The sequence below is a fragment of the Crocodylus siamensis genome, chromosome 4 (genome assembly GCF_052110815.1).
Source record: "Crocodylus siamensis isolate JL-2025a chromosome 4, ASM5211081v1, whole genome shotgun sequence".
Taxonomy (NCBI): domain Eukaryota; kingdom Metazoa; phylum Chordata; order Crocodylia; family Crocodylidae; genus Crocodylus; species Crocodylus siamensis.
Window position 1 is genome coordinate 159,862,044 of NC_143398.1, and position 58,598 is coordinate 159,920,641.

General features: G+C 48.5%; 2 protein-coding genes across 7 annotated transcripts; one reads left to right on the forward strand and one right to left on the reverse strand.

The window, feature by feature from the left end:
- The first annotated feature begins 237 nt into the window (after positions 1-237).
- On the forward strand, positions 238-40,929 carry PCGF2 (polycomb group ring finger 2). 6 transcript variants are annotated; one of them, XM_090044565.1, is made up of 10 exons: positions 238-418; positions 15,011-15,150; positions 16,435-16,531; positions 20,788-20,843; positions 21,315-21,365; positions 21,492-21,600; positions 26,828-26,876; positions 30,395-30,493; positions 32,425-32,505; positions 36,950-40,929. In XM_090044565.1, exons 2-10 carry the CDS (start codon positions 15,039-15,041, stop codon positions 37,292-37,294), a joined length of 999 nt encoding a protein of 332 aa, XP_089900691.1. In that variant the 5' UTR covers positions 238-418; positions 15,011-15,038; the 3' UTR covers positions 37,295-40,929. The 6 variants fall into 6 exon arrangements, with proteins under 6 accessions (XP_089900691.1, XP_089900694.1, XP_089900693.1 ...); XM_090044568.1 differs by lacking the exon at positions 238-418 and adding an exon at positions 7,190-8,817; XM_090044567.1 differs by lacking the exon at positions 238-418 and adding an exon at positions 8,844-11,780.
- An 8,278-nt stretch (positions 40,930-49,207) lies between these two features.
- Positions 49,208-58,025, reverse strand: CISD3 (CDGSH iron sulfur domain 3). The gene is made up of 3 exons (XM_090044570.1): positions 57,523-58,025; positions 54,070-54,198; positions 49,208-49,759 (listed from the first exon to the last, which is right to left on the reverse strand). Exons 1-3 carry the CDS (start codon positions 57,592-57,594, stop codon positions 49,580-49,582), a joined length of 381 nt encoding a protein of 126 aa, XP_089900696.1. The 5' UTR covers positions 57,595-58,025; the 3' UTR covers positions 49,208-49,579.
- Positions 58,026-58,598: the final 573 nt, after the last annotated feature.

Consider the following 58,598-nt stretch of genomic DNA (forward strand, 5'->3'; position numbering starts at 1 on the left):
CGGGAGGGGGGTTGAGTGGGGCTGCGGTGTGTAGGGAGGGGGCCCCCCAAAAAATCTCAGTGTCTGTCTCCCCTCCCCCTCCCTGCCTCTTTTTTTTTTTTTTTGCACCTCAGCCTCTTTGCAAACACCCCTAAAGGAATGAGATCACGTGAGGCCGCGGGGCGGGGCAAGCTCTTGTCTGGAGGAAAAAAAAAAGCCATTTTGCACCCCCCCCCGCCCCCTCCCCCTCCCCCAGCAGATCCCGGCGGCAGCCACGGGGGCTCCTTTCTTCCAGCTCCCGCAGCCCGTGCAAAAAAAAAAAAAAAAGGGGGCATCAAAAAATTTAATTAAAAAACCAAGCCCATTGCAAAGTGGGGGGGAGCTCTGCTTGGCGGCTTCTTCCCAGCCCTGCTCGCGCCCCGAAAGGATCCGGGATCAGGTAGGGATGCGCCTCCCCCCGCGGATCCTTCTCCCCTGTGTGCGCTGGGGGAGGCTCTGCCCCCTCCGCCCCCCGGGGGAAGGCGCGCAGGCCGCTGTCCGGGCTGCGGGCGCCCTCCCGCCCCGTGGCCCTGACATCCCCTCTCCCTCTGCCTCCCCCTTCCCTCCTTTCTTTCTGTTTTCCCCCCTTCCCTCTCTCTCTCTCTCTCTCTCTCCCCCTCTCTCTCCCTCTGTGCTTTCAAGATGGCCGATCGGTTTATTTGCTGGCCAGCCCAGCCTGGCTGCTTCCTATCTTGTGCTCTTTGTGCTGCCGCTGGGTTCCTGGCAGGGTGATGGGGGGAGGCGGGAGGGGGCATTTGCATGAGATCGGATCTCCCTACCCCCTCCCTTTGCAGCCAGTTCTACCCCAACCCCCCCCCCCCGGCCTCTCTCCCCCTTGCCCTCTCACTTGGCATCCTCCCTGGCTCTTGGCAGCGGCTTCTGCTGCCACCTCCCCCGCAGCCCCTGGCTGTCTCCACTTGGCACGCTCAACTTTTTCTTTCTTTCTTCTCTGGGTCCCTTCTCCTGCCTCCTCCCTGCAGCCCAGGGGCCGGGGTGGCAGCCGCCGAGGGTGCCCGGGAAGGGGGGCGCTGGGAGGGGGCTGCGGGAGCAGCGAGCTGGCGGGAGGGGTCGGGCTTTGACAGCATCCTGCCCCCGGCCTGCAGGGCGCGGGGCACCCCGAGGGACGCGGCGCCGCGGAGAGGGTGGGTGGGTGGGTGGCGGGCGCAATATGGCGCGGTTTCTCCACGGCTGGATCGTAAATGGATGTGGGAGGAGGGGGCAGGGAGGGGGGAGGCCCCCAAGTTTGGGAGGAAGGTTTGCATTGTTTTCCGCGCCGGGAGCGGCGGGCCCAAGCCGGAGGGGCAGGCGGGAAAGGGGGCGTGGGTGTGCGGGAGTGTGTGCATGGATGTGTGCATGCGCGTGCAGGGCTGGTGCGCGTGTGTATGTGCGTGTGCATGCATGTGTGTGTGGGGGGCGTGTGTGTATGTGTGTGGGTGTGGCATGCGCCAGGGGGTGGGTGTTGGCGCGTGTGCATGTCTGTGCGGGGCTGTGCACTCGTGTGTGGGGGTATGTGCGTGGCGTGTGCCTGTGGGTGGGTGCTGCGCCCGCGTGTGATGCGCGTGTGCATGCCTGTATGGGGGTGTGCACGTGTGTGCTCCGCGTGTGCGTATCTGTGCGCGCGTGTGTGAGGCCCGTGTGCATGTGTGTATGTGTTCCGTGTACACGTGCGTGTGTGTGAGTGTATATATATGTGTGTCAGGGGTATAGGTTGTAGGCGTGTGGTGGTGTGTGTGAGAGAGAAACATCCTTGTTTTTCTGTCCCCCCCCTCCCCGAGTCACAGGGGTCTCATCAGCCTCGGGTCGGAACCCCCCTGTCACATGAATGCAAAATCGCTGCGCCCCGCAGGCTCCAAAATACAAAAAAAAGGGGTGGGGGAGGGGGCGGGACCCGAGGTTTTGCCTTTTGGGGCGGGGGTGAGAGGGGGGTTTGCCCATTGCGAAGGAGCCCAGCTGAGACGGCTCTTTTGGCTTTAATTGTCGCGATGTTTTGGTGATCAATGTGGAAGTCAAATGGAGACACCCGGCCCGGGCTCCGCTCCCCCAGCACGCGGACTAGGGCAAGGGGCCGGACCCCCGCCGCGGGAAAGAGGAAACCCGCATTTGTGTTTGATCCTTGGAGGGCTTCGCCCCTTCTCCCCCTGCCCCGCTCCTCTAGCTACGGACACCGCTCTGATCCCCAGCCCGGATCGCTCCTCCAGGCCCTAATGATGAATAATAGATTGCAACTTAATGTCCCAATAAGCTGGCGGGCTGGAACAGGGCCCAGCACCCCCACCTCAGCTCGGTCTCCCTTGGAATGAAAGGTGGGGGTGGTCTTCCCTGCCACACACCGAATAAGACCAAGATCCTGATCCCTGCAGAGTTCAAAGGGAAGAGGGACTTTGTCCTTACATATATACATCCCAACCCCTCCACTGCCAATTCAAGGAAGAATCAGTGCGTGCGTGTGTAGCTATGCGTTGGGATGGGAATATATATAGGTACCTGTGAGTGTCTACATATGGGAGATATATACATACATATGTATATGTGGGACTATATATACGTAAGAGTCTGGAAATACATATCTGTGTAAGAGTGTGTGTGTGTTTATGGGAATATATATACCATAAACGTGCGTGTATGGGAATATCTATGTGTGTGTGTAAGTGTGCGTGTCTAGGTATGGGAATATATATACATAAGTGTGTGTGTGTGGGAATATATGTGTGTGTGTGTGTCTGTGTGTATCTATGTATGGAAATATATATGTGTGTGAGTGAGTGTATATCTACGTATGGGAATATATATACATAAGTGTGTGTGTGTGTATGGGCATACATATACGTGTGTGTGTATTTCCACTGCCCCCAGCCAAGAGTAACTTTCCTGCATTTTGTCTTTCCGGAGGACCTGCATTTTGGGGGAGCAGATGGAGGGGGGAGAGGGCAGGTTTCGTAATTATGCAGGTTCCTTTCTCTCTCTGTGTCTCATTAAAAAGGGACTCTTTAGCCCTCACCTCATTCACAGAGGTATGTGATGGAAAACAGTCTCTCCTCACTCCAGATTTTATTGTCATCATTATGATTTCGTGGAGCCTGCACACAAAGCCGGCTTTGTTGGAGAAATTATAGACGGAGCAAAGCTCGCGCTGAAAAAAAAAAAAAAGTGCAAAGGGGATTCATGGAGGAAGGCGTATTTTTTTTTTTTTAAATCTGGGGTGGGGTAGAGTTGAAAGGCAGGAATCTCTCGTGATCGGTTCTCCCCGCGCGTGTCGGTGTGAGTGCGTGCGTGCATGTGTGTGTGTGCTCCGCAGGCATGGGGGAGGAGGCGGAGGGAGGTTGAGTTGCCTGCCTCCCGCGGTCCCGCTGGACTAGGGAGCTCGGAGTTGGAGGTGAGGCGCCCTGGGCGCCGGGGCAGGACCGGGCGAGCGCCGGGGTCAGCTCGGAATAGACCCGGGGCTGGAAATGGAGCCGCTCTATTGTGGAGCGCTGGCACCGTTCCCAGCCGCCGAGGAAGTGCCGGGGTATTTTTGTCCCCGCTAAAGGTGACCGCCCCCGGGCCCTTTCCCCGTGGGGCTTGGCGGGGGCGGGGGGGGCTTAAAATCCAGCTGTGGATTGGGGGCGGAGCCCCGCCCCTCTCCTCCTTTCGCCTATGCGAGTCCGGGCTGCGGTGGGGAGCAGCTTCACTTCTGCCCGCCGAGACCTTGCAGCGCGTCCCCGGCGATCGGCCCTTTGTTATCGATAAGTCTCCTCCAGCTCCCGGATTGGGGCCGGGGCGCGGCGGCAGGGGCTGGGGCGGGGGGAAGGGGCGAGTTCTGAGCCAGCTTCTTTGTGAGTGGCAGGTTGGCGTGGGGGGGTGTGCTCGCGTGTGAGTGTGCATGCGTGTGTGTGTTGGGGGGTCGGCAGCGCTGTCTGGCTGCGGGCGGTGTTGTGTCTGCGCGGGTGTTTGGGCAGGGTGTTGTGTCTGTGCGAGGGGAAGTGTTGTGGCGGTGGGATCCCTCGTGCCTTGCTCGCCTGCTGGAGGTTGCACACACGCACACACGCCCTCCTCCGCCAGCCTCGCAAGACCCAACACCTGGTTAACAGGGCAGGGGGCACGGAGGGGCAGATTCTGATCGGGAGGGTGTGTATGTGTGTGTGAGTGTGATCCCGGTCACAAATGCCCCCTCCTCCCGCTCTGGCACCGCTGGGGAGTGCGTGGGCGTCCCCTCCATGGGGACTGGCTGCCAGGGGGTGGAGGGAAGGGACAAATTACCGAAAGGCAGAATCCACTGGCGGGGGGATCACCCCCCCAGCCCCGATCCCACGCGTGGGTGATGTGCCAGGCGGGCATATACCTTGCTCCCATGGACCCTTTGGGCTGGCGCAGATAATCCCCTGCCCCATATGCGCTGCGGACAAAAGGAGTCTCCCACCTGTCCTGACTCTCGGCGGAGCCGAGCCTCATTGCCCCACTTGCCGGGCTCGTCCTGGCTGGCTCCCGGGCTCCGGCGGCAGGACTGACAACCGCGCTGCTTGAAAGGTCAGGCCAGGCAGAAGCCAGGCGGGGATCTCAGGCAGGCAGAGATCAGACGGGGCGATCCACCTTAAAATAGACGCGCCGCTTAGAAACCCTCCCTTGCTAGACAGCTGCAGCACAAGCCACCCACAAAACCCAGGGAGAAGTGACCGCAGTGACCCCGCTGTCCCCGAGAGCGGTGCCGAGCTGGCCCGGCTCCCTGCGGTTTGGACACGGGCTTTGGCAAGAGCCTGGACATTTGCACTTCTCCCTTTCGGGTATCCCACCCCTCTGTCCTAGCATTGATCCTACACCCCCTTGCCAATTTGGGTGTGTGCGGGGGGAGGGAGAACTCCTGTTGGGTACTGAAGCCTTTAAACAAAACAGTGCAATGAATCTGGAGAGGCCAAAGCTGAGCCGGACTCTTTGGGAAGAAAATCTGCCCCTTCCCCCAGTCGTGGGTGCTGAGCTCCTGAAAATCCGCCTTTCCGGAGCGTTCACTCCCCTTCCCTTTCATCGCAGCTGCCTACACCCACACCCAGGGCCCGATGGGTGCTGTGCTGTGCTGTGTGTCCGGGCTGGGGGGTTGAACACGACTCATCCTGGAGAATGTAGCAGGCTCTCGCAGTCAATGAGCTTCGCAGGCACAGAGGTGGCACCGAGGGTTTCCATTGGAAACACAAAATTAATAACAAAAATAATTAGCCAGGGCCCTGAGCTGCTGCTGGCGGGGCCAGATTCTGTACCGTGTCCTCTGCAGAAGAAGCCTGAGCCCCCAGATGAGATTTTTATTGATTCTGTCTGGTTCTGCTTGGTTGAGTAGGAAATACACTTTTTTTTTTTAACAGACCGGCTTTCTCTCTGTTTGAGTTAAAATAATTCCCGCGATCTCTTGGGAGTTATTAATAACACATAAATAAATAAATAAGAATCATTGCACGAACTTGAACACAACTAAAAAAAGACGGACTTAAAAATAATAGGAAGGGATCCTGTCCCGGGAATCTCTCATTGCAGTAGGTGAAGTGTTGAGCTCTGGCACTAAGGTACCTGCTTCCTCTGCTTCTCAACCAGGGGCATCCCTCAGTGCACTGAGGGCTTCGTCCAAGCACAGCTCTAGGGCAGTGATTCTCAACCAGGGGTCCGTGGCACCCGGGGGTGCCGTGAGATCCTTTCCAGGGTGCCACGGGACGTTAGTGATTCGCGGGATCAAAGCAGGGACTTCCAGCAGGAATCCATAGTGTTGAAAGCCCCCTGCCCCGGGGTGGTCTTTGCAACAGGACAATTGCTCTGTAATTTTTCGGTACTCAGAAAACGAGTGAAAACTAAGAGCCGGCATTTTCCAAGGTGGAGGAGTTGAGTCCAAGGAGGTTGAGTACCACTGCTGTGGGGCTTTCCTGGCAGCCTTTCCAGGACCCGCTGTGCAGGCTGAGTCTCTTGTTCGTTTGGAGCATGTCTTAAAAACCAGACGGCCCGAATGCAATATTGGGAGTTGATGTTCATACACACGTATCCAGGTGCCTTCACGCACCTGCGCGTGTCTCCTTCCCATCTCCCCAGAGTCGCGTTTCTGTCTGGTGCCCAGGTCTTGTCGGATGGGCTCTGTCACACACACATGGTCAGTCCTGGCTGCAGGGGAGCGAGCCTGGGTCGTGTGTCCGAGCGCAGAAAGTGACTGGGGGGAATAGGAGGGAATGCGGGTAAAGGACTGGCTAATACAACCCTGACTTCACCTCTCAATAGAGAAGAAAAAAGGCAAAGATTGTGTCTAACGCCAGCAGTCTGCGAGCGGCAGCCTGTTCCCCGAGGTAGATCCCACTTGTTTCTGACTTTGCTCTGGATTTAGACCTGGAGAAATAGGAGCAGAATCCAGCCCGGGGTGTAGAGTTACGAGGGCACGAGTAACCTCCCCCTGGAGTGTTGTGTTTAGCAGCTTGGGGGTACTTGCTGGCTGGTTTATTTTTTATTTATAGCTTCGAGAAAGCAAGAGGGACCAGAAGGCTCTGACTTGCTTTTCCACTCAATTACTCACTGTTTCCTCTCTCCCCACCTTCTCAAATCCAGGTTTGGGGCCCGTCTGTAGTAATCCCGCATAAAGCCGCATTCATGGTCACTGATGCTGCCTTGATTTTTTTTTTCCATAGGAGATAAAAAAAAAAAGTGTCTGCAGCCTGCAGTGAAAGGGAAGGGAGCGTTTGCATCTGGGGTGGGGGTCGGTGGTTACAAAGAGCTGAAGAGCTGGGTGTTGGAAAATAATGCAAAGATTTTTTTTGGGGGGGGGGGTTACATCTGTACAAATATTTTCCTGGTTGCAAAGAAGGCGGGGGAAGTTGCTTAATTCACTGAATGACCTGATAGTAGGGGAGTGGGAGGGGTGGGTAAAGGGTGGAAATACCTTAAAGCTGCCCTTAACATTGAGAAGTTAGTTCACGGGTCACTGGTCGGTCCAGAGGCAGAGATCTATCTAATTTCAACTCTCATGTTATGGAGGTCGTGCTAGTTCTGAGACTTCCAGCACGCCCCGCTCACATCTGAAAACCATCGAAGACTGGAGGCTTTGGGCTTTTTTCTTTTCCTTTTTTTTTTCTTTTTAAATTCGTGCTCCAAAAAAGGAAGGAGAAGGGATGTAAAATATAATTTCTTATAAAATATGATGTCTTATTTGGCTGATGGGAAGTTGGAGGGATCCTGAACGAGATCTGATGTGGGGAGGAAGAGAAATGAAGGGGGAAAAGTTGCCTTTACTGATTTTGAATCGAGACAGATTGGATACTGACTTGGAGGCGGGGAGGAAGCAAAGGAAATAAAGATGAGCAGGATGTCTATTCCTAATTGTCCCTCTGTGAAGATCCCTTGATTATACAGTAATGTTAGTTAAGGCGTCCAGGAGTGATTTGTGTATCTCACTGGAGACATTTGAGAAGGCTCTGAGCTCCCACTCTGGAAGTGAAGCATTTATTTGGAAGCACTCGATGGTTTTAGCCTCTATTTTTTGCGAGCATTTTTACCTTTCCCTCCATATAACCCTCCCCCCTCTGATTCGCCCTCTGCTCAGTCTCTGTTTAAATCCCAGAGTAAACGATCAGCATATTTCTCCTTTTCCCTCGCCCCCCGAATCTGTCTAAAATGCAGCTCCTGCTTAGGGGGGAGGAGGGGGGGATTTAAAGGAAGAAAAAAAAGCAGGATATACCTGTGTATAATAGCAGGATGTAGAACCCGCGGCGCTTCGCAGGAAATTAACATACAATATCATTGATTTCCTTGGCAGGAGTGATTGGTGCTGCAGGGAGACTTGCCTGCTTTTTAAGGTGCTGGAGTTGTTTTTCGCTTCTCTTCTTTTCCATGCTCGGCCCTCGCATTCCTGCAGATCTATTTGGAAACAACAAGGTGGGGAGGGGGAGGGAAGGACCCCCCCCCACCCCCAGGCTGCCTGGCGATCTGCAAAGGCGATCTGCCTCGGAGCCTGGCGCGTTGCAACCTTGGGCAGGTTTTAAGCCCAGAGACACGTCTCAGGTCACGCTCAGCTCGTGCCTGTCCTAGTGCTTCACCCCTCCTCGCTGGCGTCAGGGTTTCCCCCCCGCTCCTTTTGCAAACCCAGAGATCCGATCTCTTCTTGCTCTGCTCGCAAGGGCTCCCAGCCCCGTCCTCGGGCGGGAGGGTGTGTGGAACAGAGACGCGTCTGCCTTGCAGGAAAGAAATGTTGGATGGTCCGAATAGGATTTATGGAGGATGTTTGATGCCCCTTTCCCTCCCATGGTTGCTAATGCCACTAGCGTGTCCAGCGGTGCGCACCTGGTGCTGTGATCAACGGGGGCCGCCTGCTTTTTTCCCTCCTGCATCTTTCTGCCCCTGCCCCAGGGTTTGGGAGGATGGAAATCTCTCGCTGAACGCGCCTGACCCAGAGCTCGAGGCTCCTATAGGCGGAAAACTACAGCGCTCCTGACCCTTGCGGGGTCCTGGGTGGAGGGGATCTGCTGCCCTAGAGGGGAGGCGGAGTGGGGTGGGGGGAGCAGCGCCTCCCCAGCCCTGGAGCTGCTCTGCGGTGTCGCCTTCTGCCCCGCCTCCTCCTTCCCCCCAGTCCCTGCTCCGCGCCCCCCATCTCCGGCCTCCAGGGCGCACCACGAGGCGACGCTCTTTAGGGTCCCTAAAGCGTTAATGGTTTAAAGGAAACACGTGCTTGGGCAGGATGGAGTCCGAGGGGGGACGCGGGCGGGGGAGAGTCTGGAGATCGTAGGCTGCCGGGTTTGCTGTGCGAGGGGGAAGAGGAGTCGGGGCCGCTGCTGGCACTGGGCTGGTTTCTGAAAGCGGCGGACAGTAGAGGTGGGCAGCGGGGGTTGCTGGGGGGTTGGGGGGGGCGTGGCGCTGGGCTTGATGCGTGCGTTGGAGAAGGAGGGGAACCTTCCCCCCCCCCCCATCCTTCGCCTCCCCGCGTCCAGCTCCGAGTCACGAAACCCTGATCAGCATCCTGGGGTTTATTAGAACCGGTTTGTGCCGGCGGCGCGGGCGCCCCACCACCCACCCGGAGAGATCCCTGGCAGCCTGCAAAAAAATACCCCCCCTCAACCCCCCCCCCCCAACAAGAAAAACAGTTGCAGCCTGGGGAGTGGCGCGGCGCTGCGCGGCACTGGGGAGCTCCAGCCGGGCGCGATCCCCGGTGGCTGCGGGGAAGGTTGGGTTTCTGGTGCGCCAGGCAGGGCACAGCGCACCCCGCGCGCTGCTGTTGCTGTTGGCACCTGGCCAGCTGTTATCCTGTGTGTCGCTATAGCAACCAGCGCCGGGGCAGCCTATCAGCGGCGCCAACGTCACCTGCGAGTTGTAAAGGTTCTGGGGGGGGGGCGAGAAGGGGGTTCACGTCGCGCTGGAGGGTGCTGGAGGGGGGCAAGAGGGAGCGACTGGGGACTAGCGGCGGGGACCTCGGGGCTGCCTTGTTGCTGCGTTGGCGTGTCCCCAAACCCCTCTGCACGTCCCCCGACCCCAGAGCCACGCACTGAATGTTGCCCTGGCTTCTCCCCGCCTCTCCTGGGTGTCTGATGGGTCCGGGGGATCTCCCCCCACCCTGTGCCTCCAAGTTTGATGAGTCTTAGCTCGTTAATTTGTGCGCGCTGTCATGCACTGCTCGCTGTCTGCTTGAATCCTTCCACTCCCTGCCCCTGAAGTCGGGGCTTTAGGGGCGCGTGCCCGAGCTGTTGGGTGGGCAGGGGCCTGGATCTTTCCAGGCGAGACTCCAGGGGCATTTGTCAGGGGATCGGTAGGAAGAGTGGGTCCTACCTTGGTGGGGCAGGATAAACCTGGGTCTTTCCAAGCCCTGGAGGTCGGTCTCCAATCCCCCTCTCCATGTCCCTCGGCGGTAACCCGTTCCCCTCGCCCTGTCTGTATCTTCCTCCCTAGAGAGCAGTGGTTCTCCCCCCCCCCACCTTTTTTTTTTTTACAGCCAATCCACCCCTCCTTGGATCCTCGGGGAAAATGCCAGCTCTTAATTGTCTCCGGGTTTATGAGGGGGAAAAAAGAGAGCAAGCAAAGAGCTGGGAAAGCCCGCAGCAGTTCGGCAGGGTTTAACCCGGCGCATTCCTGGTGGAAATCCCTGGGCTTGTTGCTGTGAATCGCGTTGGCGCACCTCGGGGTGCGAGCGTTGCGGGGTACCTTGAAAGGATCCCCAGGCGCCGCAGGGTGCAGCAGCCAGTCCCTGCCCTAGAGCTGCGCGAGGAGGCTTCCCCGAGGCGCTGCTCCGCTCCGTACCCCGGGCGCTGCCTCATCTGCGCCCGCAGCGGTGCTCGCGGGTCGCCCGTGTCCCCGAGATCCCAAGCAAACGCGTCTCCGCTCTTCAGCTCCCCCCACCCCCTCCCGACAGCGGGGGGGGGGGGACATTGTGGGGAAATACTGCGCTCTGAATAGCTCTAGCCGGGCTGGGGAAGGAAAGAGGGGGGCGCTTTTCAAAGTGTCCTTCGCCTTATCAACAAAGACCGGGACCATTTCACTCCTGCTTTGAAAAGATGCCCAGAAAAATGGGTTTTCAGACAACTGGACGTCCCTGACCCCTCTCGTGGGTGTGCACTTCAGCGGCGGGCGTGTGTGTGTATTGTGTGGGGGGTATGTGTGTATGTCTGCGTGAGTGTGTGTGTCTATGTGTGTATCTGTGTGAGTGAGTGTATCTCTGTGTTTGTGTATTTATGTGTGTATTTGTGTGCATCTCTATGTGTAAGTGTGTGTCTGTGTGTGTGTAAATCGCTGTGTGCGTGTCTGTGTGTGTATCTATGTGGGCGTATCTGCGTGTATCTGTGCGTGTGTGCATCTCTATGTGTGAGTGTGCGTGCATCTGTGTCTGTGTCTCTGTGAGTGTGTGTATCTATGTGTGTATCTGTGTGTGCATCTCTATGTGTGAGTGTATCTCCGTGTGTATGAGTGTGTCTCTATGTGTGTGTATCTCTACGTGTGTGAGTGTGTGTGCTGCCAACAGTCTCGCCTCGCGCTGACGTCACGCCCAAACATTTGCAGAGCCATAGATTTTATTTCAGGTCCCCCCTTTCCTCTCCCCTCCAGCTCGGATGGTTGTAATAATATTCTGGCTCCGCGCCAAGTATAGGAGTTGCCATAGAAACAATAAAACTGCAGCGATTTAGGGCCCCAGCTATACCGTCTCCTATTGTAAATATTAAAGTATACGGGGAAGGAGGTGGGGGGAGAAAGGCAGCAATTACATTGACATCTGCGACTTTCTGCATCTCTCTGCACTTGATTGCTTCAAACGGTGATGTCTTTCCCATAGGGAATCGCTCGAAGCCCCCGCCAGCCCCCGACCTCTCCCGGGCAGGCAGCGTCACGCGAAAGGTCTGAAACTCTTTGCAAACGTTGCCAAAATTCAGGGTTGCGTTTGGTTCCCCGCCCCCACCAGCTCGGCTCTGGGCAGGGGGAGGCGGGAAAGACTCGCAGCCGACTTCGATTTTTTTTCCCCTACGAGTAAAATTTTGCCTCGTGCTTATCTTTGTCTCTAGCAATCGAAGGCTGTCTTCATTGCCTGCTGGCTAGCAAATGTCCGCACCTCTGTTTCGTGTGTGTGTGTGCGCAGTTTTGAGAAAGTCTCTGAATGGCCACCCTTCTCCCCTCCCAAAGGCAGTGAGGGCTTCTTTTTTTATGGCAAAAGTATTGATTTAGCAAAGACGATCTTTCCTTTCTGTGTGGGCGTGAAAAGACAAAGAGAGCAGCGCGCACAGACAGCCATTGGGCAGCGCGAATTAAATAATCCTCAACCGCACGGATGGAAATGAAAGGTCCCGCACACCAGCCAGGTACTACGCTTGGATTGGTCCCCAGCCTTACTTAGGGGTGTGTGTGTGTGCGTGTGTGTGTGTGTGTAATGTGGTGTTGCGTTAGGGGGAAGTAGCCAAGACTGGAGAGTCTCTATAGAAACCGCGAGGCACTGGCTGAAAATGCCTTTTACTATCGAACAAAAAATACACTCGTGTAAAAAAAAAGAAAGGAAAGGAGAGGAAGAAGGGAGGAAAGAAGGAAAGAAAGAGAGACACACACACATAACAGGGATGGGGAAAGAAATGCAGGGAGATGCCCAGTCCCTGCTCTCACCATGGGAGTCTGCGGTTCTAGGCTGCAAACCGTTTTCACCAGCAGCCACCCAGCCAGGGGCCAGTGGATCACAGTCACAGAAACGTCCAGGGGCACAGACTTTTTCTTTTTTCACCAAGGTTTTAATCATATCATATCATATCATATATCATATCGCATCATGCAAATGTATAATATACACGTGTGTGCATATGTGTGCATCCAGGTATGCATGTCTATGTGCATATATATATGCACACACACACATACACAGGTATTTTCTCATATACACAGCCACACATCTGTAATAGGAGATCTAAACCGGAAATCCTCCGCCCCCCTTGCTCCTTTCCTTGATTATTTTTGTCAGCCATTTAGAGGTGGAAAGCGAGATTCGTAATTGTGAGTTTGGGGGTGGGGGGAGGAATTCGATCCCCTGCTAACTCCCATGGCCTGGCTGCCCTTTCATGATAAAAATGCACCCCCGACTCCAACTCCAACAGCTGCAAAAGGGGAGGGACGGTGCCAGAATCAGCCCCTTTTCCCGCCTCCCTGAAGGTCCGGATTTTTCGGCTGCGGATCAGCCCCCCCGGAGGGCCTGCCCCTTTAAGGGCGGTCTGTTCCCAGAGCTCCCCCCCCTTCCGGGGCGGCGGGGGGTGGGGCGTGCCCCTGGCGGGTGCCGCTGTCACTGATTGGGGGACCACGGGGGCTGATTTGCATACATGCATTACGGGGGCGGGGCCGAGCGAGCTGGCAGCGGCGCGGCGCGCGGACAAAGGTGCCGCCTCACCTATGCGCGGCGGGGCCGGGGCCGGGGCCGGGTCTTGGTGGGGCCGCTGAGTGCGGGAGGTACGTGCGGGCCCGGGCGCCCCACGGCGCGAGCTGAGGGCTCCGGGCCGTGAGCAGGCGGCCGGGGGCCCTGTGCAGGGGAACTGGGATCGGGGCCGGGGCCTGGGAGGCTGCTGGTGGGGTGGGTGCAGCGTGGTCTTGCAATGCCAGGCTGTGCGTGGGATGTGGCAGGTAACATGGGCACTCAAGTGCGTGCATCTGTGTGTGCCTGTCTGTCTGCCTGTCGTGCACAGTGTCGGTGTGTGCCTGTGTGTGTCGCTGCGTGTGCCAGTCTCTACCATGCTGCAAATATGCAGTGGCCTGGCATGTTCATAGTGTGTCTAGTCTGCCCACCTGCATGTACGTGGAAGTGTTAGCTGCATTTCTGCTAGGGGTCTCACCTGGTATATTGCACCCTGCATTGGCACAAGAGGGGGTGCAGGTCAGGATGGGAAGGCATGTGTACGGGCATCACAGTGTTGTGTTATACTTGTGTGACCATGTCTGTGAGAGAGAGATGTGGTGCTTTGAAGATGCAAACTGGGGCAGCAGTGTGTGTATGTATGCGTGCATTGGCAGATGCTTCATGCGTGTCTGGTATCTCCTATGTGTGTCGTAGGTACCATGTATGTTTTTGTGTGTGTGTGGGGAGGTGTTTTGTTTCTTGCTTCTCACGCACACACAGATGCAGGCAGCATGCTCACCAGAGGCCCTTCCTGCTCCCCCCTTTTTTCAGGCCTGTGCATTTAATGAATTGCATGTTAATGTTCAATTAGACCATTTATCTGATTTGTTCTGGGCCATTGGCTTTCTGAAATAGGATGAGTCATGCGGGGTGGCAGTGGGTGTATGGCATGGAAGGGAAGGGGGGCAGGACCAGGGCAGAAACTGCAAGCCTCCCTCGGCTTTGTTATCTCGTGTCACCAGTAGCTGAGGGGAGAATGACGGAGGAGGACACGTGGACAGCTAAGGGCTAAGGTGAAACTGCAGCAGCCCCCTTAGCTGGATAGGGTGGAAATGCCAGCTGCATGGTGCAACTCTGATCCTCCTGGTTGAGGGCACTGCAGAGTGTGTGTGTGTATATATGTATGTGTATGTGTACTGAGCTTACGGTGGCAGAAGAAATGTAGTTGGAGGGAAGGCATATAGGGGATGAAAAACAGTACTGTTAACTATTTATGAGGAAAGGGACTCTATAATCAATAACCCAGAAGTGTTCCTGTCTTTGAGTGTCACTTTTATGTCCATTTTTTAAATTCATTTTTGCACCTAGATAACATGCATAATCCTAATGGAGGGGGAAAATGAGCTTTGTGTATTTTGGACTGAGATTTATTCTTTCTTCCCAGTTCTGAAATGTAAAGCTACCACTGAAACCTGCAGGTTGTCTGGTTTTTAATCCCTCCATATCTTGACAGGGTTGTCTGTGTGGCATTTCTCTTGGTTGGGCCATGCCAGGAATGGTATTGTCTGCATATTAATTGATTTTCGTCCGTTAAAAAAGGTTATTAAATTAACACACAGGAGATGAAGAAATTTGGTGGGGAAACAAAGGGGGAGAGAACATTCCTGATAAAGATGCAGTGCAATTATAGGCCAGGCTGTGAAACTGTAACTCGCATTGAATTTATATCTTTCTCCCTATTACTATTATTTTACATTTATATTGTGGTACAACATAAATAATGCAGAGACTATGGGTCCCGTTTTGCCAGGCTCCGCAAAGACATAAATAGTCTCCTTGACATACTCAGGATTGCCCTTAGAAAGGGTGTTACTGCTTATGGCTCTGGCTGGATATGGAAAGAAAAAGAGTTTTTTTGTTGCATTTAAAATGCAAATATCAGGTTTTTTACCCTTGTCTCTATATTGTTACGTTTTAAGGCCTGACCATAGGAACTAGGCTCCAAGGAGGGGATGTATGTGAATAATTCCTAAATAAATGTTAAAACCTCTGCAGTTTTTAACTGACTACTTCATTCCCTTTTGGGATGTTGCCTTCTCTTGCGCTAGCCAGTTACTTACTCTAGTCTCTATAATATTCCTGGAGGGTTGGGATGCCCATGTAGCTGCTGCTAACATGATCCTCAGGCCATGGTGGAGTGTGTTTGTGTGTTTTTATTTCCAGAGAGGATCTGCCCACACCCTGATCCAAAATGCACAGAACCACCAGGATAAAGATCACTGAACTGAATCCCCATCTGATGTGTGCCTTATGCGGAGGCTACTTCATTGATGCAACCACCATAGTGGAATGTTTACACTCATGTAAGTCTCCAATGTGTCCCAGGAGGGGAAGGCAGTGAGCAGAGGAGACTGCCCGTCCTGAAGGAAATGTTCTTTGCTTTCCTGCTACAGGCAGATCTCTGTTCTTGGTGTTAAGTTCAGAATCTTGTTGAGGATCGGAGATCCCTTTCCGCTCAGCAAATGATAACTGTCAAGAGTTTTCAAAAGTAGCTAATGGTTTTTCTTTTTTTGGATGCCTAACCGGAGGTGCCTTTTCTTTTTTTCTTTTTTCTCCAAGAAGAGCTGAGTATTCTGGAAAGCTCTTTGTAATGAGGAACAGCTTGAAAATTGAAGCGCTTTAAATACTAGTCACTTTTTGAAAATGCTTACCTTGGATTACTTTCAAGAGGGAATTGGGGAGGGTGTGGGGGGGCCTCAACTTCTTATCACATTGCTCAAGAAAACTGCTGCAGCTCTTTGGCTGGAAGCACAAAAGTGAAGATTTCCTCAAAGACGGAAAGCTGAGAATGAATAAAAGGGAATACCTTTGTTATGCCACCTGCAATTGAAGCAGTGAAACTCATTGCTGCAAAGTGGTCATTGATACCAGGAGATGAAAGAAAAAGGGACTGGACATTTAAATGTATGGTATAATTATATTATATTTGAATATAAGTAATAACATTTTTGGAAGAGATATTAAACCATGTGCTATAAGGATAAACAATCTCTAATAGAGACCGGATTTGAGACTAGACTACATCTGTCTAGTGCAGGGTTATACTTATGTACTGGCCTCAGTGGACCTGGGGTGTGATTCAGTCTGCCAACATTCCCCAATTTTTTTGTTTTTATCTTTCCCCTTTGCCTAAAGAAGTGACGTGAAAGAACAGTCATGCCTGGTAAGCACCCTGCTCTTGTGAGGGAAGGATGGAATAGGAGATTTCACTCTTATTGATTCATGGTAGCAGACCTCCTAACCACTTGATTAAAAGCACCTTCACTCTAATGGAAGCAGTTGCAACGTGTTTATAAGGAGAGGGGAGGAAAAAATGGTTCATGCTTAGCGTATTGTTATAGACCTGTTAATTGTAGATAAATGTCACCTCTGGCACAGCATCCTACCACGTGTCATGGACCTTTATTTCCTGCTTAGGCATTACTAAGGAGCCAACTGATTATAGCCAATGCTGAAATGATGCATAGGCTTTGCATTGGCTTTTTGCATTGTGGGGTGGGGGCAATAAATTTCACCCTATGTGCCCTTTTGGGGATTTCATCCTGTTATTTTTTTCTCTCTCTTCTCTTTTCCCCCCTTCCCCCCAGTCTGTAAAACCTGCATCGTTCGTTACCTGGAGACCAACAAATACTGTCCCATGTGTGATGTTCAAGTGCATAAAACCAGGCCTCTCCTCAGCATCAGGTGAGGGATCTTGCTGTTAGAACTTCTCCACCTCTCTTCCCCCCCAGTACACAATAAGATGTTGCTTAGTGAGCGCTGCTGTTATGACAATCTCTCATCCTTGCTTTTCTTCAACTGAGAAATGGATATTTTGTCTTAAACTCTGTCACCATTTGCCTCCAGGTCATTAGTGATTTTTTTGGGGGTGCATTGGTTTTATTTGGCAATACCAGCTTGAAAAGGGCCTGAGTTTTGAGAAGATACAAACCCCATATATAGTGTCCCATATTGGGAGTCCAACTTACTGATCACTTTGGAAGGCTTTTGCATTTAACCCTGGACCTGCTTTAGCAAGGTACTAAAGTATGTGCTGAACCATAAGCATGTCATGTGAGTGTCCCCGTGAACTCCCATGGGATTGTTCACTTTGTAAAGTATAGGTACTTATGTAAGTCTTGGGAGATCTGCTTTTAAAGCCTTGCTTTGCCACAGACTTCCTTTTTGTCCCTGGGCAAGTCACTTATGTACAGGTCTTCCAAGGCATTTAGGTCTCCGAGTGGAGATGGAGGCACACCTACTTTTGAACATCTGGTTTCTTTGTCTCAGTTCCTGTCTTCTAGTGGGGATAACAGCACTTTCCACTCTGTCGGGGATGTTGGGAGAACAAATGTATTTAAAGTAGCAAGGGCCTTGGACGGTGGTGATGAGGATGTATAAGAATATGGACAGAGTCCCTACCCCAAACTGCTTACAATTTTACTCTTGAATTTATGTGTATCACCTAACATAACACAGCCCCTGCTTGAAGTGCTGTCAGAATACAAATAAGACCAGAGCTAGAATATAGGATGACAAATGCCATGATGGGGCAGACATGGCTAGGAGCTTCCCTGTGTTTTCCAGTACATCTTGATGGCTTTAGAAAGAGGTTTCAATGACTATTAGCAGGAAAGGGGACTCATGAGTTGCATCTTTGGGCAGTTTAGCCAGAGAATCTGTGGTCCTTTTTAGACAATGCCGTGACCACAGACATCAGTCTTTGAAATAGCTACAAGAGCAGTTTAACCTGAGACCAGTTGTGGTTTCTAATTCATTGATCTATTTGCCTTGAAACTTTGCTTTCTTCACTCCATGCTCCCCCACTTCTTTCCTCCTCCTTCCAATCCCAGCATTATTCTTCACGAGTAACTCTGCCTTGGGTGCTACAAACATGATCCCTGGTGCATAGATCTGGCTCCCGGGCCCCTGTTCTAACATGCATGGAACCACCAGGATAAAACCAACCCAGCTGAATCTGCCTTGCGTTGATGTGCGCTTTATGTCAGTTTTGCTCCTTCCCCATTTGTCTGGGTTCGGGGAAGCCAGACACGTCTTGTCAGTTGTAGAATTAGCTCTGCAGGTGGTTGGCATAGAAACCATTAAGGCTGCAATACATCACTAGGGTTTTTTTTAGCTCTTCCATGTAAATCGGTTTCTGTAGTAACACGTTGGGTTTTTTTTTTTTTTGGTTTCCAGTGAAATATTTACACTGTAACTCCCACAGATCTCTTTCCTAAATATCCCTGAATGTGTGCAGAGATAGACATACACACACCCACGCTACAGACACAGGCACACACTGCCAACATGTAGACAGACTCAAAACAACAGCAGTGTAGAAATACACTTGAGTTTGCCCTGTAGTAACATCCAGACCTCTTACTTTATTCGTCTTTCAGGCACACTCAGAGACCCCAGCTTAGATCATTGTGCCTGCCACAGTGCAAACAAATTTGCATTTTTGTTCAGGCAGAGCTGGATTTGCATTTATGCTATGGCACCTTTGCAGCAGTCAGACAATGGAAGAAAGCTGTGAGTGTTAAGGAAGATCAAGTTAGAGGTGTCCTATCCCTGTGTCTTTTCAGAGTCCAGTAATCAAGACCCAGGCTTCAGACTTTTTGGGGATAGGTTTTTTATGTCAGACACTGACACATTTCCTGTAAAAGTTACTTGAGTAATTCTTTTAGGCTACAGACTTCCAGGGTGAGTAGCTATAATAAGGCTGTTGCATACAGGGCCAGATCTTCTGCCAGAATAGTGAAGTGTCCACTTCCCTTTATTGCCTCAGTTTCAGATTTTCAGTTATCATTTCCTGTCTTGGTTAACCCTTTCCAGTGAGGACAATGACCCTATGCCACCTCACCTGGAACTCTCAAACAGCTATGTATGAAGCTTAAGAAAGTGCTTTGATATCTTCAAATGGAAGGGTCTATTAAAGGAAACAATTATTACAGGAGTAGTGTTGATAGAGGATGTGCACATTTCTCCTTCTGCTTTTCAAGCTGGAGTCACAGGGCTGCTTTTAGGGCCAGGGGTAAAACTCAAATGACTCCCTCATTGACTTAACTGGGCTGCGGAACAGATGTAGTTTGCACAGGTTAGACAGTTTCACTTCTCTTTCCCCTTCCCCATCCCCTCTGTTTGAGATGCGCACAGTACACAGCTGTGGTGTCAGCAATGTGAATAACGACTATTGAAGGACTGCAGGCTTAATCCTGCAAGGTGCTGTCAGCAGGCAGAGCAGAGGGTGCGTAGCAACATGCAGAAACAAACTCCAGCATACCCATTGTATGGGATGCCAGAACCACACTGCATGCGCACATGGAATCCTCTTGGGAGCCTGGGCATGGGAGGGCCTGTGATCATCTGTGATAGACACAGGGCACACACCCTTGGGTAAGTTATTGGGCTAAATGGTTATTGATTCATGCAAGCATAATGACTGTCTGGTAATTAACCTGCCAGTCAAATGACAGAATTTGCTTTTTCATTAGCTTGCTGTAAATTATAAAGCAAATCCTATGTGTGCATATAATAAATAATGTCACAGAGGGGCCTTGCAAACTCCTGGTGACATCACCAAGAAGTTATAGATTAAAGGGCTGCTGTTATGCTGAAAAACATGTATTTGAAAGAAAAACAAATGACTGTACCCACTATTCATAAAGACCCTATTATTAAAAAAGACCTAAGTGCAAACCTGTCACCATGAACAGATTTGTTTTTCTTTTAACATTTTGTTTGACTACAAGATGCTTTTGTTAACCCTACTAAAGGCCAGTTTGCATCTTCAGATGCTTGAAATACCTTAGGAAAATCTGGCTTTGAGTTTCTTTTGAAAATATAACTTAGGGCTTTTGAATGTTTCACTCTAAGACACTCAAAATAAGACTGAGCAGTTTCAGTTTGTTTTCTAGTAGCTTTCCCTGCATGGCTTTTGTGTCCTATAGTAATGTGTTTGCTTGCAACTGATGCAGAGAGGCATTAAAACCAAAGAAGAAATCTGTCTTGGTAATTTTTTTTTTAACTTGCAGAAACACGACAGTTGAGCTTGGCTTTTTATTAAGATCTTGGTGCATGTCTGGCTGGGTTTTCAATATGTATAGTTTGGATTGGCTGAAGCATTCTCCCCTCCCTTCCTACCAAAAAAACCATGGGGGTTTTAAATTATTTTTCCCTCCACTTTTCTGTTTTTACTCTGTTAGAGCTGGCTCAGGTGATGGGGCATCCTGGTGGTTTCAGAACTAGACTGGGTTTCTGGAGCCCCAGAATTTAATCCTAGTGGTGCTCTAGCTTTTCTGCATGACCACAGTTAAGTCACTTCAGATCTGTGCATCAGTTTCCTCACCTGTGCAGTGGAGTTAGTGCTTTACCAGGGAGGTCAGGATCATTATGAGATTTCCAGATGAAAAGCAATGCATGAGCTGTGTTAGTGTCTGCAGACTTTTCTGAATTAAGACAACAGCTAGACATTGACCTGAAGAACATTAAATGAGACTGTGGTAAAACCATAAGTGTCCAGGAATTCAGCTTTGCCAAAAACCACCCCCACAAAAAAACTACCCCACCAAAGCCCCCATATTGGTAATTCTGGACATTTTACTATACAAAACTCCTGCCAACTTGAATCCACTCTCATCAAAGTCAATGGGAGATTTACTAATGTTGGCTCAATGGGAACTGGGCCTATGCAGTTTGAGCCTAAATTGATCTGACTGTTTCTTTGTAAGGGGCCAGCACAGTGTCTGCACACTTGTTAAGGCACATTCAAGCTCTATTTTGAGGGCTCAAGTGGGAATTGGGCTTTATGCTGTTCCTTTGCTGAGGAGCAAACTTTAACTCTTGTGTATATTATCTTCCCTTCACCTGAACAAATTCTTCAGCCAATTTACCTGCCATACCCAAAAAACCAGTTCTAATCCAGCCATAACTAATTATCTTCTCTCTTTGCATTCCAGATCAGACAAAACTTTACAAGACATAGTGTACAAACTGGTCCCAGGGCTATTTAAAGGTACAGATGGATACAATGGCAATTTTGGGGTGGGGTTTTCAACACATGAGTTGTCAAGTTAACTTCTCTGCTAAAGTTCAAGCAATGCAGGCCCCCAAGTGTGAACACAGTTATGCGAGGTATATAAAGCTGTTTTATACTTGTATACAGCTTCCTGACTGGGAGAGCAATAAGCTTCAGGATAAGCCACTTTTACTTGGTGTAAAATTGCATGCCCTCTGAGGGTTGTACTGGTCTACCTAGATGGGTTAGAAAACAAATCACCCTCAAGGCTTGCTCCACACAAGAGGCTATTCTGGAATAGCTGGTGTGTCCTAAATTCCCATCCTGCTTTAATCTGAATTAACTCAAGTGTGGACAAGCCTTAATTGGGGACCAAGCCATGATGTATAAATCAGACCTTGAACTCTTTCTCCTTCCTTCTTTCATTCCCTTCTTTCTGGGATCTCCCTGCTTTCCCTGTGCTTACAGATGAAATGAAGAGGCGGCGTGACTTCTATGCAGCCTACCCCATGGCAGATGGTAAGTGTCTGCGAGCAGAAATGGCTATTTTTTTCCCCCTGGTTTCTTGTCCCCTGTCTTGCCAATAAATAAATTTAAGGGGAAGTTTTAATAACTCTAACTCCTTTTTCTCGCCTCACTGTATAGTTCCCAATGGGTCTAATGAGGATCGTGGGGAAGTTTCTGAACAAGACAAAGGGAACCTGACAGATGATGAAATTGTCAGCTTGTCCATAGAATTTTATGAAGGAACAAGGTAAGGGCATTCCCCTTTCCTTCTACCATTGCTGTTTATGAGACCGAATCTCACTCTTTGTGGCTTGCTGGGCTGGACCAAGTACTGAAGACCTTTCCAGCATTCTCTAACTTGAATTGACAGGTCACTTCAGTGGGAGTTTTGCCCAAGTAAAGACTATGCGTGAAATCCCTTCCTTTTCCCTTCCTTACTTGGGGCACAAGGCCTGAGGGCCTTAAGTACTTCAGTGGGTCCTGGCTATGGCAGCCTTCAGGCATTTTGCTGTCTTCAGTATATCAGTTCTTTGCAACACCCCTTGGGAGGCAGGGCATGGCTTTTATCTCCATTATACAGGGGAGGGAGTGAGGTGCAGAGACATGAAGGGAAGAGGAGGAAGAGTTGCGCTTCTTGCAAAAGAGCTGTATGATTGCTCAGAGCTCCAGTATGAAACTAGAGATAGGTCTGTTGAAAATCTCTGGGTTAGGGTTAGAGGAGTTGGCAACAAGGGTGATGTTGTGGTGGGGGTCTGCTATAGATCACCAGGCCAGGAGGAGAAGTGGTGGATGAGGCTTTCTTCAAACAGCTAGTGGACATTTCCCAACCACAGGCCCTGGTTCTTATGGGGGAACGTCAGTCACTCTGACATCTTCTCAGAGGGCAATACAGCAGTGCACAGGCAATCCAGGAACCTTCTGGAGAGTGTTAGGGACAACTTGGTGCAGGTGCTGGAGTGGCCAACAAGGAGCCATGCTCTTTTTGACCTGCTGCTCATAAAGAGGAAAGAATTGGTGGGGAATGTAGTAATGGATGGCAACTTGGGCAACAGTGACCATGGGATGATTGAGTTCAGGATCCTGAAGGAAGGAAGGAAGGAGAGCAGCAAAGTAAGGAGCCTGGACTTCAGAAAAGCAGACTTTGACTCACTCAGGGAATTCATAGGCAGGATTCCCCTGGGAAGCCAGTCTGAGGAGAGGAATTCAGGGGAGCTGGCTGTACTTTAAAGTAACCTTACTGAGAGTGCAGGAACAAACCATCCCAATGTGCAAGAAGGCTAGCAAGTATGGCAGGTGACTAGCTTGGCTAGGCAAGGAACTCTTCAGTAAGCTAAATTGCAAAAAGGAAGCTTATAAGTGGAAATGGACAAAAAACTAAGGAAGAGAATAAGACTATTGCTTGGGCATGCAAGGCCAGAGTAAGGAAGGCCAAAGCACAACTAGAGTTGCAGCTTAGCACATCACCTTGAGGGATGCGAGGGGTAACAAGAAGGATTTTTACAAGTAGGTTGGTAACAAGAGCAGGATCAGGAAAAGTGTGGGTCCCTTACTGAATGGGGGAGGCATCCTAGTGACAGAGGATGCAGAGAAGCTGCAGTGACTTTTTCACCTCGGTCTTCTCAGGCAAGGTCAGCTCCCAGACTACTGCACTGGGCAGCACAGTTTGGGGAGAAGGTGAGCATCTGAGAGTGGCAAAAAATAGGTTAGGGACTATTTAGAAAAGCTGAACATGTACAAGTCCATGGGGCTGGATTCGATGTACCCGAGGGTGCTGAGGGTGTTGGCTGATGTGATTTGCAGAGCCACTGGCCATCATCTTTGAAAACATGGTGATTGGGAGAGGTCCTGGATGATTGGAAAAGATCAAGTATAGTGCCCATATTAAAGAAAGGGAAGAGGGAGGACCCAGGGGACTGCAGACTGATCAGCCTCACCTCAGTCCTTGGAAAAATCATGGAGCAAATCCTCAGGGAATCCATTTCTAAGCACTTGGAGGGGAAGAAGGTGACTAGAAACAGTCAGCTTGGATTTACCAAGGGCAAGTTGTGCCTGACCAACCTGATTGCCTTCTGTGATGAGATGACTGGCTCTTTGGATGTGGGTAGACCAGTGGATATGATAAAGCTTGATTTTAGCAAAGCTTTTGATAAGGTCTCCCACAACATTCTCACAGGCAAGCTAAGGAAGTCATTGTTGGATGAATGGACTGTAAGGTGGATAGAAAACTTGCTGGATCATTGGGCTCAGAGAGTAATGGTCAATGGCTCAATGTCTAGTTGGCAGCCAGTATCTAGAGGAGTGCCCCAGGGGTCAGTCCTGTGGCTGGTTTTGTTCAATATCTTTATCAATGACCTGGTAGGTGGTACAGAGTGCACCTTCAGCAAGTTTGCAGATGACACCAAGCTGCGGGGAGTAGTAGATATATATGCTGGTAGAGCTAGGATTCAGAGAAACCTATACAAATTAGAGGACTGGACCAAAAGAAATCTCATGTGGTTCAATAAGGACAAGTGCAAAGTCCTGCACTTAGGATGGAACAATCCCCAGTCATAGGCTGGGGGTGACTGGATGGGCAGTTCTGCAGAAAAGGACCTGGGGGTTACAGTGGACAATTATCTGAATATGAGCCAGCGGTGTGCCCTTGTTCCCAAGACGGCTAACAGCATAATAGGCTGTATTGGTAGGAGTGTTCAGCAGATCAATGAAAGTGATTATTCCCCTCTATTCAGCACTGGTGAGGCCACATCTGGAGTACTGTGTCCAGTTTTGGGCCCCCTGCTATAGCAGGGATGTGGACAAATTGGAGAGAGTCCAGCAGAGAGTAACGGAAATGGTGAGGGGGCTGGGGTGCATGACTTATGAGGAGAGGCTGGGGGAACTGGGCTTAATTAAGTCTCAAGACGAGAAGACTGAGAGGGGATTTAATAGAAGCCTTCAACTGCCTGAAGCGGGGTTCCACAGAGGATGAAGCTAGACTGTTCTCCTTGGTGGCAGATGACTAAACAAGGAGCAATGGTCTCAAGTTGCAGAAAGGGAAGTTTAGGTTAGATATTACGAAAAAAACTGTCTCACTAGGAGGATAGTAAAACACTGGAACAGGTTACCCAGAGAGGCTGTAGAATCTCCATCCTTCAAGGTTTTTAAGACCTGGCTAGTCAGTCTTGGCTGGGATGATCTAGTTGGGGATAGTCCTGCTCTGAGCAGGGGGTTGGACTAGATGCCCTCCTGAGGTCCCCTCCAACCTTAATTATCTATGGTTCTACGAAGGTCCTGAATTTAAAAAGAAGTTAGGCACCAGATTCCCACTGATCCAGCCGAGGATCTGACCTTAGGTGACTTGCTCAAGGTCACATGCATTGTCTCTGCTGGCATCTTGAAATCAAGTTCTAGGCTAGTGCGCTAACCAGTGAACCATCCTTCCCCAACCTGTACATCACTGAAGCCTCCCTTTGCTTGTTGCAGTCCTTTGCTCCGAGGAGAATCTTCTTTCCAGTGAGATGCAGCCTGTAAATAGCTAGACATGTACAGAGCTGTGATCGCTACCACTGCCTGCCAGATATTTCTCTCCTTTACTTATTTCTTATCTTATACTTGAATTGTAAGCCATTTAAGTCAGAACCATTTTTTGTATTGTTCTATATTTGTACAGTACCTCACACAGAAGGATCGTAGCCCAGGCCTGGGTTTCCTAGGTGCTGCCACAACATACAAACAAATAAATATGCATCCCATTCATATTTGTGTTACCTCTGGTTTCAACCATGGCAGGACCCAGTGGTTTCAACCCCTTGTTGCCACTTCCTTTTTAGCTCAGAGGGCCTTTGAAGCAGGGATGCTCTTGTATTGTTTGTTTATACACACTGTGACTGGCTCTGCAGATAGTCTGGCTGCAACACCAGTGTCAATGTGAAGTAACAATGGGTCTGTCTTTCTTGCTGTCTCGAATGTGTGCACACTTTTTCTTTCTCTTGGTGTCTATCATGGCCAGAGCTAAGGAAACTCACCACTTTTTAAAGCATTTTTTCCCTCTGGGAATGCAAATGGCACTATATTGCTTCCCTCTCTTGAAGTGCTCGTGCGTTAAAGTTTCAAAAATGCCTGAGTGATTTGGGATCTTAAGTCCCATGGAAAGTCAGTGGGATGTAGGCTTCTATGTCGTTTATGAAAATGTTACTATTATCCTTATTTTACAGACTGGAAAACCTGGGGTTTAGAGAGATGAAGAGTCACTTTTTTCTTCCCAAAGAACTTTGCTCCCAACTAGGCACTGACATGGGTTAGCTGGACTCTCCCAAATGGGGTTTGGCTCCCAACAGCTTCCCTTGAAAACTACCTAAGTGATGCTTGGGTATATTGCTAGCACTGTGGCACAGGAATGAGTTTCACCCCATCACTTTAATTCTTCTCTACTCCTTTGTGTTGGTTTCATTCAAGTGCATCTCTGTTGACTTCCGTGAATTTGCTGTAGTTTATCTGGCCTTCACGTTCTCAAACTTTGGATGGGGTGTGTCGGTCATTTTTACTGGTTTTAAATGGGATCAGATTAGTACTTGACTAGGTATTTATGTGGTGCACTTGGATGTTTCCCACATTGTGTCCTGATCCACAGCTCATCCAAGACCTTCACAAACTAGGATCTGAAATGTTCTTGTCCCAGTCAGTCCATACAAGTTTAAGATTCCTTCTTTGGGGCAACTCTTTGCCCTCCATGGGGCTTAGGGTTGAAAATAACCTCAATGCATCCCATGGGAAGAAAGCCTGGATCATCTGGCTTTAGGAGCAAAGATTTTGGTAAAATTGCAGCCCTGTATGAGTCCATTGCCAAACTCTCCTCAGTATCATTTGATTTTACTCACGTGTTGCACTTCTCTGTGAGGGCTTCCTAACACAGCATAAAAGCAGCCTGACCTGCAGAGGAGAGTGCGTAGCCTTTTTTTCCAGTGGGGCCCAGATCTTGCTCCTCTTACAGAGATCAAACTCCAGTTGGCTCTGAAGTGGCTGACCACAGACTATAAGACTAACAGGTGTGCTATGTATTTTGAGATGAACACCCACCCACCAGCACCTTCTCCCCAGCCCCCACCCTCTGCTACCCCCTCCTACCCAGTGAGTGAAAGGGTCACATTGCCAGAGATTGTTTCTATGGGGAACATTGTAAATGCAATACAAAAGCTCAAGCAAAGCCTATACAGCTTGTACATCTACAATGAGAGAGCATACTGCAGCCAAAATGTTCTAAATATTTAAGTTGTATAGCTTTGGTGAAGGCTGTTAGCCTGTACCTAATCCACTCCATCATCACAGACCACAGAGAGATTAACGCTTGTGTCACTGGTGGAGGGTCAAGTTTGCTGTGCCCTTTCCATGGTATAATTAAGTTACTGTTTACTAGAATATTTGTTATTAATTTTCTCTTTCTGTTTTTTCATTCTCCTCCTCTTTTCCTCCCCCCTTCCTCGCCTCCTACCCCCCAGAGATGAAAAGAAAGGAACGGTTGAAAATGGGGATGTGGAGAAGGAAAAAGTAAGTGCTGTGATGCTGAGGGAACCTACAGGTAAATGAGAGAGGTCCCAGCTGGTGACTCAGTGTTGTGCGGGGAAGCGGGTCATGGGATTATGCTGTGCAGTTTGACTGAGCTGACAACACAGGGGCCAGCCCAGGGAAGGGGACATTAGGGTGTGGGAGATATGGGGGTTCATGTAAGTCCAGGGATCTCACAATTCAGGCCTGAAGCTGTGTTTAGCAAAGAAATGCTTCCTTTGGCTGAAGTTCTGTCTGGGGTTAGGACGTGGCTAACCACAAAGAATCAGTTTGCCCTTGAGTCTCTGGCACTGTTCCCTTCCACTAATCCTATCTCCATCCCTCCTGCAATTTTTCCTTCTTTTCCCTCCCAACCTGGATCCAACTAGAAACCCCCAAACATGGTCCAGCAGAGTGTTAAACACGTCAGGTCTGGTTCAAAGGCTTAAAAATCTCTCGCGTTTGCAAGAAAACCATGCATTCTTTCCAGGCAGTGAATAATCACTCTTAACTGCAAGGTGCTTTAAACATGGAAGTAACGAGTCCCTTAGTGGTGCAGATACGTTGTCCTCTTGCATGGAGAGGAGAAATCAAAATTAGTTTTCCCAAAACCAACAGGTGACTCAAACAGCTCAGATTTCTGGATGCCTGATTCAGAGGCCTGAGCCATTGCAGTTTCTCCTGGGCCCAGCTACAATTTGGGGTGCTCAGTACTATTGTATCTTTTTCACAAAGATGCGGACCTCATCAAAGAACCATCCAGGCACATAATCAAACTAGATCAGCACTTCTCAAACTGTGAGCTGTGACTGGTTTGCAGATCACACCAAGCCTCTGCTCTTTTTTAACAGAAGGTTGACAGCAAGTATGCTTGATAGTCCATGAGAAGTTTTGAGGGGTCTGTTGGCCCAAAAAGCTTGGGAATCTGCTGGACTCATGGGCCATGTCCAGAAGGGCATGGATGTTTGGTTCCCCAGGGACAAGTAGCAGTAGCTCACCTTCCACTGCAGCTAGTTGTCCCCAGGGAGTGTTCATGCATGCACGCTTTGGTGCATGGCAGATTACCCCATGGGGCAGTAGAGGAGGCTGGGACTAGCACTGGGCTGGCCCTAGCAGCCTGACATAGGGTCCTGGGGGCCTCCTGGGGCTGCAGCTACGGTGATCCTGCCACGTGGAGCCTGGCCAGCAGCCACAGCACGGCTCCAGGCAGCTTGGCTCTGCTTTTCAGCCACGTGCATGCTTCTCTGTTGTTTTTCCCTGCTTTTTTTTTTTTTTTTTTACCCCATAATATCCAGGGGTAAAAAAAAACTGTGGTGGGGGGGAATGGAGCATCCAGAGGTAAAAAACAAAAAAGAGGCAGGAAAAAAAAACAGTGCAGCGCATGCAGAGGCAGCGCACTCTTGCAGCACGGAGAACAGCTGATGGCGGTATGTGGTGCTGCAGACATTTGTGGCACCACGTACTGCATGGGCGTGTCATCTGGATGTGGCCATAGTGCCCATTTTGGGGTTAAATTGAAGTATCTTAATCTATGAAGTTCAGTAACAGTACTTCAGAAAAATTCACTTCATACAGTGAACAGCTGTAGAAGAATGGTGCTGTTCTGCTTGGGTCCTGCTGGCTTCCAAGCATGTGTCTGTACAGCAGTTGGAGGTGTGGCTGCAGTTCCTTTGAACCAGCTTTTTTCTAGCTAGCTTGGGCATTGACTTTGATGTCAGTGAGGTACCATAGGTTTTCCCCTTGTGCACCATACACTACTGCAACAATGCTGTTATCTGCTTCCAAGCTGGCTATATTGTGGGGCAGACATGCCCAAAAATACAGAACCCAGTGAATGCTGCTAGAGGGCTCACGTGCTATTTAAAGGGATGCTAACCAATTCTGGCATGCTACAACCATCATCTGAAAAGCAGGCTCAGGGAGTCTCAAACTGGACCTCCCACCCTTAACTTTCAGGGATGCTTTTAGTCTCACTGCTGCAAGCCTGAATGAACATACTGGGCATGTCTACATGAGACCCTAACTGCGCAGTAGCCTAATGACAATGTGCAGTAGTGTGCCGGGCAAAACTCTTGTTAATACGCTACTGCACAGTAGTATTAGCCTACTGCGCAGTTACATCTGAAAAAAACCATGCACCAGCACTACTCTGCAGTAGCGTAAGTTACTGTGCATTGATTTAGTACTTGGTTATCCAAGTACTAAACTTAATGTGCAGTAACTATGGCGCATTAATTAATGTGAAGGCATGCCCACCAAGTATAAACCAGAGTAGCCTTTCTTTGCTTAGTCAGGTAAGTGAGCTGACTGACAGTATAGGGGAAGGACATGCAGCTCCAAAGTCTGTTTTTTTTTTTTTTTTTAAATTATACACTTGTATATATTACTTAGTCCTTGCATAATTTAATTACAAGCCAATCTGCATTTAGCTGCACAGATATTTTTTCTGATAACATGTTTGCTGGTCAGTCATAACACTGATTACATACCAGGCATGCATCTTCTGATACCTGAACTGTTTTACGTTCTACTTCTTATGAATTTTTAAAACTTGTTCATTCCATTTCTGACTTGCCTTGTTGGACACCCACCCAACCAGACACAGCTTGAGTTTGTTTTCTTTTTCACTCCTTAATATTTTGAGGTAAGTCCTGTGTCAGATGTGGGACGTGTTACATTTTGTTGCATAAGACCTTGGTTCTGCTGCTTGGTTCAGCTCTTATTTAAGTTTTAGGAACTTTCAAGTGCTCCTGGCTTTCTAATTTGGCTGACACAAAGCACATCTGTGACTTTAAAGACAATCAATTGTAATTGCTTGCTGGCTCAGGGCCTAAGTGACTTGCCCAGGGGTTGTAATCAGTGTTCCAGATGAGGTTGGATCTCTGGACATCCCAGCCCTGTGCTTAGACCACATGATTAGAAATAATTCTTTCAAGGTTTGGCATTGTAATCCTCATAGTTTCAGCTCCAACTCCTCTTTCCTCTGAAGTGTTACAAAGGAGGAAATGAATGCTGACCAGTGTGTGTCTAAGAATTACATAGTGGGACTCCGCAGTTAGTTATGCAAAAGATAACTTTAGTTTTCTGCTCGCTATATAAGGGTGTTAATGATTTTATTGTGCACTCCCTGAGACATCAGTGGATCTGATGTTTGTGAGGGTTTGTTAGCATCAACCAGTGGGACAGGCTGTTCGTGGCATAAAGGCCTCCTGCTCTAAAGCCATTTAAGGGATATCTTTCTTCTTCTGCTTTTCCCTTAAGCATGAGGTGATCTTCCCCCTGCAACACCACCTCTCATTGCAAAACCAGAGCAGTATGGATTGCAGCAGAGCCCTTTGCGTGTGACCTGCAAGCCTTTCATGCCTCCCCTCCTCTGTTTTGTGTACAATTAGATTTACAGCCGCTTCTTTACATATTTCATCCCCTCTCCTCCTCCAGCTGCTCAGCTCTTAGTAATGCCTTCTCTTTCCTCTTCCTCCCCCCCTCCCCCCAATCCCACACAACTGATGGTCTATCTTCAGAAGAATGGCGTAAGGTTCCTCCGATGTCCAGCTGCCATGACAGTCATGCATCTGGCTAAATTTCTCCGCAATAAGATGGACGTTCCCAGCAAATACAAAGTAAGTAGCCATGGGTTGGCTGGGCGTGCTATGTTGTTCCAGATACCTCTTGGGTCAGCGGACTGCTCCCATGGTTCTGGGTGGTGCCGCGCACACTTACAACAAAGCTGTGTGCCCCTCAGGCCTGTTGGCTTCCAATGATGGTTGTGGTTTTTATTTTATTTTTTGGTTACAGCCTTGCTATACGCACATGTAGAACATTGCCCCTTAGGCTGGCTAGTAGAGGCCAGTCCCCTTGTTCTGTCCCTCATTGCAACTACAAAGTGCTTACTGCAATTTCAATCCTTTTTTCAAGCCAAGACTTAACAAAAAGGTGGTCCCTGGAAGGGACATACAAGACTACACATACAGGAACGGTTTTGTTTGTTCGTTTGTTTGTTCTTTGTGTGGTACCAGCCCCAGTGAGACCCTGATTGAGGCCTTCAGGCATTATTGCAATAAAAATAAATATTATTATGATGACTTGTGCTGCAGTAGCACCTTCACACTCCCGCCAATACTGCAGTCCTGTTGTGTGAGGCCCTGAGGGACAGAAACTCAGCTGGTGCAAACTTATATAGCAGTTCCAATTGCAGTCAGGGCTGCACTGTTTTTTAATCCCTCTACTGGCTGAGACTCTGCTGCTGTGTTTTTGGAGGACAGGCTAACAAGAGGGAGAGGGACTAACTCAGAACCTCTAACCCACCCCCAAGTTTCCCTCCCTGAAAAGAGAGCCAATGTGGGATTAACCCTCAGAGAGCTCTGGAGCTGGCAATTCCAGTCTGAGATCCTCTCAAACAGAGTTTCTCCCCAGCCCCCACCCCAGAAGATTTACTATGTGTTTCTTATTAAAAACACAAACTCATTTAAGGTCTTGGCATCTGTCATAATAACATATAGTACTTATACACTGGGCTGTACAAACATTTGCTAAGTCAGCCTTGCAGCAGTCTTAAGTAAGCATTCTTATCCCAGCTTCATGCAAAAGGGGGGAAGTGCCACTCGGCTCAGTTATCCAATGAATCTGAGCAATGATCAGAAATGTAATACCTTTCCCCAGTAGACCAGGGCTGCCCAAGGTCTGGCCCATAGGCCACTTTCTGGCCCACAAAGAGACTTTTAATGGTGTCCATTGTCACCAGAAACTGGCTGATCAGCAAGGCTGCCACCATGGGTTGTTCAGTCTTAATTGAATTAAGCCAGAAGGCTGGCTTCTCCCTTATTGTAACTTTGTCTAAGTAAGGCATCATCTGTTACATCTACTGAACATAAAGGCAGTGCACTGCTGATTTCATATTATTAATACAACCCCTACCCCTGCCATCCTTATTTTACAGACCGGGAGACCCGAGGCTTAGAGAGATTAAGGGTCACTTTTTTTCCTTCCAGAGAACTCTGCTCCCCACTAGGCACTGACATGATGTCCTGCCCATGAAATAGTCCTCCATGAACAAAGCTTTGGGAACCCCTGCATTCAACTGTGTTCATCAGAGCTATTCCTTGAGATACTAATAGGATGGGACATCTTGTCATGGTGCTTGAGACCTGACTTGCTGCACTTTGTGTAGTCACTCTGATGTGGTGGTGTTTTGCACCCAAGTTGCATTGGAGTGACCTTACAAAGTGCAGGGTGACTGTGGACTGAACAGCTCAGGCCAGATTGTCAAGAGAAACCTAAACACCAAAGAAAAATGTCAAGCTCTTCAGAAATGCTCAGCATGCATTACAGTGGGGACTGAGGACTTTAAGGGACTGACTTTTTTTTTAAATTTTTTCCCCCCAAGTGTCTAAATGGGAATGCAGCTGTCAGAAAAAGCCAACCTGGCTATTGGGGCCTGAGTTCTCAGAAATCTGACTTTTGTGCCCCTAGCCACGTGGTAGGGGAGGAGGCTGTATTGTTTGTTTCTTGTCATTCGCAGAGGGAAAAACTGATTCTCTTCTTCCCTTGTCAGGTGGAAGTTCTCTATGAAGATGAGCCTTTAAAGGAATATTACACACTGATGGACATTGCATATATCTACCCATGGCGAAGGGTGAGTAAGATACCAGTTTCTGTAGTGGAATCATCTGGCTTTTTCGTGATGCGGCATGTGGTCCAGTGCACAGGGCAACAGACTGGGACCTGCGAGACCTGTGTTCTATATCTGACACTGCCAGTTACCTGGTGCACAACCTGGGACAAATGCCTTCCCCTCTCTGTGCCTCAGTTTCCCCATCCACTGTTTGTTTAGCTGTCACGCTTTTCAGGACACAGACATTGTATCTCCCTTGGAGTTTGCACAGCTTGCAGCAGAATGGACTCTGATATTTGAAGCTTCTACATGCTACTGTGAAGCTATGACTTACTGCTAATTATCTACAGGGAATAACTTTAGCCCTTGACAAATTAACCCTTCCTTTTGGCAGGGTGGGTATTTTTCCACGGTGGGAGACAGTAAGTAGGAAAATGGCAGAGCAAGACCGGTTTTATTTACCCAAAAGCATTTAGCTCCTATCTTAAGAGCTGAGCGTCTGTCTGAGTTCTGAACTGGATGGAAACTGGCAGACACTCTGTGTGGCCAACTCTTCTAATGAAGTCGGGAGTCCTACAATATTTAAGTGGGCTTTTTTTTCCTTGTAGTTCCAGCAACTGGAGTCATGGGAATCTCAGTATTCACTAGAAAGCAGCTTTCTAGCCCTTATAATTTTGAAGAGAAGCTTGAAAACATGATCCTGGTTAAACCAGAAGGCAAATAAAAAAAAAAAAAATCTTATTATGTTTAAGCCAGTTGTGATGGTAGGGGCTTGTTTGTTTTGTTTTGTTTTGTTTTAAACCCCAGGGATTTGACAGTACAGCTCTTACTGCCTCTGAAAAATCAAGCCGTAATTAATCTCACTGCCCTCACCACCCAGAAAGGGTTGGTGGCTTCAGCTTCGGGAGAGATCTGTGCGAGGGAAAGTGAGGGGCTGAAAACCGAGATCAATCAGAAAACATGTTTCCCTTGTTGACGCTTGCTCTGCTAGAGCGTTTAATTAGATCCAGGTGCTCTGAAGGGCCTTGATGCGCACTGCCAGCAGGAGGGGGTAGGGGTGAACTTTCAGAATCAACATTCTTCCCATCCAGGAGGCGTCAGGCCTGGTTGCCCTGCAAAAATAAACCTTTTACTTTAAAATGGGGGAGGAGGAGGGGAAGGGTTCCGTTTCACAGCTTTAAGTGAGAGCTTCAGAGGTCCCTCCAGCAACCCTAGATTTCCTCATTTGGGGCTTGAGCTTGCATGGTGCTGCAGTTCCATTCTAGGGAGGCCACCATCACTCAGAGCAGCGCTGTTGAAGCCAATGGTGGTTTGGTACCTTGTACCATCTGCCCAAGTTACCATGATTTATGCCAGGAGATGAAGTTACAGCTACTGTCACTGTGGGGCAAGCTGTTTCCCACTTACTACAGGATACTGGCAGGTTAGTGACCAGTATCAACCAGTTTAGAGAAAATGTTTAAGGATCTTCCATCACCTGTAGCTAGATAGGTGGTCTCTTCCCAGATTATGACTCTGGATATGTGATGATAACTTTGAATATTCCTGTTGCCTCTGCTAACCCCCGCACCCTCTGGTCTCAGGCCTTCGCCCCTTTCTGTCTCTTGAATCTCACTGTGTTTTTGGTCTCTCTCACACGGTGATGATTGACTTACGAACATTTCCTTGTATTGATTTTGAATTTGCCACTTAATTATTTATATCACTCAAGTATGCTTCGGCATAGGGGTGCATTTGAGAACATGCTCACTTCTCGTATGGGGGCCCTAAACCAGTGGTTCTCAACTAAGGTGCTGCAGCACCCTGGAGTACCTTGAGATCTTTTCAAGGGTGTCACAGGTGCCTCGCAGTGTTAGCACTCCTAGGTATGCAAACATGATTCACAAGAGAAACCCAGAGATTTCAAATAGAAATCCATTGTGTTAAAACCATTTTCACTTGTTGTGGGCTTTCCAAGTCCTTTGCAACAGAAAAATTGCTTTATTATTTTTCTTTAGTCAAAAAAGGTGAAAACTAAGATAATGTTTTTTGAGGGGTGCTTTGATCTAACAAGGGGTGCTTTGAGTGTAAAAAGGTTGATGTGAGAAGTCCCACTGAAATCAGTATGAATGTTCATGTACTGAAGTGGCTTATGAATCAGGGCTTAGAGCGCTCAGCCTGGCACATGATGGAACACTGCTTCCTTGGCAAACAGGCTAGAAAATTATTTCTAAAGGTTTTTCAGTAGGATATTTCACTTTTCTGTGTGCGCGCTCAAAGATGCATCTCATTTGAATTTCCAAATCCTTTATCTTTTATTTCTGGAAGGTAGCCTGGAAAACTTTTACTGAGACTAGGTTTTAATTATCTGTTAACATCTGGATTCTTGATCCTCCTGGCAAGATATCTCTGCAGGAGCTGAGATTTCACAGGTGTATGTGGAGTGAGCCACTGGAAATGTATCTGAATATGAAAAACATAGAAGTCTAAAGGTGCATAGTACTACAGTTACAGGCTGTATTCACCATTATCCTGTATCTTGTCATTTATATCGGTGGGTGAAAAAAAATGGTAGTCTGGTCTGGTAGTATCTCTCATGTGCTTTGCCTCTAAGCATCTACATCAGGAGCAGGAAATTACTATAGGTTGCGATTCCTTTTCTACTTCCAATAAGAAACCTAATGGAAAGTCTTCCATTGACTTCAGTAAAAGCAGTGTTAGTGCCCTTAAATTAATATCCATAGGTCTACAGTAACACCCATGTATTTTGAGTTATTTATTGAGAAGGAATTTTGCCTTTTTGCTTATCTTTCCATATTAGATCATGCTTCATATATTTTACCAGGCATTGGTACTCAGCAGTCTGTGTTGCGAAAGATTTGTCCTTGTAACAAACTTCTTTAAATGTATAGTTAATGTTTAGTTAATGAATGTGCACTATGGTCCCTAGATCCACTTTTTTTTTAACTGTTACAGTTACTATGTTGAGGTCTTTTCTGACAAGACTGTGAAAACAAATTCTTGTTAAAGCCTAGAACTGACCTATTGCTGGTAGTGTAAATGCTTTGGTTTTGGTTCAGTAACCTCGTAATGCTTCACAAAGGAATCAGTTTCATTATTTCCATTTTACAGCTGGGGAAACTGAGGCACAAGGAAATGAAGGAAAAAGCCCACAGTTACTCAGCAGGCCAGTGGTGGAAAAAGGAATTAAGCCCAGGTCTTCTGAGTAAGAGTTCTGTTCCGCTTTTTGTAGGATAGATAGAAGTGCTTTCAAGTGCCATAGTCACTTTGTGTCAGGTATCCATTGTATCAGGTATCCAGGAGGCTTGCCTGTCACATTGTTTTATTTCATGTAGGGGGCAGGTTCATCTGAACTCTGATTGTAGAAGTTCTTAGCATTGAATTTAAAAGCAAACTCATGCAACAGGTTTGTGTTAAATCTCTCTACCTGCAGTATTTTTCAGCCAGAACTTCAGCATTTTGTGTATTTTGGGAACTTCCAAAATGGAAAAAAACTGATGGTCCAATCTTTTTTACACTGCCCGAGCTGAGTAAAGGCAGGAAATAATTGGCCCAAGTGATTTTTTTTTTTTTTTTTAAGTAAAACTAAAATCCCTATGGCTTTAATACTAGAGCTTATTATTTAGGGTAAAATGAAGGGCACAAATGTACGTCAAGTAAGATTTTTTAAAATTGATGAACATGTTTTAAAGGAATATGATTGCTGCTTCTTTCTCATGTAGTTGCCTAATTTCAGAGTGCAGCACCATCATAAACCATTCAGGGAGTACTTGGACTTTGAGTTCGGCCATTTTTTTACAGAGAGATTTGCAAAATAATAGTGTAAAACTCCTGCTAGACTGCAATCTGTAATATAACCTGAACGATGGAGTCTCCACCTGCTCCTCCAGAGTAAAACTAGACTTTAGTAGATTGTTGTTCTGATCTGAAGCCTGAGTAAAACACTCTAGAACAAAGCCTGGATTTGGGCTTTGTTGAACTGGATTTTTTTTTTAGTTGAGAGGAAAATACCAGCTGGGCAACAGCACATCCTGGCATCCATACAAATAAATTGTACTGATGATTTTTAGGGCAGAGATCAGCAACCTACAACCTGCAGGGCAGATCTGACCCATGAAGCTGGGACTGCAGTGGAGCTGGGGAGTGGGGAACTTTGCCCATGCAGTCCGGTGGTGGGGAGAAGCAGCAGTGGCAGCCGGGTCCCAGTGCCAGCCCCCTCAGACCTTAGCTGTGTCATTCTGTCCCTCCTGCTGCCAGAAAACATTGCCAAACACTGTTTTAGGGGAGTTTTCCCAGGCACAGATGGCACTGAAATGTCTGACAGTCATTCACAGCCTCTGCCTGTCTCTCCCTTTTTAACTTCATTTCTGAGCCCCAAACAGCCTGCATACAAATCTGACATCCGTGATAATGAGAGAGTCCAAAGGAACCACCTCCACTGTTCTTCTTTCCCTTCTCCTGGCAGAATGGGCCCCTCCCTTTGAAATACCGGGTGCAGCCAGCCTGCAAGAGGATAAAATTGTCCCAGCCTGCAAACTCCGAGTGCACCAACACCAGCGGAGCCTCCGAGTGCGAGTCAGTCAGCGACAAAGCCAACAGCCCTGCCACGCTGCCTGCCACCTCCTCCTCCCTGCCCAGCCCCGCCACGCCTTCCCACGGCTCACCCAGCTCCAACAACACTGCCACGAGCATCCCAGCCAACTCCAGCACCGTGCTCAATGGCACCTCGAACTGCCACCAAATGCCACCCTCTGCCAGCAGGGGGCGGAAAACGACTGTGAACGGTAGCACAGCTTCTGCCTTGACCTAAAGGCAGGGCCTAGGGCCTGACTTTTGATTTTATATATAAATATATATGTGTATATAGGAAAAAAAAATTATACATACTTATTTTCTATTGATTGACCAGATTAATTTAAAATGCAAATAAGACACAATTGTGGTTGAGTATTTTTTAAAATGATGCTTTTCTTTTTCCTTCCTTTTTTTTTTTAATTTTAACTTATGGAATTTGCATGTCCGGGAGCCCGTATTCATGTAATAGCTGCAGCCCCACCTGCTCATTTTCTATAACAGCCTCCCTCCCCCACTCCCTGCCAAGAGAGAATGGGACTTAATGGTAACAGACACACAGGTAAGGATGATGGACAGAAGCCAAAAGCCTCCACCCTTTGTATATGTGCATCTGTGGCTTCCATCTGTAGGGTGCGTGTGGCAGAGAATTACTTGTCATGTTTGATGTCAAGAGCCTTCCCAACTCATTGTTTGTTGGCTTGTTTTGTTGGTTTAGTGATGGAAAACTTGAAAGTCGGTGTGGAATGGTCTGTGCACAGGCGTAGAGGGGGAGAAGATCCTGTCTCTTTACAAATAGGACATGCTACTCTGTCCTCTGTTCGCACTTGCATAGACTTTAATCCAAAGTCTTGTCTGGAGTTAGAGCTATCGAGTAAAGCTCAGGTGATGAGCTAAAATCCCATGTAGACTCTCACTGGGACTTAAGTCACTTGGGAGCTGAAGTCTTCACGATGAAATTTTGTGGGATGTTGGCTCCAAAGTCATCTGGGAGGCTGGGGGCGTTTTCCCGCAGCGCCTGTTATTTCTGGAGCAGCCAATGGGACATAGACTAAATGAATGGAAGATGCATATGGAAATGACTTGGCCTGAATTTTCCGAAGTCAGTAAAAGCTGTCAGAATTGCACATTTCTGGAAGTTAGGCCCCAGGGGTCATGGCTTTTCAAAAAAATTCAGGGCCAAGTATTCAGGGTCTCGTATCAACATGCTGAATTCTTTTGAAAAATCTAGCCCGTGTGTTTTCCTCACCTCGATTTGCTTTGGAATCTTTCATCAGAGGCTCCTTTAAAAAGGCAGCCTTTGTCCGGAGCCCTGTTGTAATGTGTATTGTGTCCTATCTGAACAGTTGTCATCAGTGGGTCCTCATCAGAGGAGGATTCCCATCCTTGCATTTTCACTTGATAATGATCTACCCCTAAATTTGTGTGGGTGGAGTAAGGAAGGGATGGGGGTGGGGGCGAGGAAGAGACCTTGGGTTTCAGGGCCACCTAAGCACATCCCATTTAGAGGGGGCTTTGGAGGAAATCTGAAAAGCTTTGGAGTACAGTTCTGAATAGAGTTAGGTTGAAGCTTCACCTTCCTTTGAGAGTCTGGTTTCCTTTTGCAGATTTCTAAGGGTATCTTGGGTTCTGACCCTGCAGAGACTTCAGCCCATGAATAATACTTACTCTGCCAGTCTCTGTTCATTTCTTACCTCAAATTAAGCCTGTAGCACAAAGAGCGAACTTTCAACAGCAATTGTGTGACTTAAAGGCATAAAGTCCTATTCATTTTTCTCTTCTTTTTTCTTTTTCTCCAAAAGAGGTCAAAGGAGGGCCTCTCATGCCCCAACAAATGGCAACAAGACATGAGTGCCTAACTCTCCTGGGCGACTTGTAAAATTTTACTTGGAAAATAAGTTTCTACTTGGAAAATTTTGGCTTGGTCAGCTAAATCATTAGGGCCTGCATTTGAAAATCTTGTGTTGCTCATTTCTTCTCACCCCCCGCACCTCTATCTTTGCAGGATTGATGCCTTAGTAACCAAGGAGTTATTCTTGTTGGAAGGTGCTGTTGGATTCTTAGAAGCATCTCTGGTAGCTTTGGCTTGCCTGAGCTTGAAACAGCATGGCTAGATGGGAAGAAAGAGCACTAACGCCCATCCTGTACAGGGAGAAGCTGTTCTTCAGGTGGGGTGATAGTAACCAGGTGGGGTGTCCAGAGGTGGGGTGACAAACTAAATACAGTTAATGAGAAGAGTGAAAACAAGCATTCAACCATAGGTCACTCCACCGTCTGTTTTCTGCTCCATCCCCAAACATTCTTGCTCCGTTTAAAAAAAAAAAAAAAAAAAAAATCACAGCATTGTTTTATTTCCACCCCTTTCCATTTCTCTCCACGTCCCTCACGTTGGTTTAAAAAAAATATATGGTGCCTTTTAGAAAGGAGTTTGTTTTTTAGGTTGTTTTTTTTCTTTTTGTGAGGGGCGAGGAGTTGCAAAAGGGAGGCCGCTACTGTGTTCCTTGAAAGAGAGGCATAGATTGTATTGTGTGTTTGAGCCGTGTGTGTGTTGCTTGTGTTTGTGAAGGTTGTCCATGCGGGGGGAACTCGTGTAAGTTCCATGGGGGTGGGAGATGGTATTATCTTCTGCTCTCTAGTCCGGACTTCCTTACAATCTGACATGGGTGTGTGTATGTGTGAGCCACGGGGGGATGGGGAGCAAGTTTCTTCAGTCTCAAAAAGCACATGTTCCCCTGGGCATCTAGACCCAGGGGGTTTTATCTCCCCCTTGGTGGAGTGAATGAATAAATAAGTGCCTGCAGATCCCAGGGACAGGAGAATTCCTATCCGGGGCAGGAAAGTGTCAAACTGCTGGGTAGGCAAGGGCGACTCTCTCATCCCAGCTCCATCTCCACAGGGTGTGCATGTGGGGAGATTGGTAATAGGAAATCTGAAAAAGCATTGAGAACCAAAGGAAAGTGGCAAGGGAAGTGGACATAGCCAGATCCCAAAAGTCAAGAAACAGACTTGGTTTTTTAACTATTGCTCCAGATAATTAAGAAGTGTCTTGGCTAAAAGGAGCCAGCGTGGGCACAGCCCCATGGCCATAGCCATAGAAAGATGGGTAGAACTTTCTATGATGCTACAGGAGGGCCTGCCCCAGGATGTGATACCCTGGCATGAGTTAAATCTTGAAGGCCAGTTGGGTGAGTGGGGTCAGCCCCTTGAATTAGCAGGCTGCCATTGGGTGCCTTTGAAAATGTTCACTTCTGAAGGAATGCATGAGCCAAAGGCCAAGGAAGCCGCATGCTGGCTTTTATGTAGGGTGGGGAGTGGAAGGAGGTAGACTTCCCTCTATGGGGCCGCCAGAATGAGCAGAGCGCTTCTTCACTGGAGTCGTGGCTTGGGGTGGAAGGGGGTAAGATGAGGAGAGGGTTCAGTTGGCACATCTGGGAGATGCCCCACTATACCCATACATTGCCTCCTGGGATGGGGAAGTGCCCTGGTAACCTGCAGAGGGTGGTAGAGGGGCTGTAAGTTGCCATTATTCTTAGTCTTTTTGTTTCTGTTTCTTCCCCTCCTAAAGGCTGGGGCTGGACTGTGAACTCAGTTGTGTCACATGGGGCTTTGCCGGTCAGGAACATTCATCCCACCCCCCTTCTCCTTGTACATAGGCCAAAATGGATTACGCGAGGCGGGTGAAGTGCCTCAGTGTTGGGGTTGGTTTGGGTTTTTTCCTCCCCGATATGGTACAAACCAAAATTGCTCTGTATGTTTGCATCCTGTATGATGTTTTAATGTCCTGTAATATATTCTGATATTCATATATCGTTATTGGTTAAACATTTGTATAACTATACAGCTTTGTAAATGTAATAAATGCTGCAGATTGTCCTTCAACGTGTCTGTGTGCATGCAGGTGTCCCCATCTGCTTACTAGCAGACATTGACAAGCTTGGCTTTTCATTGATCAAGACATCCAGCCCTCCATCTGCCTGCCTGCCCCACCTGCCCATCAATCATCCATCCCTCCTCCCCACTTCCCCCGTCATGCAATCCAGTAGGCAAAGTCCAGTCGCAGACTAAGCACTTGCATCTCTGGGAACCCAGATTGACTTAATGTTCCACGTTTTTATAGATTTTAAGCACCCAGGATAACAAAAAAATTAATAAATCCCTATGGCCAAATCCCTAGGAAGGCAAATGGACCCCTCCTGTTCCCTTCTGTTCCTAGCTAATGGTCCTGTTTCCCTCTTCTCCACTAATCTGCCCCTGCCTGAGATAGGTTTGACTTGATTTATTGTACCTCTTCTATCTGCAGTTGCAAAAGCAGAGATGAGTGGCCTTGTCACACTAGGAAAGAGTGTGTTCAGAGAGAAAGTATGGAGGATTAGGGACCCTGCTGGAATGGGAACGTAGAGGGCTAGGTTCTGTTCCCAGTTCGGCCACTGGGGTGGAGGGGGCCCTGGGGGAAGTCACTTTTACTTTGCCCATCAGTTTCCCCATCTCTAAATTAGCAATGACAAGAGAGCTAAAAAATGCTGGGTGCAGCTTAGGTGCAACACTCGCCATTTTTCCTCATCTAGACAAAGCCTAAATGACATTAGAGGAGGGCATGCATTTATCAAATCCAGAACAATTTGGGCTAGGGATTAAATCTATTCTCTCTGGCTATGAATAGATGTTGCATTTGTCCTGGGAGAAAGCCTTTTGTCCCAGGATCAGACAGACCTTTACATCCACTGTTCTGTTTCAAGTCCCTCTGCAGTATGCTGGATAAAATGCACTAATGCTTTCCCCCCAGACATTCTGTTGTACGTCTGTATGGTTACTGCAGCTCATTCCAGGGACAAGTCTGGCAAGCAGTGTGCTCTTGCTGGCCAATTCACAGCAGTGCAGCATGGAAGGAGATGTGTGTAAATGTATTTTTTGATCCAGGTCAAATCCAGAAACAATCAGGCTATAAACAGATGACTACCAGGTTTTGACTCCATCAAAACAGGTAGGGACAATTGTTTGCATGGGTAGTTTGAATGGCAGTTAATTCCAATCAGCCTTGATTGTTTGGGGCAAAGTGGTAATTCATATGCTTCTCAGGTACTTGAAGTGGGATAATGAGTGCATACATCTGTAGGATCCCAGGATAAAAATTTGTGTTCCCAGATAAAACTGGTTGTCAGTTTTTTAGCCTCAGTCCCAAGTCAAATGAAACATCTGTTTACACAGCCTCTGTGGCCCTCCTCATCCAGGATTCAGTTTTTCCAAAGGTGGTTAGGTACCTAACTCCCATCAAAACCAGGTTAGACTTCCAAAGGCTGCTGAAAGCATAAGAATCACTAAGGGCCTGGATGTACATGTATGTCTATGCTAGTGTGAACTATCAGTTTTGTCTACTGATGGAAATGAAACAAGGATTTGGAGCAGACAGCTGTGCAGCTATCCTGAAGCAGCTACATGCAGTAGCTGCAGGCAGCTATTGCAGTACACCTCTACTAGTTGATGGGGACCAGACATATGGCCAGCCTTGCTGGCAAGGGTGCCACTGATTTAAACTCTGTCCCCTCCCTGAGTACTTCTCTGATCCCTGTCCTCCAAGAGGCATACCTGATAGAGTTTGCCCCTGGGGCACCAGAATGGAAGCAGGGGGACTCTGCTTCCAGCCATGTGGAATGGTGCAGGGGAAGGATGCTGCTGTGAGAGGAGGTGTTGCTGCCAAGAGCCGGGTTAATGCTTCCCTGACCTCCCTTTACTAAGTGCCTGGGGCTTGTGTGCCACATAGGGAAGTTGCATGCAACAGTTAGGAACATGTGCTGTTGCTGGCTACCCCCATACTGGGTAGCTTGTCTTTAGTAAATGACTATGGGGAAAAGATGCAGGCACACACTGCCTTTACTGGTGTAGTTTTATCCCTGATTTTGCCTGGCGTATTAGCATAAGTTATTCTGGTATGAGGCTGTATGTTTGCTCCTCTTTTATACTGGTGCAGAAACTATGTAGCATGTCCAAGGTTTGAATTACACTTTGACTCTTGGGGGAGTCTGCAAAAAAATTAAACCGGTTCATTGATTAACAAGTCCACCAAAGTGAAGGAGCAATCCAGTTGGAGACCCCTCCCCAGTTATGATTTTCAAATCTTACAGGGTGGGGGAAAGGGGGCTTGTCTCTTGTGGAGAGAGGGGCTCAGCCCCACCTCCCCAAGCTCCCCCTTAATTCTCACCCATATGCTCTATGTGACTTGCCCAGGGTCACATAGGCAGCCTACAGGAAGGATGCAACTTGAATGCCAAACTCCTGGGATCCAGCCCAATGTTTTAAACTGTGAGACCATCTTTCTCCTTGGATTTCTCTGCTACCTGAAAGAGAATTCCCCTCCTGCCATGAATTTTCTACCAATGAAAGACTGATTCTTAAAAATCAATCCTGTTCTATCTGCTCCCCCCTCCCTAAACTCCTTGCCAGACAGTGACAAACCATTGTGTCCTCTGTCACGTAAGGAGCAATAAATCAGGTCAGAAAAAAAGAACTGAGTCTATTTTTTAAAGTGAGATGGCATCAACCCTGATGTGCACATCTGGGAGCCAACTTTCTCCAGCTCTCTCTCTCGCCAAGTGACGAGAGTGACCATCAGAGAAACCCCTCTGGCAACTGACTTGAATTGCCTGCACAATGGCAGAGGTGGTAGGGCTGCCACATGCAATGAAACAAATGAATTTTCAGCAAGGTCCTTGTGCATGATCATGGGAATGGAACAAGCCCCAGCTGATACCTCCCTGTCTTCTCATTAGCAGAGGACTTCCACAAAGGGCTGAACTTTTCCTTGTAGAGCAGGGTAGGGTGTGCAGCTCTGTATCACTTGAGCCCCCACAAACCAGACTAAATCTTTCATATCTGGCCTCATCATTCATGTAAAGCTACCGAAGGCCAGAGTTCCTAATACAATATACCAACACCCCAGCCCTATGCATATAAACCCAGCCTAAACTCTGACCAGATGAATAGTCCTACAGGACTCCTCACTTGCTTCAAGTGAAGCACTTGTAGGGTGCATGCAAGCTTTGGGGTCCACATGTAGGCATCTACACGAGACATGGGCTCTTTTGACTACCCAGCCTCTAAAGGGTGATTTTCTGAGGTGCTGAGCACCCAGGCCTTCCCACAGTTTTCAAGAACAACTGAGATCCAGGCCCCTTGGTTCTGACTGCTACACAAACAGAGCAGAACACAGGCTGTGTTTATTTGAGCTTGCTGAATTTTGTTTTTTAATGGATGACATTCCCCAGGAAAAGAGTGGGGGACAGGCAGAAACAGGGTGTTTTGGGTAAAAAAAAAAAAAAATCCTACTTAAAATATCAAATTTGATTATTTCTTTCCTATCCCCCACTATATCTGGGGCTTAACACTTCTCATAGTTGGTCCAGGACACTTACCCGCTTGCTCGATTCCCAGAACTGGAACCTAAAGCAATGATGTACTGACCCAAATGGGTCAGGTTTTGAATAGCGCTGAGCACCAATGCACCAAGCCAGCATTTCAGAGCAGTTCATCTCCCATTTCGCATTTGGATCCCTGAATACAAGGTGAGATCTTCTAGGGATGCTATGTGCCTTGTGTGCCAAACCCGTGGGAAGATCCAGCTATCTGTGGAAGCAGGAAATGCTTGAGACTCTGTCTTTTGCTGTGGTGCCACCTGGGAATGTGGCTCTTTGGAAACTGAACAAGCCCTTAGCAAATCTGACTACTTCCAGAGAAGCAGCTCCTTTACTGGAGGCCACCAACAATGGTGCCAGTAGTATGACTCTAGAGTCTAAACAGCAAGTTTTACAGGCAGTCTGTATATCTCCAGCAAAAGCCCCTTGTTCCTTTTAATTAACAAGGGCTGTTGTCACATATGGGCCAAGGCTTTTTTAGCATTTCATGCCATGCAACAGTCTTCCTAGATTTCACTTAATACCCAAGGCAGTCAATTGCCATCCAGGAAAATAATTTGAGGGAGGGGGTAGAAGGTCCAGATGGAACATATACTATCAACAGTCACCTGTATTTTCTTCTGAGTCCCTCCTGCCTTCTCCCAGACCAATGGGGGGCATTAGATGGGGTGGGGAGGGAGGGGACGGTTTTAATCTCAGCTGAAGGCCATTCGTTGGGTAATAGGGACTGATTTTTGGATGTGTTGCAGTTAAAAAGAACTTTTAGCAGCTGTGCTCTGATGGGTACAGACACTCAGACCGTTTTCCAGCATCTTCAGAGTCTGCTGAGGCTAGCTCCTGCCATCCTAGCTCCAGAGGGGAAGATGAGGTGTAGTTCCCTCTTTGCTGGCTCCTGACAGCTTTGGCATGTCTCACCAGGGACAGAGGCCCTGTTAGATATCTTGTAAGAATCTAGCACTAGGTTTTCCAAGACAGTGCCTGTGATGTGAACGGATGATAAGGGGGTGCCCAGGTTTGGGATGGGGGGTGGAGTCTGGCCAGGCTGCTCTTGCGGGGAGATAAGAGTAGGCTTCAATGCCAAAGGAGGGATGCATCCCCTGCTGCTGCCATGGAGAGCTTCCTAAGAGCTATCACCTACCATGGGACTGGGCAATCAGTAGGTGGGGGGAAGGGGCACATTCAGAGTGAGGACTTTCCTCAGCCCTATTTAACAGCAGGGGGAATGTAGCGTCAGCTGATTGCTACAGTCACTGAGTGAGGACTTGCTGTATTGACCCCCTTCCCAGCCAGACATGCCCATTTCAGGCCCCCCCCCCCCCCCAGTTTGATCACCCTGGGACAAAGCCTTTGTTGGGGCAGTCAGGCTAATTCCAGGGTGAAAACAGATGGGGGCTTTGACTCCCATCCAAACAGCGCAGGACAGTTGTGTACACATATAAAGGCAGTTAACTCAACTCAAATTAGTCCCATTGCCCCAGAAAAGAAGTATTCATTCAGGCTGGAAGCAGACACCTGGCTTGATTTGGATTTGGGTTTGATTCAGATTTGAATGTCTTGTCTTGCAGCAAACACCAGCCCTTATAAGAGGGAAAGTACCTGGGAAGGATCTGAATTAATACTTTGCCTTGGAACAACTGCAGCTAATTCAGATTCATTACCAGTTAAGCTTCTGATTAGTCATATCCCAGACTATTGAATGCCAGATTAAACTGGTTGTCTGTTTTTCAGCCTGGGATACCTCAGAGGTGCTTCTGGGGACAATGGGCTTGTCCCACTGTAGGATCCCAGGAAAAAGGGCTTTGTCTCAGGGAGAAATCTGAGGTCTACATGTGAAAAGGAACACATTGTGCCCAGGTTTCTTTTCCAATCAGGAGGATGAGATGAGAAGTGAGCCAGGGAAATACACCACGCAGATGGGCACATGGGCAGACAGTGACTTTAGCTGGTGCCTCGATACTGTTCCAGCTAGAATCACTTCTCCCAGGTTTCTGCCTGAACAAATGAACCTTAGGGTTGCCAGGGCCAGGATACCCTGAATCACTGCAGAGGTGGAGTTGAAAAGGACTGTGTTGCCGCGGGCAGAGCACTGCCCCTCACTTTGGGCTGTCTGTCCATTCATTGCAAAGGGTTTAATGCAGCCAAGAAACACAATCCCCCTCTCTCCCCAGGGTGGCCCAAGTGAGTCGGGTGGGTGCCAGGACTTGCTCAGGACAGGGGAGATCTGGGCAGTGAGGGCATGGCACTGCCCTGGAATCGGGTCCCTGTCGCAGCCCCAGGCCCATCACAGAAGCTGATCAGGGCTCTGCTCTGGGTTTCCACTGGCACCAGCTCAAGTGAAGTCACTCCGGACTGACCCGAGAAAGTCTCTCTGGCAAAGCTCCTATAACCTACTTCAACCCCAGTGCAGGGTTATGTCTCCCTCTAGCGGCCGGACTGTCCAACGTGCCTGTGAGCCATTTCTGCTTTCTTGCTCTGGTTGCAGAGATGGAGATGGAGCCATTTAGTTGGATGTCAGTATTTTATTAACTGTTTCACAATCAAAGCACACATTTGAGAGAAACCGGTCCCCCATCATCATCTCCTAAGGCATGGCTTTGTGGCTGGGAAAGCTGATTCTGTGGGACAAAGAACAACCTTGCTTCCAGGCTGCAAGGCAACTGGGTTTAGTTTAATACTGCAATGGTGTCTGGAAGTCTCAGGGGTAGGTCTGATTCCCCCACTAGTGACTTATTTGAGCACAGCCTGCTTTTGAGCATTGGTAGACATAATCTCCTCTGATTTCCAGAGAAGCCTGTTAAGATAGCCTGATCATCAGCAACCCTTCCCCCCTCACCCCACCTTTTGGATGAATCCAGGCATCCTAGTTTTGTGTGTACCTAGTAAACCAAGATGAAAGGTTTTAATTCTCTGTTGCCCTGGCAACCTATGCCTTCATTCACTCTAGAGCAAAGCAGGTATAAAACAGAGTCATTCTGATTGGTTTTACAACCTCATCCATCTGATGGCTTTGCATTGCTGAAAATGACAAAGCAGCAGTGACTTAGAGCTGAAGGGCGATGTTTTCAAGAGCTCAGCCATATCTTGGACCTCATGCTATGCTGAAATTTAACTTTTACACTGACCTAGCAAACCCAAGGCAACTTTGGGCATAGACACTTGTACCAGTTTAGCTTGCAGCCACAGGCACAGATTAAAGTAACACTTAGCCAGTTTTGAACCATTATAAGTGTCCTCACTATCAGCATTGAATCATTTTAAGTAAATCAGCCCAAAAATCAGCCTTTTAGTCTAAGTGGTAAAACTGGTCTATGCAGCCAGTTCTAAGGCACTTTGGAGCCAATTCCAATGACTTCAGGACTTGTGTGAATTTTTCCCTCAGTGGAGTAGTGAGTTTAGGCTGTTGGTTACAACTCTGTCCATCATTTTCAAAAGAAATTGAAAAAGCCATTAATCTCCCAAATGATCTGCAAAATGCCCTTAGGAGAACAGACACAAGAAAGGAAATAGCAATTTGAGTGTTAAAAGTAAACCATGACGGGGAAAAAAAAGAATGTGGTTGGCTTGGGGATCTTTTGGCTTCTTTTATATGCATTACTAAGGCCTGAAAGGTTGCTTGAAATAACTTTTCCCTGCTTATGTTAGGCCTTGTATACATGCAAATTTGTACTAGGATGCTTACTGTTATAAGCAGTACATTTCGTTTTATGTTGGTACATACTCCAGCATGGAAGCAGGTATAGTAGAATAAAGGTACCTTATATCTATACAGCTTGCCTCTCATAAAGGTATGAACACCTTTATACTGGCATAACTGCATCTACCTAGGTGGGAGGGGAAGTGATGGGATTGCATCTATCATTAAAGCAATACAACGCGTGTCTTTAGAAAATGCTTCAAAGCTCATCTTTCCTGCAGGTGCCTGTGGAAAGAGGAACTGATAGGGTGACAACAGTGACATAAAGGAAGTGTCACCTGTTGTACTTTTTTCTAATTCCACCTGCTTAAAACTTGGGGGTGGGGGGGTTAAAGTTACACTGCTAGGGGAGTGGGGGTGGTTTAAAGTTAGAAGGAGCTGATAGGCAATAGACCCAAATGAAACTTCCTTGGCTGAAAGTCCCTGTTGGTAGAAATCAATAACCCTTCTTCTGGGAAAATTTCCAATCCACTTCTGAGTCACCCAACCAACACATGGAAGCTGTACTCAAGGGATGATCACACAAACAAGTTATCCTTCAATTAAACTGTGGTAAGCTGCCTCCTGTTTAACCATGGGGTCAGAATGTGCACACAGAGTTGCCAAGTAGTCGATGTGCTGCTATTTCACACCCTAGCTTACCTAGTGGTAACTCATTCTTGTATCTGCACCATAAACTCAGTCACCCCTGAGGGGGGAGACAAACTGGTTCTCTCTCTCCATCCTAGAGATGATGTCCACCAGCCCATTTTACAGATGCTTTGGTGAGATTCCACTCTTCCAACCATTTATTAATGGAATTAGAAAAAATATGCTTAATTTGACTACCAGAAACCATCATGCATCTTTGGTTTGCTCTCAGCTAGGGGGCAGGGAGGGGATACAGCTTCAACTGGAACTGAAACCAGAGCTACCAAAGCAGCCCAAACCTGGCTCTGATGATGAGGCTGGGAACAAGGAGGACTGGGAACAGTCAGTCATGCTCACAGATAAGAGTCCTAAGCCCCAAAACCACGCACATCATGACCTATTTGTTTCTCCAGGCTGGGGCTTTCTCTACAGAGATTTTATTCAGTTGACAAGGCTTGAGTCACACTGCACACAGGGGTGACATTGCTGACCAAACCCAATTCCTTGTAGTTCTGGCATTTGTTGTATGATCTTCCTAATTTTATCTTGGCAGCTGGGTGATGATGATGCCCCAAGCTCGGGGTTTGTAAGGTTCATGAGCCTGGGCAGTGTAGAATAACATGAAGGGAGAACCAATGTGGAACAATGTAGAATTCTGACCCAAGGAGCGGGAGGGCACTGGAAGCCTGCCCGAGTCCTTCCTGCAGTCCCTGAGCCCCAGCTGGCACAAGGGCTTTGAAACCCCAGACAAACTGTGTGGCCCTTCATGGGTACAAGTCCTGGAAGCACCTCCTCAAGGCTGTTTGGGGAGTTCTGCCTTCTGAATGAACTCCTCCTTGTGGGTGCCATCACAATAGGGTGGGGACTGGGTGTGCTTGCACCCACACAGCCAGGCCGTCTTGGGCTCATCCAACTTGAACCTCAAGGGAGTGATACTTGGAGTTGCTTTTTTATGGGATCCGTCACAAAAAGGCTGCAGAGTGGGAAAAAAAAGAAGAAAGAAGCATTTGTACTTAGCAGGCTGGCAAACCTGGGCTTACAAGGGTGGTGCTGCTGGGAAGGAGAGACCTGCACATGGGATCAAGCAAGGGGGCAGGAGTTCCCTCTCTCTTTGGAATACAGATGGCCTCGAAAGCCTGAGAACGTCAAAGTCTCTTGCATATTGATCCTCACACACGTTGACCTTCATGGCTCCTGGCAGGTGGGATGTGTTATCCCTGCCGCAAGATGCCTAATTCCCACTGATCTCTCTGTAAGGATTTCACTTGCCCGAGGTCACACCAGCAGCCCCTCAGGTCACCCCACATCTCCCCAGTCTCATACCAGCACCCAAACCACTGGCCTATTCTCTCTCAGGATGAGGTAGCAAAATCTCATGTCAGGGCCCATCTGCATTTCCATAATAGATGGGGGAATCATTAGAGGCTTCTCCTCTTCTCCCCTTCCCTCACCAGAGATCACCACGAGGTGTCTGAGGATGCATCATTGTCACACTTGTTTCTTTTAGAGGGGTAAAGGACAGGACAGCAAGGGAGCAGCAAGTCTTGTGACAAAGCATTGGCCATTTCACCTTTGGAGTTTGCATTGATTCCCAATCCAAAGGAGTCGTGACCATTAAATGTGATGCATTTCCCCCATAATTTGAAACAAACGTACCAAAGCCAGTCTCTTCTGGAACTCCGAGCAGCTTCACTGAGAACCAGGCCATGAATGGGTGGGGGGAAGGAGCCAGTCTTTGTGAAAGACCATGAAGGAGAATTCACTGGCAACCCCTACTAGGTCTTTATACTTGACTGTAACCAGGAACAAGAGGCGCTGCCATTAGTAGCAATAGTTACTGTTGCCCTTAGCAATGACCAGCTCTGCTTATCTATCTGCATTGACAGCATCAAGACCCCAGGTGGGGAGGCCTTCACATCACAGCCACCTGCTGTATCTCTTGTGCCTACATTACAACTCTGACAGACTCCGCAGTTATTGCAGGATCCCAAGAAAGCCCTGTCATAATCAGGTAGTGGAAGCTTCATCAGTCCCCTAGAGCAGTGGTTTTCACCCTATGATCAGTAGGCCTCTGGGGGTCCACACACTGTTTAAGGGGTCCATAAAAGATTTCATAGATTTCATAGACATTCGGGCTGGAAGGGACCTTGGAAAATCATCAAGTTCAGCCCCCTGTCCCAGGGGCAGGAAGTCAGCTGGGGTCATAAGATTCCAGCAAGATAAACATCCAGATGTCTTTTCAAGGCATTCAGAGTAGGTGCTTGAACCACCTCCTGCAGCAGTCTATTCCAAACCTTGGGGGCTCGGACAGTAAAGAAGTTCTTCCTTGTGTCCAGCCTGAAACGGTCATGGAAGAGTTTGTGACCATTCGACCACTCAATCAAAAGTATGTTAAAATCCACACTTACAATGCAAAGGGGTCCACACTTCCACTTGAAATTTCCAAAGGGTCCACATCTCCTTTCAAAATTTTTAGGGGTCTACAAATGAAAAAAGGTTGAACGCCACTGCCCTGGAGGAAGCCTTAGAAATCTGGAACTTTGTCCAGAGGACGGTACCAGCTACTGCAGACAGAAAATAAAATGTTCCTATAAGGACATTTCATTCTCCTTACCTAGAGGCAGAGACTAAGACATCTAAGAAGAGAGTCTGGATCGACAAATGCCACTTCAGTGGCCACCTGCTTGGAAGGTGCAACACAAGTGTTCACAGGCAGGGAGGGCTTCTAAGAGAAAAATTCAGCTCCCACACAGCACATTTAACATGTCGCATTAGAATCAAAGAAAAATAGGGCTTGAAGGTTTCTCCAGAGGTTATCGAGTCCAGGGCGAGAGTCAACCTACAACATGAGTGCCATAAGTGACATGGGCAGTCTTCATATATGGCACATGGCAAATCAGGGAGGGGATGGGCAGCACTACAGCAGACAGGGCAAGAAGCAGAAAGCAGAGCAGGACATAAGTCAGGAAGCAGAAAGCAGAGGACCAGAATGGGCAGAGGAAGGGGGCTGGAGTGCTACTTGAGGAGGGTTTGGGGCTTATTTGTGTATGGCTGCCAGAACAGTTGGCTCCCACTGATCTAGTCAAATTCCCTGCCAGAGGTAAGATCATCCTTATCCAAACCATCCTATCCAAATCCACTTTCTAACCTACTAGTAAAACTACACAGTCAACTCTGACACAACCACAAGGCAAAACACCCTAACCTGCCAGAGCGAAAGCAGGGGGACACCAGTGTCAAATTTTGGAAGGCAGTCACTCTGGCTGGGGCTTTGGAAGCAAATGCAACATAAAGGACTTTTGTCCCAGAATTGGATGGAGAATGGTTGCATTTACTATGCTCGTTTAGGGTTGACCTTTCAGTGCAACATCTGGGAAACATTTGGGATCACAATAATTTCCAAATAAGAAGAGCAAACAACGGACCTTGCTCCACCTTTCAACTAACCCCAGCTTTAAATGGGCACAGAAGGGAGTGTATTAGGCCAGCAGAGTCCACCTTGGGCTATCATAGCTCAGAGCCAGGAAGAGCTCAGGCTAAGGTGCAGCCAGTTTATTCACCAGTGAGTTTCCATAATGACTTCACAGACCCAAGCCTTAAAACATTAGCCTCTGGCTACTACTAGCCTCAACCAGGGGTGAGTTAATTAAAATACAATAATGGTAACTGCTAGCAGTCTTTCTACTTCATGGCACAGAGCATCACTAACTGATGGGCAGCAGGCTCGGCACAGCAGGACCTTATCAAGAAGACACTGCCCCATTGACAGGTTAATCCTGAACTGTCCACAAGGGGGCCTTCTTGCTCCTTCCTCTGAACCTACTACCAGCACCTACTAACCTTGGAGACCTACTACTGGGCTAGATAGTGGTTTTCAACCTTTTTTCAGATCCCTAAAATGTTTTGAATGGAGGTGCAGACACCCCTGGAAATCTTGAATGGTGGTGCAGATGCCTTTGAATGGTAAGTGAGGATATTCACATACTTTTGATCGATCAGAGTAATCTTTTGTGGACCTCTTAGACATAGTCTGCAGACCCCCATGAGACTGCGGACCACAGGCTGAAAACCACTGGACTACAGCAGTGCCTCTCAAATTGCTGTACATACAGTCTTGGGGGGTGTACAGTGCTGTCCATGGGTACACAAGAAGGAATGGAAAAACAAAAGGAAAAGTGACTTAGATAAATTGGAGGATTGGGCCAAAAGAAATCTTATGCAGTTCAACATGGACAAGAGCAAAGTCCTACACTTAGGAGGGAACAATCCCATGCACCGGTATTGGCTGGGGGCTGAGGGGGGCTACAGTGAACAATAAGCTGAATATGTGGCCTTGTTGCCAAGAAAACTAATGGCATACCGGACTGAATTGGTAGTCGTGTTGCCAGCAGATCAAGGGAAGTGATTATTTCCCTCTGTTCAGCACTGGTGAGGCCACATCTGGAGTACTGTGTTCAGTTTTAGGCCCCCCACTACAGAAAGGATGGGGACAAATTGGAGAGAGTCCAGCAGAGGGCAACAAAAATGGTAAGGCAATTTGGGGACATGAGTTGTTATGAGGAAAGACTGAGTGAGCTGGCTTTATTTAGTCTAGAGAAGAGAAGACTGAGAGGGGATTTAAGAGCATCCTTCAACAACCTAAAAGGGGGTTTGAAAGAGGATGGAGCTAGACTGTTCTCAGTGGTGGCAGATGTCAGAACAAAGAGTAACGGTCTCAAGTTGCAGCAAGGGAAGTTTAGATTAGATATTAGGAAGAATTTTCTCACTAGGAGGGCGGTAAAGCACTGGAACAGGTTACCCAGAGGGGCTGTGGAAGCTCCATCCTTGGAGGTTTTCAGAACCCGGCTGGACAAAGCTTTGGCTGGGATGATCTAGTTGGGGGTGGTCCTGCTCTGAGCAGGGGGTTGGACTGGATGACCTCCTGAGGTCCCTTCCAACCCTCATTTTCTATGATTCTATGGAGAGAATGAACAACAACTCAGTGGTCTCTGGTGGAAGACGTTCTTATGCCATTGCAGTGACAGCATGCAATCATATAGGCACAACAGAATACAATAAACTTTCAGAGGGGCACGCAGCCCAGAAACGTGTGAGGAACACTGGACAATGTGACACAGTGTACAGGAACTCCAATAGCTTTAAGAGTTGAGTAAGACAGAGGTGGCCTTTTAGATCAAGCAGGGTTGGACTAGTTAGGCTAATGTAGATGATTTTAGAGATGACTTGTAAAGTGGTGATGGGGCAAGGAGATGACAGGCAATATAGAACAACTGGGGGAGTTACCTGTTTCTTGCTGTGGCCACAAGCACACCAGGCATAAAGCTTCCCTGCTTCCAAGTCCACTTGGTATGGGTGTTTGGCTGCAATTGCTGGCTGGGCCGGGGACGTGGAGGACTCTGAAGATTTCCTTATCTGTGGAGAACAAGGAAGGGGAGAAAGGGAGCTCAGCTCTCAGGCTCTACTGTAAAGAATTTGCCAGGTTAGGTTAAACGCAGCCTGGAGGGAAATAAAAAGATTTGTTTTTTAAGATCTCTTTGTTCTTCTCTCCTGAGGGAAGGGGTGAAACAAGAAACCAAAGCACTGATCAATCATAACAGCAGGAGGGCAGCCTGGGTTAGTAAACAGGGCATAGCCAAGGGTCAGAAAACCTGGGATCCATGCCTGACTGGCACTTCCTTGGAAAGTGACCTTGGGTGAGTCCCTTAAGCTCTATAGGCTTCTGTTCCCGCTCTAAACCATCCTTTGTTTCTATGGCAAAGTCTTTGTGACAGGACTGTATATCACTGTGAGTGTTCAGCACTGAACACATTCAGGATACTGCATTATTATTATTAATGTACCCATAGAAACTCATTGGGAGGGTCCTTCTATCTCTGGGAGATGACAAAAATGTCCTGCAAACATGCACATATTTACTGCTAGTGAAGTTGTGATGCGAAGATGCCAGAGCTGCAGCAGCTTGGGAAAGGGCCTTGTTGTTTAAAAGTAATTAAAACTCTTTTCTACTATATGCAGCCAGTAAACAAGGGATGGCTGGGGAAGGAGGGACCTCCCCTCCTGGTCACTTTAGACTCAACACAGAAGCACTTGAGCATGCTCTACTTGTGAGATTGCAAAGTGACCCAGAAAAAAAAGAAAACGTTCTCACTTTTAATTTTGTTTTTAATCTCTCCTTGACCAGGAAGAAAAGGGCCCCCAGAGGCTCTAGTGCAGGGCATGGCCAACTTGTGGCACATGCCACAAGTGACATGGCCATCCTGTGTGCGGCACACAGTGGACCAGAGAGGAGCCAAGCAGCACTGTGGGAGATAGGGCAGGCAGCAGAAACCAGAGCAGCCAATCAGGAAGGGCAGGGCAGGGGAGGGAAGGGGATCAGAGTGGTACTGGGGGAGTGTGCAGGGCTAATTTGTGGTGTGCCTGACAAAAAGATTGGCTCCCACTACTCTAATGGGCCAAGTGCTAAACTGCAACTCAGGAGGGTGTGTCCTGTGCCCACTCCAAGGCCAACAAATTGTATGAACTTGGGTTAGTCTCTTCCAAACTCTGGATGGCTGCTTCCAATTTCTTGCCTATAAGATCGTAAGCTCTGGGGCAGGGACAGCCTTTCACTACGTATCTGTGCAAAGCCTGGAACAACGGGCTCTTGATCACAGCCAAGACCTTAAGCTCTACTAGCAGACAATGACATTAAAACAACCACTGAAGTTATAACCTACCACCAGTCTCCCCTAACTGTGTGGGTCAGGGATGCATCCTTCACCATCCTTTACCTCCATACAAAGTGGGTGCGAGATGTTACTATCCTTACCTGTTAGTATTTTACAACCCATTAGCACCGACTCCATGGAGGACTCAGACCCTTGGGGTTGCCACATTTCTTTTGAGACCCAATGGCAGAAGTCACCAGCCTGAGCAGGCCCTGCTACTCAAGCCCCATACACTTCACCAATATGCTAAAGACCCTAGGGACTATTTGATTTCTTTCTTTTTTTTTTTAAATAGTTGTTGCTTCAGCATATGGCAGTCATACACAACAGACACTGGGCAGACTTGATCATGGATCTAAAATAGTAATAATATTATAATAACAATACTAGTAGTAATAAGAGTAGTAATAGTATGCAGAATGGCATACATAATTACGGTAAACAGCTGCTTTTTCCAAAGGCCCCTAGGCCCACTTCTTCGTAGGTATTCTGGGCTCCCAGGAGTCAGGCACTTCAGTTCCTTGAAGGAGCTGGGCCATTGAATCCAGCAGGAGGACAAAGACCACTGAAAGTCCCTGGGATGCAGGTTCCTACGTCACACACACAGAGAACTATTGTCCAGGTCAAAGTCCCAACCCCGTGGTGCTGATCACATGTGGCTCCCCCAGCTCTGTGACATCCTACCCTTCCATTTGCTCCAGGAGAGATGGGGGCTGAGGGAGGAGGTGGATTCTCAACTGGATGTTGTAGCAGCCCAGGCACCATAAGTGTGCAAACAATGCTTGTGAATCCAAACAAGATTCACAAACGCAGAGCTTTCCAATAGGAGTTCACAGGGTTGAAGCCATCCTGCCCTGCTCCTTGCAACAGAAGAATAACTCTAGGATTTTTCTGTAGTGAAAAAAACTAGTCCTGAGGGGGGTCTCAAGTCCGAGGGGATTAAGAACCGCTGCCCTGGGCACCAGAACAATGGGGAGAAGCCACCAAGCAGCAGGGAGGGGCAGTGAGCTGGATGCATTTGGTCATAGCTGGCAAGCGGGGGGAGAAGGGGGCAGTTTTGCATAGTTTTGCACCCCCCCCAGCTTTGCACAGCTGATCTACACACATACATGCACAGCTTTGCACAGCTGATGGCACACACAAGTGTACACACAGCTTTGCATGGCTGATCTACACACACGGACAGCCAGTGTACACACGTATGCAGACAGATTTTTACATGGCTGATCACACGCATGCACATGTTCTTGCATAGCTCTGCATGACTGATCTACACACAGCTTTGCACAGCTGATTTACACACACACATATGCACATGCACAGCTTTACATGGCTGATCTCCCCAACACACACACAGCTTTGCATACTGCTCCACACAGCCATACACACACACACACACACACACAGAGCTTTACACAGCTAATCACACACATACACATGTTCAGATGTGTGCACACAGGTTTGTGTGGCTGATCTGCATGCACACATGCATGCGCATATGCATACACACAGCTTCACATAGCTAATCACACACACATGAACACAGAGTTTGGCATGGCTGATCCCTACACGGACATGTGCACACACAGGTCTCCACAGTTCATCATATGCACAGCTTTACACACACACACGTACACACAGCTTCGCATAGCTGATCCCTACACACAGAGGTTTGCACCCACACATGCACACAGTTGCACAGCCGATCACAAACAAACACAGCTTTACACAGCCAATCACACACATGCACACACAGAGTCCGGCATAGCTGATCCCCACATGGACATGCACACACATAGGTTTGCACATCTGAGCTGTACACACATTTGCACAGCTGAGCACACACACACACAGGTTCGCACGACTGATCTGCACCCCCCCGCATGCACGTACACACGCACACAGTCTGGCAGAGCTGATCCCCGCACGGATATGCACACGCGCAGGTCTGCACGGCTGATCTGCGCACGCACACGTGGGTGAGGGCTGGTCCTCCCACCCAGGGGGGCCTGACCCCGCTCCGTCCCACCTGGCCCCGCAGCGTCCTGGCCCCGCACCCGCTCATCAACGTCCCGAGCGCGGCCGGCCTGTGCAGAGCCATGGCGCCCGCCGGGTCACCTTCCCGCCCCGCCCCCGCGCCCGGAAGGCGCCGGCTGCGGGAGTCTCTCAGACGCCGCCTCCAGTCACCGCCCGCCCGCCTGGGGCCTGCTCCGCTCCAGCCGCCTCTGGGGGGCCGCGGGCCCAGCCGGGGGAGCGCTGGGAGTGCAACAACCCGGCGCTCGGGACAAGTCACAAGCAACGGGGAAGCGGAGCCAGGGTCCCAGGTTCAAATCAAGGGATGCTGAAGGCACCCACCGGCCTCCCTCTGGAGCCAGCCCCGTGAACCCGCCCGGAGCCGTGAGCAGAGGAGTGCCAGGAAGACAGCCTGGTTCCCTGGCAGGGGAAACACCGTGTATCTGAGTCCATAGAGGCAGTTTTCCTTAAGGGCTCCTGGGGTTTAGTGCCCACCAAGGTGTTAGGGCTTAAAGCCCATTTTATGGGAATGGGAGGCTCCTCCCTGTCCTGCTTCTGGCAGGTGAGACTTGGGGGCATCTGAACCCCAAGCCTCCGGGCTTGGCCTGCACGTAGGATGTCTGCCAAAAGACGTTGCAAATATCTGAAGCCCCTGGTGGGGTGGAGGATGTTTGCCAGTTGTAATCTTGGGCTAAATTTGGCTGATTTGGCTTTGAACACAAAAACATTCTTAAAAAAAAAAAAATTCCCCCTGGCCAGAGCCTCCTTCCTGCTGTGGTAGAAGGGCAGCTTGGCCAGAGCCAGGAGGAGGTTGACCAGGAAGCCGTGGGGCTTGGTGGGGCCACAAACAGGGAGTGTGTAACAAAAAAGATGCAGGGAGAAGGTGGAAGATGGGCAGCAACCTGGTGCACTCAAGGTAGGCATGTGCCAAACATAGGCAACATGTAGGGAGGGCATGGGGGGCATGTGCTGCACCTAAAATTGGCCACCGCTGACGCCACCGCCTGCGGGCAGTCACTGCTCACCACTCCCCGCCACTCTTTACTGCTGACACTGCCGCAACCACCTGCAGGCAGTTTTTGCTTGGCCTGC

Bases quoted from the DNA above. Each gene is read 5' to 3' on its own strand.
- CISD3 (XM_090044570.1), bottom strand. From the start codon at position 57,594: ATGGCTCTGCACAGGCCGGCCGCGCTCGGGACGTTGATGAGCGGGTGC. The intron at 54,199-57,522 runs GTGGGACGGAGC...TGTTCTCCACAG, and splicing joins CCAGGACGCTGCGGGGCCAG to ATAAGGAAATCTTCAGAGTC. The intron at 49,760-54,069 runs GTAACTCCCCCA...CCCACTCTGCAG, and splicing joins GTGGCCACAGCAAGAAACAG to CCTTTTTGTGACGGATCCCA.
- PCGF2 (XM_090044565.1), top strand. From the start codon at position 15,039: ATGCACAGAACCACCAGGATAAAGATCACTGAACTGAATCCCCATCTG. The intron at 20,844-21,314 runs GTACAGATGGAT...CTGTGCTTACAG, and splicing joins GGTCCCAGGGCTATTTAAAG to ATGAAATGAAGAGGCGGCGT. The intron at 21,601-26,827 runs GTAAGGGCATTC...CCTACCCCCCAG, and splicing joins GAATTTTATGAAGGAACAAG to AGATGAAAAGAAAGGAACGG.